Source organism: Moschus berezovskii, chromosome 1 (assembly GCF_049115385.1).
Source record: "Moschus berezovskii isolate FMDL1 chromosome 1, NW_MosBer_1.0, whole genome shotgun sequence".
Taxonomy (NCBI): Eukaryota; Metazoa; Chordata; class Mammalia; order Artiodactyla; family Moschidae; genus Moschus; species Moschus berezovskii.
Genome location: NC_142460.1, coordinates 23,473,843 through 23,544,711, shown reverse-complemented (window position 1 = coordinate 23,544,711; position 70,869 = coordinate 23,473,843). Strand labels below are relative to the sequence as shown.

General features: G+C 38.9%; 2 protein-coding genes across 2 annotated transcripts; both read right to left on the bottom strand.

Annotated features, from left to right (window-relative positions):
- Window positions 1-26,050: 26,050 nt before the first annotated feature.
- LOC148778692 (keratin-associated protein 19-7-like) lies at window positions 26,051-26,242 on the bottom strand. The gene has a single exon (XM_088836022.1). The coding sequence runs from the start codon at window positions 26,240-26,242 to the stop codon at window positions 26,051-26,053; it is 192 nt and encodes a 63-aa protein (XP_088692148.1).
- Window positions 26,243-39,972: 13,730 nt separating this feature from the next.
- On the bottom strand, window positions 39,973-40,196 carry LOC148778691 (keratin-associated protein 20-1-like). The gene has a single exon (XM_088836007.1). It carries the CDS (start codon window positions 40,193-40,195, stop codon window positions 40,004-40,006), a length of 192 nt encoding a protein of 63 aa, XP_088692133.1. The 5' UTR covers window position 40,196; the 3' UTR covers window positions 39,973-40,003.
- Between the last annotated feature and the right edge of the window lie 30,673 nt (window positions 40,197-70,869).

Sequence of the window (70,869 nt, the reverse complement as noted above, 5' to 3'; positions counted from 1 at the left end):
CCTAGTCATTTATTGCCAGATGACCTATGAATAGAGCAGCTCCAGCTCCAGGGTTGAGGTAGAACCTGATCACACTAACGTCTTCTTCTCTGGGTAGTGACTCCTATTGAGAGGTTGATCTCCATGTTTGGAAATTATAAACAATTTGAAGTTATGGACCCTAACAAAACCATGGAAGCTAAGCATAAAATATGTAATAATTTTCAATATATATGTTTTAGAAATACTATTATAAAAACCTTGAAATGTTATATTAGAAGATGAGAGGTATGTCATATAGAATATTTCAAATTTTATTTTTCAAAGGGATGATAATTTATATAATTTTCTTTAAACAAATTCTTACTGAATGCCTGTTATATGAAATGTATTTCTATGCATTTGATCAGAGAGATGACGAGTTGGAGATATATATAAGGACCTAATTCCGAGCATTAGAAATGTACCTTTTAATTATACTCATGCTGTGCTGTCATAGTTGTGTGTATATGTGTTTGTGGTTTGTGTGTATGTGGAGGATATGTTTCTGTGTGGCAAATGTGTTGTGTATATTTGTGTATTTGAATAATATGAAGCAATTAAATAACAGTAAGATGAAGGTTTGATCCTTGGATCAGGAAGATACCCTGCAGAAGGTAATGTCAACCCACTACAGTATTCTTGCCTGGAAAATTCCATAGATAGAGGAGTCTGGCAGGCTACAGTTCATTGGGTCACAAAAGAGCTGGACGCAATGGCTAAACCACACCACCAAAATAAGGGGAAATGACATTTATTACAAAGCAAAAAGGTAGAGTGGGTTATATTGATCTGCAAATAATTTCTTTAAAAGGTAAATTCGGGGTAGGCTCTTGAGGGACAGAAGTTATTCAATAGAAAGAGAAGAAAAGAAGAGACACCATCATGATACAGGGCACAGAGGTGAGACCAAGCAAGGTGCGTCTTCAATGAACAGAGGAAAATGGGTGTAGCAGAGAGTTTACAGAAGGATAACTGAAGTTTATAAAGACATTGGATCCCATCAGGAGGGGATCTTGTTGATCTTTCGGCTGAGACTTTTATATTCAATTATGTCCTGTTTTTATTCAAGGCAATGACATAACCGAAGTAATATTTCAGAAGTACTTTTTTGGTATTCAGAGTAGATTATGTGGGAAGAGCTTGGGTGCAAGATCATTCCCGTAGCTATCATATTATACTGATTTTGATTTTAAAAAGGGATGGAAATACAGAAAGAGAAAAACAGATATCATATATTAAGACATATATAAGCAATCTGGAAAAATGGTACTGAGGAACCTATTTGCAGGACAGGAAGAGAGATCCAGATATAGAGAACGGACTTGTGGACATATCACGTGAAGGAGAGAGTGGGATGCATTAAGATGGTAACATCAAAATGCATACATTACCATGTGTAAAACAACGAGTGGGGATTTGCTGTGTAGCAAAGGGAGCTAACCGCCTAAAGGGATGGAATGGAAGTGGGAAGGAGGCTTAAGAGGGAGGAGCTATATGTATACTTACAGCTTATTCACACTGGTGTCCGACAGAAACCAATGCAACATTGAAAAGCAATTATTCTTCAATTGAAAAAAAAAAAAGAGGATGAAATAGGTTTGTGATAAAATGAGTGCCAGAACATGATGGCCATAAAATATAGTAAGAGAAATCAAGAACAGGTATTCAGTTCAGTTCAGTTCAGTTGCTCAGTCATGTCTGACTCTTAGCGACCCCATGAATCACAGCACGCCAGTCCTCCCTGTCCATCACCAACTCCCGGAGTTCACTGAAACTCATGTCCATCGAGTCAGTGATGCCATCCAGCCATCTCATTCTCTGTCAACCCCTTCTCCTCCTGCCCCCAGTTCCTCCCAGCATCAGGGTCTTTTCCAGTGAGTCAACTCGTCGCGTGAGGTGACCAAAGTATTGGAGTTTCAGCTTTAGCATCAGTCCTTCCAATGAACACCCAGGATTGATCTCCTTTAGAATGGACTGGTTGGATCTCCTTGCAGTCCAAGGGACTCTCAAGAGTCTTCTCCAGCACCACAGTTCAAAAGCATCAATTCTTCAGCAATCAGCTTTCTTCACAGTCTAACTCTCACATACATACATGACCACAGGACAGGTATTAGGAAGAAAAAAAAATAGAAAAAGAAAAGAAAAAAAAAAAGATCACCTGATTGCATAATCTTTGCTATCCAAATATATTTTAACCTTTATAAAGTTGTTATTATATATCATAGGCAAGCAACATCAATCCATATAATTCCTCTTGGTTATTTTTAAGAAACCTTCATATTTAAGCTCTTAATAAATAGTTTGATACATATGCTGAACTCTACTGCACTGGACATCTACTGAATTCATAATCAAGCAGGAGAGAAAGAAATTTGAAAAAAATTAGCAAAATTGCTTGGAGTTTAACAGTATTTCATAATATAAGGCATTGAAAGATTGTTTTAAGTAATAAGAAATGCTGTGGTAAATAAATACTTTGGCCCCAAATCTAGTTTTGGATAGTCCTTATTAACCCCAAGTTTAAAAACTCTTGTTCTCATGTAAACACATTCCTGTTCTTACCATTCCTTCCCTCAAAAATTCATACAATTTGAAGAGAAAAAGTCCCTTTACATAATGTTTGAGATATGCCAAAATCTGTTTTCCCACTAAGAAGTTAACACTGACCCTCAAGCTTCACTTTACATTATTACACACTCTCTTTATCCACATGAAATGTACTTGTTGACCTTTTGCTATTGTATATTTTACCTGTGAACTAAGATGAAAATACCCTTCAGTAATGTCACTGTATGCTGAAATATTTGCTTTACATTTTATTGAAAAGCTAAGGCTTTGATTGAAAACAGTGAGAGAGAACTGTCTTAACTTTCCTAACTACATGGAATCATGAAAAGCAATTAGCAAAAACTATGACTTTAATACCCATTTTCTTGTTATCTTTGAGCCCAGTAGCAGAAGTGTATGTAAGAAATCACTTGAGTATCACCAAGTGCTGTATGGTTCAACCAGTTGAATGAGGTTTCCATGAATGTTTGTTCTTGTGATAGTAGGAATATTTGGAGGTGAAAACAGGGGTATGAGGAAGGTGATAGTGGGGTCAGGAGGCAATAGCCAATCTCAGTATTGATAGCAGAAGGCCAAAGACAGGAATTAAAATTTTTGTAAAGAGTTAAACGAGGAACAATGTCAGGAGCCATCCAAAACGAGAGCATTCCAAACCCATGTCTATAAATGAGGAAAAAGAAGAATCAAATATCAAAAAGTAAACTGATATAAATTGCAGTGCTGAAATAACCAAGGAAGAGAGAGCACAGGGAAGTCTCAGGCTTCCTCTTCTTTCATAGGAGAAGATGCTATGAGAGTCTAACAACTTTGACTTCTAAAGACACAGTGACATTTAGGTACTCTAAAGAGAGGGAATGATGCAGAAGTTGCCTTTTTCTTACACAACTAAGAAAAATAACAATAACTGTGGGATACACGCGCAACAGTGTAAACAGTGATAGACTTTATTTTTTGAGCTCCAAAATCACTGCAGATGGTGACTGCAGCCATGAAATTAAACGATGCTTGCTCCTTGGAAGAAAAGCTATGACCAGCCCAGACAGCATATTAAAAAGCAAAGACATTACTTTACCAACAAAGGTCCGTCTAGTCAAGGCTATGGCTTTTCCAGTGGTCATGTATGGATGTGAGAGTTGGACTGTGAAGAAAGCTGAACACCAAAGAATTGATGCTTTTGAACTGTGGTGTTGGAGAAGACTCTTGAGAGTCCCTTGGACTGCTAGAAAATCCAACCCGTTCATCCTAAAGGAGATCAGTCCTGGGTGTTCATTGGAAGGACTGATGCTGAAGCTGAAACTCCAATTCTTTGGCCACCTGATGTGAAGAGCTGACTCATTGAAAAAGACCCTGATGCTGAGAAAGATTGAAGGTGGGAGGAGAAGGGGATGACAGAGGACAAGATGGTTGGATGGCATCACCGACTCAATGGTCATGAGTTTGAGTAAACTCTGGGTGTTGGTGATGGACAGGGAGGCCTGGCATGCTGCAGTCCATGGGGGTCTCAAAGAGTTGGACACGACTGAGCAACTGGATTGAAGTGACATGCACAACAATCACATAAAAATAACCAAGCACTTTGTTTTCTTCTTACAAACTGGAGATTTAAAAACCCAGTACTGTACATAATTCAGAATAGATATCACCAGTTGTAAGAAAGAGAGAAAGAATAAGAAAGAACATAAGAGAGAGAGAAAGGAAGGGAGGGAGGGAACAAGGAAGGAAAAGAGAAAGAACGTCTTCCTTAAAAAAAGAGGAAGACTTTACATAGTCTACTACAGTTAAGGCCTCAGTGGATAGTGTTTTCCATATCCTGTAGGTTTTAAGACTTTGTATTTTTGCTATCTTTCTGTAATGATGTTGTTTTTAAATGCCATGTACTCAGTGAGTGATATAAACACATTGTGAATTTCAGTCTTCTAATAAAAAATTTTGAAAATAAAAAAAGAGGAAGAAGCCTGACTTTAGCCTATGGTTTCTGTGGTGTCAGTATTCTGATCGAGGTCTCTTTCAATCAACCAAAATGAAGCCACTCAACATGAAGCTGAAGAGTGATGCTCGAGATCACTCTTGCGAGTCAGTATGAGACAGCTCCAGCCCACCAACAAAAAAAATACTGGAGATTTTGAATGTATTTATAATTACAAACGTCTAAGTTATTTAGTTCCATTGAGTGTTATATAATAATGGAAGGATTTTCTGATTAAAATTCATGGCAAATAAACAATGTGTGGTCTTAAAAATTCTGACTTTTATATCTAAGGAAACATTGGCATGAATTAAGGACTTTTATTCTTTCACAGAGAAAAATATATGTTTGTGTATGTCTGTATATATATATATATAATCATAGGCATATAATTTAATCTATATAATATTTAAAAAATACTCACCCATTTTTCAAAAATTTATTTCTGAAACATAACATTCAAGTGTTTATCCATTAAGGCTGCCTATTGTAGAATACCATATACTGGATGACATAAACAACAGACATTTCTCACATTTCTAGAGACTAGAAATCCAAGATCAAGTTTCCATAAGATTTAGTGTCTGGTAAAGACCCATTTCATTATTCAAGGACTGCTGTCTTCTTGTGCCCTCACCTGGCAGAAGGAGTGAGGGAGCTCTCTGGGATCCCTTTTATGAGGGCACTAATCTCATTCATGAAAGCTCTTCCCTCATGACCTAATCACCTCCCAAGGTCCCGCCTCCAAATGCTATCACAATGGGGATTATGTTTCAACATAGGAATTCTGGGGGGACATAAATATTCAGGTTCTGGCAGTGCATTAGAATAGATGAAAAGTAATAAAGTCAAGTATTATAAGTTCATGGAAAATTTATTAAAATGTATCTCCAGAAATGTCACAGAAAGTACAAGGTAGGTGGCAGCATATGATACATGTATGTTTATGTATATTCTATATGTGTGTATATTCTATATATGGCAATATCCAGTTTGAGTAGCAAAACTCTTATCAGAGAGATAGGTCCCTACTGAAACTAATATGCCCTTTACATGGTGATACCTTCTTGGTGGCCTAAGGGAAGCTCTCAAGAATGTCACTGGTCATGTTGGAAGACCAAAAAAGAAGCATATCACAGAAAATACCTGAATTCTGAAGTGACGGTCATCTTTGTCAGTGGAACCTTGAGAACCAATATCTTCAATGGAAAAGAAAACAAGATTTTAGATTTCCATAACCAAAATTTATTAGGTAATATGCCTCCAAAATATCCCCAAAGGAATCAAAAAGGAAGCTCAGTTCAATAACACAGCTGGGACGAAGGTAACCAGCCTGGGTTATGAGATTATGGATCAAGGAAACAAATCATCTCAGATTCAGAGGGTTAGTCTACATTTCAATGTCTTCTTCAGCAGCAACTCAGGAAAAGCTCCTGAAGATGTCACTAATGATAGTGGAAGGAGGAACAGAATCACATGATGACCGTAACATTAAAGCTGTGAATTTTAACACACTAGACTGTGTTCTCAGAAGAATCTAGATGATGAATATCTCCCATAGAAAGAGGGATGGAAATAGCCACAGCCATAACCTCCATAGCCGCCAAGACCATAGGTGGAGCCACAGCTGTAGCCCAGACCACCAAAGCCACCAAGGTTGTAGCCAAGGCCACCATAGTAGTTGCCATAGTAGTAGCTCATTGTGTCAGGACTTGAGGATTTGGCTGGATATCAAAAGTGACAGTCCTTAGAATGGATATTACCAGCTGCATCAGACTTTTATACTCGTTCATTGTGGGTGTGGTCCCCTCCATGGATATTTTGCATTCCTGTTTATTTTCACAACTGTACAAAGCAGCCCAATTATATCTTTGCCTTTTGATTTTAAAAGTTTTGGTGCTACTGATGCATGATTTCATTTACATATTTGCTTCATCTGTACTTCTTGCATCTGGAGTCTTTTAATAAAAGGTAATTACTACCAAGTCTTTAAAGCCTATGACTGTGCTTAACATTACCTAACTAGATGACTGAGTACAATCTACCCTCTTCTTGCATCATATCTAAATTTTCTGGTTTTTGGCTCTTAATTTCTTCCTTTCAAAAGATCCAGAGCTCTCCTTCTAGACTAAAAATGTATGTTTTCTGTTTACCTCTTGAAATGAGTTTTAAAGTGTTAGAACACATTGATTGAGCAACCAGTATATGGAGCCAAAGAGGGCTTTCATTCAAATCTTGGTTCTGTCCATTAGACATTGTGTAAACTTGCATTTCTCAATCTCTTAAAAATGTCAGTTTTCACATAAGTGCAAAGAGAATAATAATTCCATCTCTGGTTTTGACCTTTGCAGCAAAGTTCCCTGAAGATAGAGCAACAATGCTTGTGTACTTTACTTCTCTCTCAGTTCACCAAAGTAATTATGTGAAAGGGATGTAGAACTACGGAAGATTCCCTTCTTGTATACCTTTGAAGGTGCTTACAGGTGCACAGGTTGAGGCAACAAGGAAACGAAGATGTGTAAGGGTTCTCATCTGTACAATGAAAGGGCAACACCTCTTTCATTTTGGGGAAAATCTATACTCAGTCAGTTCTGAAATATTTGAATCATGGTAAAATTATATTAGCTCAGGAAGGAAAAATATCTTGGGGACTTCTCTGGTGATCCAGTGGTTGAGACTTCCCCTTCCAAAGATTCCATATGTCTGACAGCTTCATGGCCAGAAAACAACAAATAATATTGTAACAAATTCAATAAAGACTTTAAAAATGGCCCACATCAAAAAAGTAAAAAAAGACATAATGACATCTTACAAGAAAGCTTTATTTAAGTCTTTTATAGGGAATCATGCCAGGCTTCCCAAGTGGCGCTAGTGGTAAAGAACAAGCCTGCCAATGCAGGAGATGCAGGAAATATGGGTTTGATCTGTGGGTAGGGAAGATACCATGGAGGAGGAAATAGCAACCCACTCCAGTATCTTTGCCTGGAAATTACCATGGACAGAGGAGCTTGATGGGCTATAGTCCACACAGTTACACAGAATCAAATATAACTGAGCAACTAAGTGCAAGCATAAGGAAATCACTACTAAGAAATATAATTCAAAATGAAGCATATTGTTTATTGTAAAAATACTGGCAAAACTTAAATGAAAAAATTTCACTTACAGGAATAAATAAACCAACTTTTCTATGTCCATAAAGCAATTTTATTGGAAACATGCACAGATATTTTTCTCTATGGAATAAGAGATTTACAACAATGTTGATAATGTGGCAATGATATAAGTTTTCACTGGGGGTGAAATTTTAAAGAGAAATGAGCCCTCCTATTTCAGCCTGGTCCTATGTGTGTAGTGTGACGGCTTCATTAGTGGTCCGCACCAGTGATCAGGAGAGCAATTGCAATAAAGAGGTCAAGAGGAATATATTATTTTGATGACACTGAAGAAGCAGAAGAAAGGGAGTACAGTAATAAAGATCCAAAGGACTGAGAGATCAATACAATCAGAATACAATGTAAAGAAATTATTCCACAGAAAGAAAGCAGTTAGTGGCCATAGCCCAAATCATTCAAAACCACCTATGTCAAACTCAAGCCACCAATATATCAAGAGCCATCATAACCTAGTCTGGCATAGTTGTTACCATGGTAGCTCGCAGAGCTAGACATCAGTTTTAACAATGAAAGTACACCTTAAGGGTTCAGAGTTCAAAGGACACTATCTACAGTTCAGTCGCCCAGTCACATCCGACTCTTTGTGACTCCATGAACTGTAGCACTCCAGGCCTCCTTGTACATCACCAACTCTCCAAGTTTACCCAAATCCATGTCCATTGAGTCGGTGATGCCATCCAACCATCTCATCCTCTGTCGTCCCCTTCTCCTCCCACCTTCAATCTTTCCCAGCATCAGGGTCTTTTCAAATGAGTCAGCTCTTCGCATCAGGTGCCCAAAGTATTGGAGCTTCAGCTTCAACATCAGTCCCTCCAATGAACACCCAGGACTGATCTCCTTTAGGATGGACTGGTTGGATCTCCTTGCAGTCCAAGGGACTCTCAAGAGTCTTCTCCAACACCACAGTTCAAAAGCATTAATTCTTTGGTGAACAGCTTTCTTCACAGTCCAACTCTCACATCTATACATGACCACGGGAAAAACCATAGTCTTGACTAGTCGGACCTTTGTTGATAAAGTGATGTCTCTGATTCTTAATATGCTGTCTAGGTTGATCATAACTTTCTGTCTAAGGAGTAAGTGTCTTTTAATTTCATGGCTGCAATCAGCATCCGCAGTGATTTTGGAGCCCCCAAAAATAAAATCAGCCACTGTTTCCACCATTTCCCCATCTATTTGCCATGAAGTGATGGGACCAGATGCCATGATCTTACTTTTCTGATTGTTGAGCTTTAAGCCAACTTTTTCACTCTCCTCTTTCGATTTCATCAAGAGGCTCTTTAGTTCTTCTTCACTTTCTGCCATAAGGATGGTGTCATCTGCATATCTGAGGTTATTGATATTTCTCCTGGCAATCTTGATTCCAGCTTGTGCTTCTTCCAGCCCAGCATTTCTCATGATGTACTCTATATATAAGTTAAATAAGCAGGGTAACAATATACAACCTTGACGTACTCCTTTTCCTATTTGGAACCAGTCTGTTGTTCCACGTCCAGTTCTAACTGTTTCTTCCTGATCTGCATATAGGTTTCTCAAGAGGCAGGTCAGGTGGTCTGGTATTCCCATCTCTTTCAGAAATTTCCACAGTTTATTGTAATCCACACAGTCAAAAGCTTTGGCATAGTCAACAAAACAGAAATAGATGGTTTTCTGAAACTCTCTTGCTTTTTTTATTATCCAGCAGATGTTGGCAATTTGATCTCTGGTTCCTCTGCCTTTTCTAAAACCAGTTTGAACATCTGGAAGTTCGCGGTTCACATATTGCTGAAGCCTGGCTTGGAGAATTTTGAGCATGTCTATATTTCACCCTTGAGAAGAATAACCAATATTTCCCAGTTATTTTTATTAATTTCTCAAGAAAAATGCATAAAAAATATCTAACTACTTTGTGACTTTAAGTTTGGTTTAGATTTTATTACAGCTTATTTTGATGCTTTTTCTAATTTCATAATCAGTCCCAGATTCTTTCTAACTACTGCTACTGCTGTACCCTTCTTAAATGACCTGAGAAAGTACTTACTTTATTTCTGTTTTCTTATCTCTATGTTCATAATATATTTTTTCTGAAAGACTAAATCATTAATAATTTAATTAAATAAATTCAATACTCAATAATTAGAAGTTATGGGGAATGCAATATATATATGAATTTTCTCTAGTTGTATGCAGCACCAATTAGTTTGACCTTACTTGATAACAATTATTCCCTAAAAAGCTTCAAAAACTATGGAGAGATAGTGAGGGCAGGACTCTTCATAAAGGGATAAGACAAGTGAAAAATCTGCGTTAGTCAAAGTGGCTAAAATAACAAATTATATAACAGTGTTTTTGTACAGTTAGTACCAGACTTTGCTGTTCTGTGCAATTTATAGAAGAGAAATTATGGAGATTTAAGTCATAGTAGTGAAAATCAGGGAAAGTAACTGAACTCAAGTTTTAAGACATCTTCCAAGTTCCATAGCCCAAATTAGAGTACCTGAAAGGATGTGAGAGCACAAGCTTTCTTTCAAGAAAGTGTCTCAGTTTAATTAATATAAGAACAATTTCTAAAGAATTCTCCCTAAGAAAATTAATCCCAGAGGAAAAATAAGTATAAAATATATTGCTTATACATTGCAAAACTTACATAAAACATGTTTCTCTTAATATGTGGACAAGAAACTAAATTTCCAATGACAATAAATATACTTATAGGAAATATGACCAGGATTATTATCATAAATAAGGAAGTTAGTACCATGTGTTAATCAGTCACAATTAGGACAAAAATCAATCCTTTAAATAAAAGTTAGTTTCAAGGGAAGTGGTTTTTACTTTTTGTGGTCAAAGATGGGTTCCAAATAAAGTAGTTAAATTTTTTTTTGTTTTTGTTCAGTTGCTAAGTCATGTCTGACTTTTTGTGACCTCATACTGTTGCATGTCAGGCTTCCCTGTCCTTCACTATCTCCCGGAGTTTGCCCAAACTAACATCCACTGAGTCAGTAAGGCTATCTAACCATCTCATCCTCTGCTTCCCCTTCTCCTCCCACCTTCAATCTTTCCCAGAATCTGGGTCTTTTCCATTGAGTCAGCTCTTCACATCAGGTGGCCAAAGTATTGGAGCTTCACCTTCAGCATCACTCCTTCCAATGAATATTCAGGATTGATTTCCTTTAGGATTGAATGGTTTGATCTCCTTGCAGTCCAAGGGACTCTCAAGAGTCTTCTCCAACACCATAGTTCAAAAACATCAATTCTTCAGCACTCAGCTTTCTTTATGAGTCCAACTCTCACATCCATACATGACTATTGGAAAAGCCATAGTTAAATAAATCCAAAATGAAAATAACATTGAGAAGACTGAAATCATTGGTAGAAAAAAATAATTTTGTGCTAATTTATCAAAGATTTGGTCTTCTTAATATAAGTTTCTTAATAGAATAGAATGGACAAATATCTTTCATAGAAAAAAGGACAGTGGAAGCTGAAGCCATATCCATGATGGCCATTAATCCACAGTTAGGGGCAGAGACAGGCAGGGATCAGGCTACTATAGTAGATTTATAATGCCACCACCAGCACAGTTTTGCATATTCTCTCATGAGTGGGAGTAGCCAACCCCATATCCAGAAATTCTTGTTGACTTGGAATAAGGTCAAAGCATCAATATTTTAAAAGCCCCCAGAAGATTCCAGAATATAATGAGTTAAGAACTAACAACTCAGTGATATGACAGAGATCCCAACTGGATTCCATCAGTTTTCCAGTAAATGTTTAGAGTTTTCTTTATGCCAGTTTTCTATGTTCAGAGGCAAAGCTTAAAATAAAAAATAAAATGCCTGACCTCATTAGGATTACATTCCAGGGAGATGGCAATAAATACATGATGTAATCAAGATATGTGCTTGAAGAAAGGAATTACATACAGAGAGGATATGCCACTAACACAAAATAATCAAGAAAAGTCAGTTTGGATAGATATTTGGAACACAAGATGAAGTAAAGGAGATACATTTGTTAAGTGTTTAAGTCAAGGAAAAAACTGTGTGTGTGTTCTAAGCAGCTTCAGTCTTGTCTGACTCTTTGTGATCCTATGGACCATAGCCCATCAGGTTGTTCTGTCCAAGGGATTCTCCAGGCAAGAATACTGGAGTGGGTTGTCACACCCTTCTCCAGGGGATCTTCCCCACCCAGGGATGGAACTTGCCTCTCTTATGTCTCCTACATTGGCAGGCAAGTTCTTTACCACTAGCGCCACCTGGGAAGCCCCAAAGGAAATTCTTATCTAAATGTTCTAAGATGGGAATTATTTTGCATGATGAAGTAGTGAGAAAGTTACTGTGACTAGATTAGAGCTATCAGCTAAGTAAAGAAAAGGATGTTGAGAGAGAAATTCAGAAAGTTAGGCAGTGGTGAGCTTATGCTGGGAGGGCCTTCTGGGACTTGTTCTTAGTCTTTTGGCTAAGATCAAGTGTTGTATGGGAGCTTTCCAGGTAGTACTGGGATAAAGAATCCACCTTCCAATGAAGAAGATGCAAAAGGCATAAGCTCAATCCATAGATCGGGAAGATACCCTGGAGTAGAAAACCGATTCAGTATCCTTGCCTGAAAATTTCTATGGACAGAGGAGCCTAGCAGGGTACAGTTCATAGGGCCAAAAAGAGTCAGACACAACAGAGCACAGCACAATGATTTTTAACGGAATTTTAGGTGTAATGGAGAAGTTTTCCTGGGGGAAAGTGCCTGCAATGTCAGAGATGGGGTTCAATTCCTGACTCAGGAAGATCCCCTGGAGTAGGGAATGGCTGCCCAAAGCTATTGAAAATGTTTAAGACAAGAAGGTGATCTGATTGACATCTTGCTACTGTTTGATGCGTGAATTGTAAGTGCTCAAGAATGGAACCTGAGAGACCAAGGTTGTTGCAGTAATTTAGGCAAGAAAAAGTAGCAGATTCTAACAAGGACTTGCTGCTGGATAGGACATAGAAGATAGGTATAAGGGAAAAAAAAGGTCAAATCTTGGTTTGAGGCTTAGGAAGTTTGTTGAATGCCTTTGACACTATATTTAAAAGGAAGCCTATCAGAATGTAAAAACATCAAGAGTTATGATGTACTGTAACACAGTGTTCATTGCAGCACAATTTACAGTAGCCAGGACATGGAAGTAACCAAAATGTCCTGGATAGATGAGTGGACAAAGATGTGATCACATTCTGTACATATGTATGGAATATGTATAAAATTCCATGCAATACAGTGGAATATTACTCTGCCATAAAAAGGAATGAAATTGAGTCATTTGCAAAGATGTGGATGAACCTAGAGTCTGTCACACAGAGTAAAGTCAGAAAAACAAATATTAACACACATATGTGGAATCTAGAAAAATGATATAGATGAACCCATTTGCAGAATAGAAATAGAAATGCAGACATAGAGAATGGACTTGTGGACACAGCAGGGCAAAGAGAGATGGGACAAATTGGAAGGTAGGTTTGATGCGTATACACTACAATGTGTAAAATATACAACTATTGGGAAACTTCTGTATAGCACATGGAGCTTAGCTCGGTGCTCTGAGATGACCTAGGTGGGTTGATGTTGGTGGTGGTGGGAGGGGGGTGGTCAGAGGCCCAAGAGGGAGAGGATATATGTATGCATATAGCTGATTCATTCTCTTGTACAGCAGAAACTAACACAACATGGTAAAGCAATTATACTCCAAATAACAAATGTTAGGATGTGCATGTATGAGATGTCTATTTAAAATGTTGACTGGATAGTAGGATATGCCACATTGAACTGGAGGGAAGAGGTTAGGAGACAATTATTAAAATGATGTTTGCAGCATGATATTGCGTGTGGTAACTGGAAAGAAAGTAGAAGGGTAAGAGCTCAGCCCTGGGGACTTCCGGCACGTAAAGGCAGGAAACAGAAAATGAATCCAGCAAAGGAGCCTGAAATGGGTGAATAATGCCGTAGGAGGTAAATATGGGGAGTGTGGTGATCAGGAGATAAATGAAGAAGGTCTTTCGATAAGGAGAAATGAGTAAGTTTAACGCAAATGGTGTTGAAGAATGGTTGAAAGATAGGAGGTTTAATTAGAGTAGAGGGGCTGGCATCCATTGCACAAGTGGAAGGACAACTTTAGACAGGTTAGGGTTGTTTAGAAGGTAGATTCTTAAAAACTGATTGTGGCCGACAGAATTATAAAGACATACCATCAGTGTTTTTTATCTCCTGATTGTTTAATTGAAGATGAATCTAGGGACTTCTGTGAAAGGACTTTGCAGACATAAGTGAAAGTGAAGTCGCTCAGTCGTGTCAGACTCTTTGCGACCCCATGGACTGTAACCTGCAGGCTCCTCCGTCCATGGAATTTTCCAGGCAAGAATACTGGAGTGGGTTGCCATATCCTTCTCCAAGGGGTCTTCCTGACCGAGGGATCAAACCCGGGTCTCCCACATTGCAGGCAGACGTTTTACCATCTGAGTCACCAGGGAAGGCCCTTGCAGACATAAATAGAGGGTAAAAGAATGTGAGAGACCTGGGTTTGATCCCTGGGTTGGGAAGAGCCCCTGGAGAAGGAAATGGCAACCCACTCCAGTATTCTTGCCTGGAAAATCCCATGGACAGAGGAGCCTAGTGGGCTACAGTCCATGGGGTCACAAAGAGTCGACACAACTGACCAACAAAGCACAGCAAAATGACTGAGTAAAGTCATCTCTCTCATATTTAAGAGGATATTTAAAGGTGTTTTTAAAGCATTCTATTAGTTTTCATTCTATTTAGTCTTCAAAGCAAGCCTGTGGCTATGGTGCAAAATGATAGCTAAATATTCAAAGAGGACTTGCTACATTTAAGTGTTTAAAATAGGTTTTATGACATCAAGTAGAACCATTATCTTGCTAAATATTTTTAAATCTCATATACATCTATATTATTTTAAATAAATCACATAAAACCTACTCATAGAAAATGATGCAAAACCATGAAACTTCTTCATAAAACTGGTGAAAATGTATCAATATTCTAATTTTCTTTAATGATCAATTAGCAGTTTCTAGAGCATAATTTCATATTGTCAATTGTTTTCAAATGTAGAAAATGGATATGTAAATGACAAAGCATGCAAACCAAGAAATTTTGAGTAAAAGAAAAAATGCAAATGATTTAAAAAACAAGTTTGCAAAACAGAGGATCCATGCATGACATTATTAGGCAGAGTCAAATAGCCTTAATAATGGGAACATTTATGAAAGTGTTTATTCCTTTGCCTTTAGCTTTCTCAAATGAACAGTAAAAGAATTTAAAAGATGTTTTAAATTTCCTAAGTTCTATTTTCATTAATACTAAGAAAATCTAAAAGTTTGATACCTGAAATGGGAAATTTGCGGGAAGAATAGTTCTAGTTGTTATACTAATGAAGTTGTTAAGCATATTAACAATCTAAAACACCAAGGACATTGGTGTGGAAGTTGAAGCAGGAGCGTGTTTTAATCTAATGCTAGGTAGATGATTCTGCAATGGTTCTTCAACTAATCAGACATATTGTTGTTTAGTTGCTAAGTCATGTCTGATTCTTTTGTGATCCCATGGACTATAGCCCACTAGGCTCTTCTATCCAAGGGATTTCCCAGGCAAGAATATTGAAGTTTCCTTCCCCCTGGGGATCTTCCCAACCCAGGGATCTAAGATGTGTCTCCTGCATTGGCTTGTATCTAGCAGGAAATTTTTAAAACAACAGAGTAGAACAGGTATGTGGAGACAAACCTATTTTACTAGAATTATTACCATCTTTCTTCCTACTCCTCAAGTCCTGAAAAGACTAACATATTTTTAATTACCTAAATTTTTCTAAGAGATCGAAGAATGGTACAACTAAAAAGAAACATTGTAATTATTTATTCCAATTTAAAAGTTTTGCAAATCTTATAAGGGGCATCCATGTGTGACAGCACAGGAAAATATCTTGTTCAAAAGCCCAAGACATGCCTTTATCTGATTATTTAATGTTGAAATTTAAAGGGTAAATTAAGAAATTCTTTTGGAAATTGCAAAAGGATAATTTTGATGGGACATAATATATATTTTGTTAATTCTATAAATAGACTATAAATTCTATAGTTTTTTTGGAGAAAACCTGACATAAGTTTTTGGGAGGAGGAGCTTTGTCTGAAGTAAGAAGAAAGACATGGAATAAAGTATGTGAAAAGCATTAGTCGCTCAGTTGTGTCTGACTCTTTGTGACCCCATGGACTATAGACCACTGGGCTCCTCTGTCCATGGGATTTTCCAGACAAGAATACTGGAGTGGGAAGCCATTCCCTTCTCAGGGATTCAATCCCAATCCAGGGATTAAACCAGATTCTTTGCCATCTGAGCCATCAGGGAAGCCCTGGAAAAAAGCATATAAAATTCACAAAGGCTGAAATCTCTTTGGCAATAAAAACTTGGGGAAATACCTTGATTTGCATAATTAATTTGAGCAGCTAGTGAAAAATCAGAAACCAGTTCTCTGAAATCAATTATAAGGTGCCTTGGGCTAATACCTCTGTTTTTGTTGATGAGACTGTTTGGCTGTACATGTTTATGAGAAGCTATAAATAAAACCTCAAGCTCTCTAATGGGCAGTTATAAATGACTGTCTAATTGTCACTTTAAACACAGTGCATCCTAAATCAAAGTCATCATTTTCTCTTCTTAAATCTCTTTCGGTTATAGGAAGAGTTGCATTCAGTCCAGTTCAGTTCAATTCAGTTGCTCAGTCATGTCTGACTCTTTGCAACCCCATGAATCACGGCACGCCAGGCCTCCCTGTCCATCAGCAACTCCCAGAGTTCACTCAAATTCATGTCCATCGAGTCGGTGATGCAATCCAGCCATCTCATTCTCTGTCGTCCGCGTCTCCCCATACCCCCAATCCCTCCCAGCATCAGAGTCTTTTCCAGTGAGTCAAATCGTTGCATGAGGTGGCCAAAGTATTGGAGTTTCAGCTTTAGCATCAGTCCTTCCAATGAACACCCAAGATTGATCTCCTTTAGATTGGACTGGTTAGATCTCCTTGCATAGAACAGTGGAAAGAACTTGAAGACAAAAACCAAAAGTGTTGTGTTGAATTTGTTGTTATTGTTGTTCAGTAGCTAAGTCATATCCGACTGTTTGCAACATGATGGACTGCAGCACACCAGGCTTCCCTGTCCTTCACTATCTTCCAGAGTTTGCTCAGTTCACATCCATTGACTTGGTGATGCTATCTAACCATTTTATCCTCTGCCACCCCCTTCTCCCTTTGCCTTCAATGTTAAACACAGAGTATCAATCACTATTCTTAGTTAAAATTTGCCTCTGCAAAGACATATTCAAGATGTAACCTCCTCCTTCATACCTTTGGATGCGACTTTACTTGAAAGTTGGTTCTCTTGCAGATTTAATCAAGCCAACACAAAGTCAAGATCATTAGAAAGTGAAAGTGAAGTTGCTCGGTCACGTCCGATTTTTTGTGACCCCATGGACTGTAGCCTACCAGGCTCCTCTGTCCACAGGATTTTCCAGGCAAGGGTAGTGGAATGGGTTGCCATTTCCTTCTCCAGGGGATCTTCCCTACCCAGGGATCGAACCTAGGTCTCCTGCATTGCCGGCAGACACTTTACCATCTGAGCCACTAGGGAAACAAGATGATTAGAGTGGGCCCTAATTAAATATGATTGTTCACTTTGACTGATGTCTGTATCAGAAGGGGAAATTTGGGCACAGAGACTGACATTCACAAAAGATGTAAAAACCCAGAGGGAGAACACCAGGTGCAAAGAGAGACGAGTTACTCACCTGCAGACAAGGAGTGCTGACGGTCGCCAGCACACACTGGGAGCCAGGGCGAGGCCAGGAAGGATGCTCCTGCTCGTCTCAGAGGGAGTGTGGTCTTGCTCACACCTTGATTTTGGACTTCTAATTTCCTGAACTGTGAAACAATACATTTCTCTTGTTTTAAGACACCCAGTTGGTGGTGCATTTTTACAGCAGCCCTAGGAAATTAATACAACCTCCTACTGTGTCTTATGCACCATAATATACTAATTTGTTTATATGCATATGTGTGCTGATGCTGCTAAGTCGCTTCAGTCGTGTCCGACTCTCTGCGACCCCATAGACGGCAGCCCACCAGGCTCTGCCTTCCCTGGGATTCTCCAGGCAAGAACACTGGAGTGGGTTGCCATTTCCTTCTCCAATGCATGAAAGTGAAAAGTGAAAGTCAAGAGTACTGGAGTGGGGTGTGTCGCCTTCTTCACATATGTGTGCAGTAGAGGGTAAATTTATTTTAAAGTTTTTTTAAAAAATAAAAGTTATCATCCAATTTAATTGATTAAATATGTATCAATGAAGTAAGGGGCTTCCTTACTTACTAGCACCAGTAAGGTGCTGCTGCTAAATTGCCTCAGTCGTGTCTGACTCTGGGCAACGCCACAGACGGCAGCCCACCAAGCTCCCCCGTCCCTGGGATTCTCCAAGCAAGAACACTGGAGTGGGTTGCCATTTCCTTCTCCAAGTAAGGTGCTAGTGTTAAAAAAAGAAACCTACCTGCCAATGCAAGAGATATAAGAGATGTGGCTTTGATCCCTTGGTTAGGAAGATCCCCTTTAGGAGGGCAACCCACTTCAGTATTCTTGCCTGGGAAATCCCATGGACAGAGGAGCCTGACAAGCTACAGTCCATGGAGTCACAAAGAGTCAGACACGACTGACTGACTAGCACACCTATCAGTGAAGTAAAGAAACTTGTCTTATATCATACAGCAATTTGCCTTAGTCTGTCAAAGTCTGAAAAGTCCATCTAGTCAAGGCTATGGTTTTTCCAATAGTCATGTATGAATGTGAGAGTTGGACTATAAAGAAACCTGAGTGCCGAAGAATTGATGCTTTTAAACTGTGGTGTTGGAGAAGACTCTTGAAAGTCCCTTGGACTGCAAGGAGATCCAACCAGTCAATCTTAAATGAAATCATTCCTGAATATTCATTGGAAGAACTGATGCTGAAACTGAAGCTACAATACTTTGGCCACCTGATGTGACGAACTGACTTATTGGAAAAAACCCTGATGCTGGGAAAGATTGAAGGCAGAAGAGGACAACAGAGGATGAGATGGTTGGATGGTATCACCGATTTGATGGACACGAGTTTGAGCAAGCTCCAAGAGTTGGTGATGGACAGGGAAGTCTGGTTTGCTGCAGTCAATGGGATTGCAAACAGTTGGACACTACTGAGCAACTGAAATGAACTGATCTGATACAATTAGTCAGTAAGAGAGAGAGAGAATATTATCCCAGTCTCTGCTCACAAAGTCATATTTTCCCCAGTTTTCTAACTACTTTTTAGAGTTTTTTAGACTTTTCATACTTTTAAAAAGAAACTTTTTATACTTTACTTCCTATGTTTTAGTATTATGAATGTTAAATGATAAAAAAATAAAACAGTTTTCAAAATATCTCACAAATAGTAGGTCAAAACTTTAGTTACCTTCCCTCTTTCTCACTAATCAGTTCTTTAATGCAGTAGCTATTTATTGAGCTAGGCACAGTTCTAGAAGCCTGTTGATTCCAAGTTCAGACCAAGTTAAACTCAAAAGCCCTTTCAAAGGGCTTCCCTTTAGTCTTTGGTTTTCCTTTAGTTCAATAATCTTTCAACTAACTCTATATAAATAGTCATGTAAATAAAGACTAATAAGCTCTCTCGTTATTCTCCAACTATGGTTTATGAGAAAGAAAAAAAAAAACAGTCGCATATTATAAACAATCTGGGAAAATCTGTCAAATCAGTGTTCTGCCTTCCTGCTGAACTCTGAGTTACTTTGGGTGGTCAGAGCAGCATCTGAATTTTGTTTGAATAGAAAGAATTGAAAGAAGAACAAGCAGTAGGGTTGCATTATGATCTAAAGTCCCAAAGCATCAGTCTTTTTTCCTTTTTCAATAGAAGCTGAAGAATTGACATTCTTGATAGCACAAGGGGTGGCAGTAGCTATGAGTGGGCTGCCATTTCCTTCTCCAAGTATCTTCCTCACTCAGGGAACAAACCCACGTATCCTGCATTGCAGGTGGATTCTTTACCACTGAGCCATAAGGGAAGCTCTCTCTATATATATATACAATATATTTACATCATGTATATAATATATATATATATTTACATCAAAGGTGTGTTTCCCAAGTGTGAATTTTATTATCTGCCCAAGGACTTGTACATACCACAGAAAATGAAGTGACAACAAAACAGACTTGCATAATCTTCATTCCACGGCCTCAATGACATGATAGAAAATCTCATTAATCTTTGTTGTTGCTGTTTTAATTTAATTTTTATTTTATATTATAGTATAGTTAGCTAACCAGTCCATTCTAAAGGAGATCAATCCTGGGTGTTCATTGGAAGGACTGATGCTAAAGCTGAAACTCCAATACTTTGGCCACCTCATGCGACGAGTTGACTCACTGGAAAAGACTCTGATGTTGGGAAGGATTGGGGGTGGGAGGAGACGGGGATGACAGAGAATGAGATGGCTGGATGGCATCACCAACTCGATGGACATGAGTTTGAGCAAGCTCCCAGAGTTGGTGATGGACAGGAAAGCATGGAGTGCTGCAGTCATTGGGGTTGCAAAGAGTCAGACACGACTGTGTGACTGAACTGATGTTAGAATTAAGTATGAAATCAGATCCTCCAAAAGCTCATCAAAAAACCCTCTTGTGGGAAAAGGCAGTTGAACAAGAAATCATAATACAAACCAAATAGTGCTACTTTCATCTTTATTAAGAACTTGTTTGAAATATACACAAGAACTATCCAGACATGAGGAGAAATTTCAGTTTATTATTTTGTCTTTAAATGTAATTGTCATATAAGAGCTTCCCAGATCTTCCATTTGTACCAAATCCTTGTACTAATTTACAGAAAATGTGCTCTTGAGAGTGCAAAGCATCTGAAAGCTACCACGAAACATTGTTCATTAGGAAGAGGGTGGGGGTAGAAAGTGATTTCAAGCTTTGCTATAAGAAATTGAAGAGACCTCAGATGCCTCCTGAAACAGTGATTTTCCAAAAAAATTTTGACTAATAGGTTGAGAATCAAACAAACCTATTAAAAACAAATTATCTAAGAGTACACCCGAGGAAACTGAATTGGTACACGCACTCCAGGAGTTTTCTATTCAGACAATCCCCAGGTTTACTTTTGAGAAAAAATACATTTTGAAAAGTAAAACCCTCCCTCAATAGGTAGGAAAATAGGAAAGCCAATTAAATAAATTAATTTGTCAAGGAAGAAGTGTAGATTCATATACATATATTATCATACATATGAAATGCAAAAATGTGCTTATTTTAAGATAAAAAATGTACCTGACTATATAAAGAACATTCAGTTCAGTTCAGTTGAGTCACTCAGTCGTGTTCGACTCTTTGCAGCTCTGTGAACTGCAGCACGCCAGGCCTCCCTGTCCATCACCAACTCTTGCAGCTTGCTCAAACTCATGTCCATCAAGTTGATGATGCCATCCAAACAACTCATCCTCTGTGGTCCCATTCTGCTCCTCCTTCTATGTTTCCCAGCATCAGGGTCTTTTACAAAGAGTCAGTTCTTTGCATCAGGTGGCCACAGTGTTGGAGTTTCAGCCTCAGCATCAGTCCTTCCAATGAATATTCAGGACTGATCTCCTTTAGGATGGACTGGTTGGATCTCCTTGCAGTCCAAGGGACTCTCAAGAGTCTTCTCCAACATCACAGTTCAAAAGCATCAATTCTTTAGCACTCAACTTTCTTTATAGTCCAACACTCACATCCATACATGACTCCTGGGAAAACTATAGCACTGACTGATATACCGTTGTTGGCAAAGTAATGTCTTTTCTTTTTAATATACTGTCTAGGTTGGCAATAGATTTTCTTCCAAGGAGCAAGCATCTTTTAATTTCATGGCTGCAGTCACCATCTGCAGTGATTTTGGAGGCCCAAAAAATACAATATCTCACTGTTTCCATTGTATCCCCATCTATTTGCCATGAAGTGGTGGGACCAGGTGCCATGATCTTTGATTTTTGAATGTTGAGTTATAAGCCAACTTTTTCACTCTCCTCTTAGACTTATATCAAGAGACTCTTTAGTTCTTCACTTTCTGCCATAAGCACGATGTCATCTGCATATATGAGGTTACTGATATTTCTCCTGGCAATCTTGTACTCTGCACAAAAGTGAAATAAGCATGCTGACAATATACAGCCTGGACGTACTCCTTTCCCAATTTGGTACCAGTCTGTTGTTCCATGTCCAGTTCTAACTGTTGCTCTTGACCTACATATAGATTTCTCAGGAGAAAGGTCAGGTGGTCTCGTATTCCCATTCTTGAAGATTTTTCCATATTTGCTGTGATCTGTACAGTCTAAGGCTTCGGCCTAATCAATAAAGTGGAAGTAGATGATTTTCTGGAATTTTCCTGCTTTTACGATGATCCAACTTTGGCAAATTTATCTCCAGTTCCTCTGCCTTTTCTAAATCCAACTTGGACATCTGGAAGTCCATGTTTCACATATTGTTCAAGCCTGGCTTGGAGAATTTTGAGCATGACTTTACCAGCGTGTGAGATGACTGCAATTGTGTGGTAGTTTGAGCATTCTTTGGCATTGCTTTTTTTTGGGATTGGAATGAAAACTGACCTTTTCCAGTCCTGTGGCCACTGCTGAGTTTTCCAAATTTGCTGGCATATTGAGTGTAGCACTTTCACAGCATCATCCTTTCGGATTTGAAATAGCTCAACTGAAATTCCATCACCTCCACTAGCTTTGTTCGTAGTAATGCTTCCTAAGGCCCACTTGACTTCACATTCCAGGATGTCTGGCTCTAGGTGAGTGAGCACACCATTGTGATTATCTGAGTCATGAAGATCTTTTTTGTACAGTTCTTCTGTGTATTCTTGCCACCTCCTTAATATCTTCTGCTTCTGTTAGGTCCATACCATTTCTGTCCTTTATTGAGCCCATCTTTGCGTGAAATGTTCCCTTGGTATGTCTAATTTTCTTGAAGCGATCTGTAGTCTTTCCCATTCTATTGTTTTCCTCTATTTCTTTGCACTGATCATTGAGGAAGGCTTTCTCATCTCTCCTTGCTGTTCTTTGGAACTCTGCATTCAAATGGGTATATGTTTCCTTTTCTCCTTTGCTTTTGGCTTCTCTTTTTTGCACAGCTATTTGTAAGGCCTCCTCAGACAGCCATTTTACTTTTTGTCATTTCTTTTTCTTAGGGATGGTCTTGCTCCCTATCTCCTGTACAATGTCATGAACCTCCATCCATAGTTCATCAGGCACTCTGTCTATCAGATCTAATCCCTTGAATCCATTTCTCACTTCTACTCTATAACCGTAAGGGATTTGATTTAGGTCATACCTGAATGGTCTAATGGTTTTCCCTACTTTCTTCAATTTAAGTCTGAATTTGGCAATAAGGAGTTCATGATTTGAGCCACAGTCAGCTCCTGGTCTTATTTTTGCTGACTGTATAGATCTTTTCCAACTTCAGCTGCAAAGAATATAACCAATCTGATTTTTATATTGACCACCTGGTGATGTCCATGTATAGAGTCTTCTCTTGTGTTGTTGGAAGAGTGTGTTTGCTATGACCGGTGCATTCTAGTTAAATGTCCTGGTTAAAATGGTCTAAATCTGCTTAACAGCCTCTGTACTTACTTACTAAGTTGCTTCAATCATGTCTGACTCTTTTCTTCTCTGTGGATTGTGGCCCACCAGGCTCCTCTGTCCATGGGGATTCTCTAGGCAAGAATACTGGAGTGGCTAGTCATTTCCTTCACCAGGGGGCTTCCCAATCCAGGAATCAAGCTTGTGTCTCTTATGTCTCCTATACTGACAGGCTGGCTCTTTACCACTAGTGCCACCTGGGCAGAGCTTCCTGTGGCCCTGTAATTACATAACCTCAGATTGCTTTTCTTTTTAATTTGTATTCCATTGCCTTTCAACTAACCATTGGCAAAACCCAAGAAATTTTATCCATGATGATCAGAGCATGGTCATAAACTCATCAGTCAAATGATTTCCAGATAGTCAAGTTGAAAACAAAAACAAACAAACAAACCAAAAAACCTTCATTTTATATTTTGGTTTTTGTTATTTAGTTTGTTTCAACTTTCCTTGACATTTGCCCTCCTAACCAAGGCCAACGTATCAGGGTAAAAGACCTAACCTGAACTTTACTCTGACTCTTGCCCACTTCAATCTCCCTGCCTATACTAAGAGGGGGAAAATACAGAGTCTTCAGGGGTCAGAACTTCAATTAAACTTTGGGTAACTCTATAGCCAATGAAGGCAGTAAGGGGTGTATACTAAAGAAATATTATGATGTTAGCTTTGAGACACAAGTCCACTGAAATACTGAGATTTAATTATAAGATTATAGAAAGATTCCTTTCCCCTAAACCTTATAATCATACCAAAGAGGGTCCAGTACAATAGTAAATTACAGTAGAAAGAGCTACAAGACATAGACTGTTTCCAAAGGGCATTTAGACATTCCAAAGCCAAGAGGAAACCAACCTACCTGCCCTTATCTGCCCCCACCTACAACAAATACCTAACTCAGTCCAAACCCTAATCAGATTAATACAAATTCTCACACTAAAGACTTCTTGCCTCAGTTCCCAGTACCCAATAAATATATCTGACTTTCAACAACAAAAAACTACAAGGCATGCTTAAAGGTAAAAAGAAACACACTTAGAGAAAATCAATCATTAAAATAACTCAGATATAATAAAGATATTGGAGTTAATAGGTTGAGAATTTAACAACCTATAGATATGATGTTATGCTTTTTCCATTTATTCTATTAATATATTGACTTCTGTTCATGATTTTCTAATGATAAGGTTTTCTTGCATTCTTCAAATAAAGCTTGGTTGTGATATGTTCTCTATTCTGTCTCTTACTAAGTTAAATTTTCTTATATATTCTTAAGAACATGTGCTAATGAGAAATACTGGCCTGTACTGCCTGATAATGATAATATATTTTTATTTTGAAATATTGTTGATTTCAAAATTCATAGCAGTATTCCCTCTTTCCTTATTCTCTGGAACAATGTTTAGAATTCACCAGTGGAATTATCTGGTCTTAAATTGGTATTTGGGGAAGATTTTTAATCATAGGTTTAATTTCTATATGAGAAAGCTATTTATATTTTTTTCCTCTTGGGTCAAGTTTTATAAATTTAACTTACTACTATAATATATATTTGAGCTCAAGATAAATGATTTTTCTTTTATTTTATAAAGTATTTTGAATATATTCAAAAGAAGAAAGAATAAATACTTCAAAAAACATTATAGATTTAACTATTGTTAATGTTTTGATATAATTCTTTCATGTTTATTTTCTCAAGAGGGCTAAAATCATTTACTGCAAGCTAAAGTTTTTCCCTATTATTTTCTTTGAAGTTAACATGATAATTTTCAAGAAAAAATGAATTTAAAAAATAAGCTAAAATGTGATTGTCATCACAGGGCCTCTTCAACCTTTAGACATAGAATTCCTTTGTATGGCTGGTGAAGAAAAAGTTGCATATTGACTATAATGATGAGGATGAGCATGATACAGGAGAAGAAAAGGAAAAGAGTGAGAAGAAAGAGGTAAGGGAAAGAAGAAAAGAAAATGAAAAAAGAAAAAGATAATTATGAAGCAAAATATATTGGTAAATTTCTTAGCTATAAGAAGAAAATGTTGCCATGGTTGATGATTGAACTAATGCAATTTAACGTGATTAAAAAATTAAAATTTAAAACATGTTTATGTGACTTCCTTGGCCATCAAGTGACTAAGACTCTGAGATCCCAATGCAGGGGCCCAGGTTCAATTCCTGGTCAGGAATTAGATCCTATAACTAAGAGTTCCCTTACCACAGCTAAAGAACCCACTTTCCACAAGGAAAATCAAAGATCCTGTGTGCTGCAACTATGCCCCGGTGCAAGCAAATAAATAATGACTAAAACACATTTACTATGTCAGAAAAAGTTTATTGTTAGATGGTAGAGGCTGAAAGGCAAAGGTTTGCAAGATTAGGATGACTCTTCATCCTATAGAGCAGAAGAATCCCTCAGAACATCACTAATCAAACACCAGCATCTAGTTCATCAAGTTTTCTTCACATTAATGTCAAAAGCCAGGAGGTCCAAATAACAGGTTCATCATCAAGACAGGATACATGAAGCATGCAAGCAATGGAAAAATGTTTTCTGGATGAATCAGAGTCTCACAGAAGGCCAAGTCCACAAATTGTAAGTCTTCAAATGCTTATTCAGTAGAAGCCAGAAGACCAGCATCTTCTATAGTAACATGGGTGGTAGCAGCCATATCCGTAGCCTCCATAACCACAGCCATAGCCCAGCCTGTGGAAGCCGCCACATCCATAGCCATAGCCACAGCCCAGGCCTCCAAAGCCTCTGTAGCCGTAGCCCAGGCCTTTGCAGGAGGTGCCGTAGTAGCTCATGGTATCAGGATGGTGTTTGACTTGCTGCTGCAGATCAGCTTTGTGACTGTGACTATGCAGGAGCATTTATATAATATATGCTGGTGGGTGTGGAAAGCCCCACCTCTAAATATTACCCAATAGAGCACACTATTTGAAAATTGTGTCAACTGTCTTGCTTCCTAACTTGAAACCATGCATCCCGCTTGTTTGTGCCACTCCTTATTTAAAAGCTATGTGACACATTTTATTTTCTGCTTTATTTGAATTCCTAGTGAAAATTATTTTACTGCTAATAAGATACTATTGTGTTTATATCTGCTTACTTGTTTGGGTTTCTGAGTTTCAAACTCCATAAACAAACGTCTATAGCTTTCAGTCTTCAAACTGCATCACGTGACATTGCATTTACCCTGTAATTGTCCCCTTCCTTTTGCCATTCCAAGACTGTTGACTCCTTTATAAGCCATGGGTGTTACTTTTCTTCTCCCAAGAATTCTCATAAATTGAACCATAATTTTCCCCTGAAATACTGGCCCAATGAAAAACAACAATCAACTGACATATGTCTTAAAACAAAGCTTTTAAAGTGAGCTGAGAACCACATTTATCAGTGCAATGCTATTTAATTCTTAAAAGAGCCTCAGATTGATGTCAAAGGAATTTCTCAAGCATCATGTTTCGTGCAGAGTACATGTGCTTGGGAGATACCGCTGAAAATTGCTTAAGAAGAGTTCCTCCTGAGTTCCTCCTATATAGGACAGGGAGCCCAGCTCTGTGTTCTGTGATGACCTAGAGGGCTGGAATTGGGCTGGGATGAAGACGGGCTCAAGAGGGAGGGGATGTGTGTACACATATGGTTGATTCACTTCATTGTACAGCAGAAACTAACACAACCCTGTAAAGCAATTATCCTCCAATTAAAAAAATAAACAAGCAGTAAAAAAGAGTTCCTCCTTAATCATAATCAGTGGTTCCCTACCCACAACAATATTCTTATTCCAGATACTAAATTCCATATTATCATAAGATTGTAACATTTCAGAATTCAGAAAAAAACTTTAGGCACCATTTATTTGTGTCTTTTATTACTTTTTTTAACCAATGAGGAAACTGAAACTCAGATGAACAGAATTATGCAGCAATGATCTTTAGTGATCAGTTCAGTTCAGTTCAGTCACTCAGTCGTGTCCGACTCTTTGCAACCCCATGAATCACAGCACGTCGGGCCTCCCTGTCCATCACCAACTCCTGGAGTTCACTCAAACTCATGTCCATTGAGTCGGTGATGCCATCCAGCCATCTCATTCTCTGTCGTCCCCGTCTCCTCTCCTCCCCCATCCCTCCTAGCATCAGAGTCTTTTCCAGTGAGTCAACTCGTCGCATGAGGTGGCCAAAGTATTGGAGTTTCAGTTTTAGCATCAGTCCTTCCAATGAACACCCAGGACTGATCTCCTTTAGAATGGACTGGTTGGATCTCCTTGCAGTCCAAGGGACTCTTAAGAGACTTCTCCAGCACCACAGTTCAAAAGCATCAATTCTTCGGCGATCAGCTTTCTTCACAGTCCAACTCTCACATCCATACATGACCACGGGAAAAACCATAGCCTTGACTAGACGGACCTTTGTGGCAAAATAATGTCTCTGCTTTTCAATATGCTATCTAGGTTGGTCATAACTTTCCTTCCAAGGAGTAAGCATCTTTTAATTTCATGGCTGCAATCGACATCTGCAGTCATTTTGGAGCCCCCCAAAATAAAATCTGACACTGTTTCCCCATCTATTTCCCATGAAGTGATGGGACCAGATGCCATGATCTTTAGTGATAGTTGAGGACTAAAATCTTAGTTCATCAGGTAAATCTGAAATTTCCACATTACAGGTTAAGGCGTTTTACTCTCCCATAGTGTGTAGCTGCCTTATATTTTTGTTTATTCCCACTATCATTAGAAATAAATGCTGCTGCTGCTGCTAAAAGTGAAAGTGAAGCTGCTCAGTCATGTCCGACTCCTAGAGACCCCATGGACTGCAGCCTACCAGCCTCTGCAATCCATGGGATTTTCCAGGCAAGAGTACTGGAGTTGGGTGCCATTGCCTTCCCCGCAAGAAATAAATGAAAGTGACCTAAAACCAGTTAGCCTTGTATATTCAACTATATAGTCCCACTTTCTTAAAAAGTCGAAAATAACAGTATTTAAAAAGAGTATTGATGATTTTTGACCTTCATTTATACTTATTATGCTAGTTTCCCTACCAGTAATTAAGAATGCAATGTGATTAGGTACTTGATATTAGGTGCCATATATAGATAGATAGATGGATGGAGCTTTGCAAACTACAAATTGGAGAGAATTATCAGTGATAAAGAATTGCTCTGTTTGAATCTACTTTAGTTAGAAGAATTTCAATACTACTAGTCATTTTGCCTTATCTTCAATAACAGAGGTTCTCATAAGATTTAATGGGGGGATTACATTCTATGTTCTGCTTTGACTCCTTAAAGAGAAGCAAAGCTCCAGCCATAAGTTTTGTTTGTCCATGAAACACCAGGTTATCTGCCACCTCTTCTCATTCTCAGCCAACACTACCTCCTACCTAGAACACAGGGACCAGACTCCCCACTCACTCTATGACACTTGCTTTTCTTCCTGTAGAAAGACACTCTTTTCAGTCTTTTATTTTTCTGAGATACTGCTGCACATACATCTTGAGATTTTGGCAAATACCAATGTTAAGGACTCCTTTTATTTCTTAGAACAATTATTTATTTTCTCTTTAATCTACCTATATATTTATATTATATTTACCTAAAAGTCAGTCTTATTTTATGATTTTGAAACAGCTGTGAAAAAGCAAACACACTATAATGGGTAAAGAGAAAATCCAATTCCCTCAAAATATCTTTCAACTCAACAGATTCTGGACACCAGCCAATTTGTCAAGGAAAAACTACATAAACTTCCCTGTTGCCATCATTGTACCTCCAGTAACCTCAAAGTACGTACAGGAATTTACAGACAGTTTAAAAACTGCCAAGAACATTTTCTTTAGCTATTAAGAAAAAGGAATATTTTGGGATAGTTCTTCATGAAGAGTACACATGTAAATGACACAGTGATGGGGAAATAATCATGTAGGATACTTCTATGCCATCCAACCATCTCATCCTCTGTCACCCCCTTCTCCTCCAATCTTCAATTTTTCCCAGCATCAGGGTCTTTTCAAATGAATCAGCCCTTCGCATCAGGTGGCCAAAGGATTGGAGTTTCAGCTTCAGCATCAGTCCTTCCAATGAACACCCAGGACTGATCTCCTTTAGGATGGACTGGTTGGATCTCCTTGCAGTCCAAGGGACTCTCAAGAGTCTTCTCCAACAGCACAGTTCAAAAGCACCAATTCTTCAAAGTTCAGCTTTCTTTATAGTCCAACTCTCACATCCATCCATGACTACTGGAATAAACCATAGTCTTGACTAAACGAACCTTTGTTGGCAAAGTAATGTCTCTGCTTTTTAATATGCTGTCTAGGTTGGTCATTACTTTCCTTAAAAGGAGTAAGCATCTTTTAGTATACAAGAAACATATAACAAAAAGATTTTCTGTGAAAAAATAAAAATAAAATAGAGAGTTCTATTTGGAGGTCTGGGCAGTGGTCTTGCCAGTGGTATAATCTGAAAGATTATCATGGGATATTGACTTTTGGAAGACTGAGCCACTGTCCTTTAGTTAAACATCTATAGAGCACTATGTGATTCCAAATTTGTATGTCTACTTCTCCCTTCCCTTGAGAACATCTTGCTTTTTCATTGTTATTTCTTGGTATTTTCAAATGATTTGACATAAATACAATGATTTGTTTCTGTTCATCAGAAACTTCTCCTACTGCTTCATCTTTCTGCACTTGAAAATTGTGTTCTTTTTTATCTATGTTTTCTATTTTAATGTGATATTTTTTATAGCTTTTGTTATTTCCCATCTTTATTGATCTTCTCTTCAAAATGTCAGTGGGGTTTGTACTAAAAACACACTTCTCTCTTTGGTCTCTTATTGCAACTCATGAAATTGTAACTTGTTCCTCTAGAAACATTTACTGAATGCCCAATATGGTTCAGACACAGATAATACCTTTTGTATACATCAGTAAATAAGTTACCCTCACTCTCTGCTGCAAAGAATACCAGTAGTGTAACTTTCCAATTGTCACCTCTTTGGTTATTCTTTTTCCCTTCATATAATTCACAGTATTTCAGGAACTTTTGTGTCTATGAATAGATCAATATTATAAGGAGTTTCATGTCTTAGCACTGGCTGAAAATATTTCTCAAATACATACACACTATATTTAAAGAAAAAAAATTATATTAATAAGCACAAGTAGTGAAATATATTGGGTTTGCCAGGTGGCTCAGTGGTGAAGAATCTATCTTCAAATGCAGAAGACAGGTTCAATCCCTGGTCCTGGAAGATCCCCTGGAGAGGGAAATGTCAACTCACTCCAGTATTCTTCCCTGGGGAATCCTTAGGACAGAGGAGTCTGGTGGGCTACATTCCATGGGGTCTCAAAAGAGTCAGACATGGCTTAGTGACTAAACAAAGCAAAAACAAGTGAAATATATTAATAAATCAGTTACTTTGGATTTATCTGCAGCTGAGAATAAAAGTCATCACCTCGAAAAACTCTGAGGATTATATGACCAATGTGTTGACTCTCATCTAAACTGAATATTTAGTTGTGCCCATAAACCTACCTTTAGTGGACCTTTCCTGCATGACCGCAGTCACACCCAGCATCTGTCTTTCTTTCCAAACACTGTCTCACTCTCCTCTTCTCTTGGTCTAGTCCATCCCCACTTGATTTCATGAGCAAACTGCCGCCATTGGACAGTAACTGTGGCACCTCTTCACCTTCTTTCTCATCAGCATACTTATTTGTTTTGAAAATTATTTCAAATTCAATATGCGAAAAAATTTTATAAATAAAGACAAAAAATAGCTGTCATCTCCTCTTCCACCTGCAATGTGCTTAATTTTCCCCGTTTCCTTAATGGTTTTATCTTAGCACACAGCTCCAAAAATCACCAGCTACCTAAGCCAGAAACTGGATTTATACCTAAGTCAGACTTCTTTTTTTGCTTCCCCCAAATTCAAGTTATTTTCATTCTTTCATTCAATAAATAATAGAGAATATTTACCTACTTACTTTGGCAAAATAGCAGTGAAAAGAAAAACAAATCCCTCAACCCCAGCAGGCTAATGTTTTACTGGGGGAGATAGATCATAAACAAATACAGACTTCACTGAGCCATTCATCAAATATTTACTGAATGGCTACTTTGTGCACAATAAATTTTTTTTTTTTAGGCAGTGGGGTATTTCACAGTGGTAAACAAAGCTGACAAAAGCTCTGTATTCCTGAAGGTTACATTCTATTGGGGAAGAGGGCAAATGACTAATCAATCAGGCTGTCAATCAAAACAGTATTCTCCATAGTGACAGAAGAACAAAATATAAAACAGAGGGGGAGATAGACAATGGGAGATGACCAACAGGGAACTTGAAATTGTAGATAGATTGGTAGGGAAGGCCCACCCTAAATAAGGAACTTCTAAGTGAAAACTGGAAAGATGAGGGACTTCTCTGGTGGTCCAAAGGTTAAGACTTCACCTTCCAAAGCGGAGGTTGCTAGTTTGATCCCTGATCAGGGCACTAAGATCCCACGTGCCTCTAGTCCAACAATCCAAACCAAAACAAAACAAAGAAACCGAAAAAATATTGTGATAAATTCAATAAAGATTTTTTTTAATGGTCCACATAGAAAGAAAAAGAAAAACACTTCAAAACTATAAAGATGAGAACGTGAGGCTTGTAGCTACCTGGAGGAAGAGTGTGGCAGGCAGATGAAACTAAAAACATTCTTCAGAGCTCTGTTTAACAAATCAGTTTACACAAATACCTAAAGAGATCACATTAAGGGCTTCATGTTTGCTATGAATCAGGCAGGAAGTAGTTGTTCAGGGTCATATGAGAACGTCTCTTGATTAGGCAGTATGTGAAGATGGACCCCAAAAGATGTGCCTGGCGTACACACTCTGCACTGCCCCAGCACCACCAATATAATGGGTCTCACACCTGTGATTAGGGGCTTCCCCAGTGGCTCAGTGGTAAAGAACCCACCTTCCAATGCAGGAGTCCCAGGAGACACAGGTTTGATCCCTGGGTTGGGAAGATCCCCTGGAGGTGGAAATGGCACCCCGCTCCAGTATTCTTGTCTGGAAAACCCCATAGACAGAGAAGCCTGGCAGGCTACAGCCATGGGGTCGCAAAGAGTCAGACACTACTGAGTGACCAACACTCTCACTTTTGATGTTCAGGCTACCTGCCCAGTGGTCATTCAATATTTAGTGACTCAGCATGCACCCCTGTGATTAGGCTATTTCATATGACAAGATTAAGAAATGGAGATCACCTGGATGGGCCTAATCTAATCACAAGAGCCCTATAAAAATAGAGTTGGAGCTAGAGGAATAAGTCACAGACTCAGAGCATGAGGAGGATTTGACATGTCTTTGCTGGCTTGAAGATGGAAGTGGCCATGTGGCAAGGCATGTAAGTGACATCTAGTTATTGAGTAGCCCCCAGCTGACAGTCAGTATGGAAATGCAGCTCAATCATACAAACATAGGAACTAGTTGATACTAGTATAAGCTTGGGAGCAGATTCTTCTCCAGATCCCCCAGACAAGAACTCAGACCAGCCAATGCCCTATTTCACCTACAGGATCCCTGAGCAGAGAACTTAGTGACACCTTGACTGACTTCTGATCCACAAAAATGAGAAAAAAGAAATAATGCTGTTTTAACTTGATATGTTTATGCTAGTTTGTTAAGCAGCCATAGAAAACTAATACAGTAACTTTAACATTTTTATCCTGAAAGCTCTTCACACCCAAATAACTAAAAATAAATCATAGCTATAGTCCTAAACTTCATCATATAAGTTTTGTCACACATAAATTCAGAAGGGATTCAAGAAGAATTTAATATCATGGTAAATTTGGAATATTATGTATATTATTATAAATCTCAAAAGTAAATGTATTAGAGGTTGAGCTTTATGATGTTTTAGCATGGGTACAAAATCAGTGATTAATGCAAATAAATAAAGGAAAATAATAGATTGGGAAAGACTAGAGATCTCTTCAAGAAAATTAGAGATATAAATGGAACATGTTATGCAAAGAAGCGTACAATAAAGGACAGAAATGGTATGGACATAACAGAAGCAGAATATATTAAGAAGAGGTGGCAAGAATATATAGAAGAACTATACAAAAAAAGGTCTTTATGACCCAGATAATCATGATGGTGTGATCACTCACCTAGAGCCAGAAATCCTGGAATGCAAAGTCAAGGGGGCCTTAGGAAGTAGCAGTATGAACAAAGCTGGTAGAGGTGATGGAATTCCAGTTGAGCTATTTCAAATCCTAAAAGATGATGCTGTACTCAATGTGCCAGCAAATTTAGAAAACTCCATAGTGGCCACAGGACTAGAAATGGTCAGTTTTCATTCCAATCCCAAAGAGAAAGGCAATGCCAAAGATTGTTCAAACTACCACACAATTGCACTCATCTCACACACTAGCAAAGTAATGCTCAAAATCCTCCAAGCCAGGTTTCAATGGTATGTTAACTGAGAACTTCCAGATGCTCAAGCTGGATTTAGAAAAGGCAGAGGAACCAGAGATCAAGTTGCAAACATCCACTGGATCATCAAAAAAGCGAGAAAATACCAGAAAAACATCTACTTCCACTTTATTGATTATGCCAAAGCCTTTGACTGTGTGGATCACAATAAACTGTGGAAAATTCTGAAAGAGATGGGAATACCAGACCACCTGGCCTGGCTCCTGAGAAATGTGTATGCAGGTCAAGAAGCAACAGTTAGAACTGGACATGGAATTACAGACTGGTTCCAAATTGGGAAAGGAGTATGTCAAGGCTGTATAATGTTACTCTTCTTATTTCACTTATAAGCAGAGTTCAGTTCAGTTCAGTTCAATCGCTCAGTCGAGTCCGACTCTCCACGACCCCATGAATCACAGCACGCCAGGCCTCCCTGTCCATCACCAACTCCCAGAGCTCACTCAGACTCAAGTCCACAGAGTCGGTGATGCCATCCAGCCATCTCATCCTCGGTCGTCCCCTTCTCCTCCCGCCCCCAACCCTTCCCAGCATCAGAGTCTTTTCCAGTGAGTCAACTCATTGCACGAGGTGGCCAAAGTATCGCAGTCTCAGCTTTAGCATCAGTCCTTCCAATGAACACCCAGGATCGATCTCCCTTAGAATGGACTGGTTGGATCTCCTTGCAGTACAAGGAACTCTCAAGAGTCTTCTCCAACACCACAGTTCAAAAGCATCAATTCTTCGGCGATCAGCCTTCTTCACAGTCCAACTCTCACATCCATACATGACCACGGGGAAAACCATAGCCTTGACTAGACGGACCTTTGTTGGCAAAGAAATGTCTCTGCTTTTTACTATGCTATCTAGGCTGGTCATAACTTTCGTTCCAAAGAGTAAGCGTCTTTTAATTTCATGGCTGCAATCAGCATCTGTAGTGATTTTGGAGCCCCAAAAAATAAAGCCTGCACCTGTTTCCACTGTTTCCCCATCTATTTCCCATGAAGTGATGGGACCAGATGCCATGATCTTTGTCTTCTGAATGCTGAGCTTCAAGCCAATCTTTTCACTCTCCTCTTTCACTTTCATCAAGAGGCTTTTGAGTTCCTCTTCACTTTCTGCCATAAGGGTAGTGTCATCAGCATATCTAAGATTATTGATATTTCTCCCAGCAATCTTGATTCCAGCTTGTGCTTATTCCAGCCCAGCGTTCCTCATGATGTACTCTGCATAGAAGTTAAATAAGCAGGGTGACAAGATACAACCTTGACGTACTCCTTTTCCTATTTGGAACCAGTCTGTTGTTCCATGTACAGTTCTAACTATTGCTTCCTAACCTGCATACAGGTTTCTCAAGAGGCAGGTCAGGTGGTCTGGTATTCCCATCTCTTTCAGAATTCTCCACAGTTTACTGTGATCCACACAGTCAAAGGCTTTGGCATAGTCAATGAAGCAGAAATAGATGTTTTTCTGGAACTCTCTTGCTTTCTCCATGATCCAGCGGATGTTGGCAATTTGATCTCTGGTGCCTCTGCCTTTTCTAAAACCTGCTTGAACATCTGCGAGTTCACAGTTCACATATTGCTGAAGCCTGGCTTGGAGAATTTTGAGCATCACTTTGCTAGCGTGTGAGATGAGTGCAATTGTGCTGTAGTTTGAGCATTCTTTGGCATTGCCTTTCTTTGGGATTGGAATGAAGACTGACCTTTTCCAGTCCTGTGGCCACTGCTGAGTTTTCCAAATCTGCTGGCATATTGAGTGCAGCACTTTCACAGCATCATCTTTCAAGATTTGAAATAGCTCAACTGGAATTCCATCACCTTCACTAGCTTTGTTCGTAGTGATGCTTTCTAAGGCCCACTTGACTTCACATTCCAAGATGTCTGGCTCTAGGTCAGTGATCACGTTATTGTGACTATCTTGGTCGTACATCATGTAAAATCCTGGGCTGGAAGAATCACAAGCTGGAATCAAGATTGCTGGGACAAATATCAATAACCTCAGCTAGACAGATGACATCACCCTTATGGGAGAAAGTGAAGAAAAACTAAGGAGCCTTTTGTTGAAAGTGAAAAAGTAGAGTGAAAAAGCTGGCTTGAAACTCAACATTCAAAAATTGAAGATCATAACATCTGGCCCCATCACGTCATGGCAAATGGATGGGGAAACGCTGGAAACAGTGAAAGACTTTATTTTGGGGGACTCCAAAATCACTACAGTTAAATCACTGAAATTAAAATATGTCTGCTCCTTGGAAGAAAAGCTATGACCAACCTAGACAGCATATTGAAAAGCAGAGAAATTCCTTTGCAGACAAAGATCCATCTAGTCAAAGCTCTGGTTTTTCCAGTAGTCATGTATGGATGTGAAAGTTGGACTATAAAGAAAGCTGAATGCTGAAGAATTAATGCTTTTGAACTGTGGTGTTGGAGAATACTCTTGAGAGTCCCTTGGATGGTAAGGAGATCCAATCAGTCCATCCTAAAGGAAATCAATCCTGAATATTCATTGGAAGGACTGATCCTGAAGCTGAAACTCCAATTCTCTGGCCACCTGATGCAAAGAACTGACTCTTTGAAAAAGACCCTGATGCTGGGAAAGATTGAAGGTGGGAGGAGAAGGGGATGACAGAGGATGAGATGATTGGATGGCATCACTGTCTCGATGGATATGAGTTTGAGTAAGCTGTGGGAGTTGGTGATGGACAGGGAGGCCTGACATGCTGCAGTCCATGGGGCTGCAAAAAGTCGGACATGACTGAGCAACTGAACTGAACTGAACAAAATCAGTACTGCCTTAATGCCACATTCCATCTGTCAAATTTCAAAAAGAATACTGTTCCTTATCCAAAGAAAGTTTTCTTCTCTGCATGTATCAGTAAACAAAAGTTAAAGAATTTAGATTTTAGTTCTGGTTATGTCACTTAATGTGACATTGGATATTATGCTAAAATTTATTTTGAAAACTAAGATCAAAATAATGATGTAATTCAAAAAGCTATTGTCAATATTAATGAAGAACACACAATAAAGTAAACTGAAGAGAATACAACATCCTTTACTAAATAAAATTGTCCTTAAAATAATATTTCACTTAAGGAGAATCCAGTGAAATCCTAAAGCGATATGTTTCTGATTAAAATCTATGACCATCAAAATAACGCCTTTCTGATAGAATTGGTTCTAGAATTTTAATCTTCTTTAGACTTACAATGGTACAAACCAGGTTACTGATTCTGCTAAGTTATCTCTCTTCAATTTCATATTCCCTCTTGTAGCCATTCCTAAATAACATATACCATTATTTTTGATGATGGTTATCACCTATGACATTGGAAGAACTTCCCAGACAATCTAACTCCACCTTCCAATTTCTAGTTTCTCAATGAATGTCTACTGGAAATGTTGAGTAAGTATATATCTACTGGAGAAACCTGCATCTAGATATTGGCTATGGGGAAACAAGTTGTCAAAAAGAATCAGGCTAACACAAATGCTATGTGCCAGCACATTCTAAATTCTCTCTTCTTGTTTATTTCCTTAATACTAATATCAGGAAATATCATTTTGGGGGTACTTTTACTGACAACACAGCTTGTTTAAATGCTCCTCCTATGGGATCCAATCACTCCCAAATATATAAATCTTTCTTAAAACTTAACACAAAGAATTGTAGTTATATGTTTATTATCTGAATTTCCATCTGACCTATAAATTCATGAAGATCCCAAGAACCTACTTTATGTCTTTCTACCTCTGGTGTTTAGTACAGATTGAACACATAGTGATGATAATGACTCTTGGGTGGATAGTTGAATAAATGCATGATTACATCTGTCTTGGGAGTTGCCAGTATGGCATCACCAAGTATAGTAAAACTTTTTAAGGTGAATGCTCTTGTTGACACAATTAGCAGAGTTTTTTCTTAGGTGTCCAAGTTAGCTTTTCTAAAAATGTTTTGAATTGTAGACTAACGTAAATTATTTTATACAATTCACAGAAACTTGGTGGCCCCTTGAACTTGTACTGAATGTGATATGCTGATTGAATGCAGTTGTCTTTCAAGGGACTCTCAAGAGTATTCTCCAACAAATATGTCTAATATTTGTCACCAGTGCCTGTTCCTACTATTTTATGAGTCAGCAGCTGGAGGCAGGCATTATCAACATTTTTTCTTAAGCAGAGACACTGATTTATTTCATGACTATCCCATGTTTTTGAAAGAAATTAAGTGTAGCATTTTCAGGGTTTTCCTACTTTTCTCTGGATTTCCTGTACCCTGTCTTTTGTTGGTTTGGTTTATAGATTCCAAAGCTAAGGATGCTGCTGCAGTAAATTAATATACAAGTAGTTTGACTTATGTTGTGGTTATCGATTGAATGCAGTTGTCTTTCAAGAGATGTCATTCATTCAAAAATATCTTAAAAGAACTTTCTGACAACTGAAAAAGAAACTGCTTCAGAGTGATAATAGAGTTCCATCCAATCTCCATTTTTGCAGAGTTTTCTTATCATTGAAGCAGGTTGAATAAAAGGTGAAGGCACAATCTGGAGACACAAAGAATAGGTAAACTCAACTGCCAAGAACAAGGCAGGCAGTTCTGGAAGTCCAGGAGCAGAAATGATGCTTGATACACACACAAACACACACACACAGGAACTCTGGCTCTGCAAACCAAAGTACGTATGTGTAACAGGAGGAGAGAGGGCAATAGAGGATGAGATGGTTGGATGGCATCACCAGCTCAATAGACATGAGTTTGAGCAAACTCAAGGAGATAGTGAAGGGCCGGGAAGCCTGGAGCACTGCAGTCCATGGGGTCATTGCAGAGTTGGACACATCCCTGGAGCACTGCAGTCCATGGGATCATTGCAGAGCTGGACACAGCTTAGCAACTAAACAACAACACATTTGTATGATTATCAAGGGAATAAACCCAAGGTAAGACATTTTAAAGAGCAAAATTCTACAGTATGACAGGTGTCTCTTTGGGCACTCCATATAAGAACTTGTTGAGTCATGTATCCAAAAACAGTTTAGGGCAATGGGTATCTGACAACAAGGATGATAGCTTACCAATTGCTATGTGATTCTGAAGGTTGGTTGCGCATCTTCAGTTATTGTTTAGGGGCTTCCCAGGTGGTACAGTGGTAAAGAATCCACCTACCAATGCAGAAACCCCAAGACATGTGGTTTGAATCCCCAGGTCAGGAGAGTAGGAAATGGCAACTCGCTCCAGTATTCTTGTCTGGAAAATGCCATGGATAGAGAAATCTGGCAGGCTATAGCCCATGGGGTCACAAAGAGTCAGACACAACTAAGCACACATGCTTCTAACTATTTAAATGAAGCCCAAAATAACCAGTTTCAGTAGGAGAAATCCATTAAGAACACAGATTCCAACCATACAACAGAGTTGGGTCCTGCTTGAAAACAGTAAAAAACAGCAGGATGTTGAGTACCATCCTGGCAAATGATGTAGCAACGTCACATAATGACCCCACTGTGAAGATATGAGGCTGGTGAAGAGCAGCAGCAGCTGTGCGATATACTTTTAAAAAAATGTGAAAAGAATTGCTGAACAGTCCCTCTGCCTTCATGGTCACAATTACAGCCTCAGCACCACCACTGGAGCTTTCAAGACGAACACACACACACAGACTGCCAACAGACTCAAGCATAAATTCACGCTCAATACCTGTATGTACAGACATCCTATTTATGAGAGACAGACATCCAGGACACATTTAAAATACCAGACAAAGCAAATTTAATTAAAATAAATTTTCACGGATCTCATGAACAATTTAGAATGGGAGCTCTGCCAAAATATATGTCCAAAAGGAGAATTGCTACCCAAACTGTAAATCCATCCACCCCTCTCCCAAGGCCCAAATTAGAATTGGAAAGTTCAGGTGATTTTTATCCCATCAGTCCTGGTAAACTGAAATCTGAAGATCTATCAAAGTGACCTGGGATTGGCTCGTCATAATTTCATCAGAGAGAAGCACCAAAGAAGTGAAGTGTCCAGACAGCGGAATCTAGAAGAGGAAAATTGGCTGATGGGTCTCAGTTGAGTTGAGTGCAGGCTGAGAGCAGGGTTTCTCAGTAGAAGCTAGAGGACCAGTATCTTCCATAGTAACATGGGCGGTAGCAGCCGTATCCATAGCCACCATAGCCAGCACCGTAGCCGCAGCCCAGACCTCGGAAGGAGCCATAGCCACAACCGTAGTTGCAGCCCAGACCACCAAGGCCATAGCCCAGGCCACCATAGTAGTTGCTGTAGTAATAGCTCATCTTGTCAAGTGTTGAAGATGTAGAAGAGAGCAAAGCCTTTGCTTGCAGAATATGAACTGCGCTGTTTCCTTGAGGCCTTTTATACACCCGTGTAGTAGGTGTGGCAAACCAAAAGCCATCGTGCCTTGCATTTTAACAGCTAATTTGCATGAAAACATCATTAACATTGTGTTCATTTAGAGGAGAGGCACCCACACCCATTAATGCTGGAATTCCTTTACTGCTGCCTCTTAAATTCCTGAAGGTATATCATATACTTTCAGTAATAAAAAAAAAATTTAATGTCTGTAACCAAGCTTCATGAGTTTGCATAACATGAGAGCCATAAATATTATTTAATCCTGCTTTGAAATAAGAGCATCATTCCTCTGCAGATGTGAAGCACAGATTCATAGAAACTCCAGGCCTCAATGAGATCATATCATTTAATCATCAGCATTTTCTTTACCTTAGCTTTTGCAGAGAAACCAAGTGTCTAGATAAATACTGCTTTTGCTTTGTTTTAGTTTTTTGACAGAATTGATATTGATATTCAATTGCAAATAATATTTTTAGCCAACTCTTTGGAAAAGACCCTGATGCTGAGAAAGATTGAGGGCAAAAGAAGAAGAAAACGACAGAGGATAAGATGGTTAGACAGCATCATTGACTCAATGCACATGAACTCGAACAGACTAATGGAGATAGCGGAGGACAGGGAAGCCTGATGTGCTGCAGTCCATGCAGTTGCACAGAGTCAGACATGACTTAGTGACTGACAACACTGACAACATAACATAGTGACTGACAAATATTGACAACAACAACAATATTTTTAGGCTAATTTATTGTATGTTTTTATGTGGTTATATGGTATTAACTTTTATATGCATCAACATTTCTTAATCATGAGATATCTCAAATATATTTTCTAGTAAAAACTAAGTATGTATATAACTTGGGTGTGTGTACAACACCTCTGTGTGTCATAGTGTAACACATGCATTATTTGAGGTATGTAGAATAAAATATTTATATTGAAAAGTGTATTTTAGTACGGGTGCATGCATACTCAGTCGCTTTGGTTGTGTCCAACTTTTTGTGGCCCTGTGGATTGCAGCCCACCAGGCTTTTCTTGGGAATTCCCCAGGCAAGAATAGTGGAGTGGGTTCCCATGCCCTTCTCAAGGGGATCCTCCCAACCCAGAGAGTGAACCTTCATCTCCTGTGGTTCCTGCATTGCAGGCAGAGTCTTTACCATTGAGCCACCTGGGAAACCTGTATTTTAGCATACTACGGGAGTTGGTGATGGACAGGGAGGCATGGCATGCTGTGATTCATGGGGTCACAAAGAGTCGGACACGACTGAGTGACTGAACTGAATATCTAAAATGGAGCTTCCCAGATGACGCTAGTAGTAAAGAACCCATCTGCCATGGAGCAGACCTAAGAGACACGGGTTCAATCCCCAGGTTAGGAAGATCCCCTGGAAAAGGAAAGAGCAGCCCACTCCAGTATTCTTGCTCAGAAAATCCCATGGACCAAGGAGCCTGGTGGGCTGCAGTCCACAGGGTCACAAAGACTCGGTCATGACTGAAGTACACTTTGCTCTTGTTGTTGTTTGGTTGCTAAGTTGTGTCTGACTCTTTTGCAGCCCTGTGGACTGTAGCCTGCCAGGCTCCTCTTGGAATTTTCCAGGCAAAAATATTGGAGTGGGTTTCCATCTCCTTCTCCAGGTAATCTTCATGACCCAGGGATCAAACCTGCATCTCCTGTATTGGCAGGCAGATTCTTTACCAATGAACCATCAGGAATAACTAGAATTATTACTGATGAGACAAATATTATGTTTGGAACAATAAAATGATAATAGCTTAGATAATAGCACAAAATTCTGTAGGTTATACATACATCTTACAATGTACCAAACCATTAAAAATTGTGAATATTATTATCACCAAAAAAAAGTATATGAACACAGCATTTTAAATATAGTTGCAAGAAATGTATAGACCAGCAGCAAGGAACATAAAATTAATAAAACCTAGTTAAATGACTTCACAGACTACATATCTTGTAGCCTAGTGTGAGACAGTCAAATTTCTAAATTATTGAGATACTAAAGAATTTCTTTATCAAAAAGCATCAATTTTACTATTTCCAATTTCCCTTCACCTATAAATTTGGAAAACTCAGCAGTGGCCACAGGACTGGAAAAGGTCAGTCTTCATTCCAATCCCAAAGAAAGGGAATGCCAAAGAATGCTCAAACTACAGCACAATTGTACTCATCTCACATGCTAGTAAAGTCATGCTCAAAATTCTCCAAGCCAGGCTTCAGCAATATGTGAACCGTGAACTTCCAGATGTTCAAGCAGGTTTTAGAAAAGGCAGAGGAACCGGATATCAAATTGCCAACATCCGCTAGATCATGGAGAAAGCAAGAGAGTTCCAGAAAAGCATCTATTTCTGCTTCATTGACTATGCCAAAGCCTTTGACTGTGTGGATCACAATAAACTGTGGAACATTCTGAAAGAGATGGGAATACCAGACCACCTGACCTGCCTCTTGAGAAACCTGTATGCAGGTCAGGAAGCAACAGTCAAAATTGTACATGGAACAACAGACTGGTTCCAAATAGGAAAAGGAGTACGTCAAGGTTGTATATTGTCACCCTGCTTATTTAATTCATATGCAGAGTACATCATGAGGAACGCTGGGCTGGAAGAAGCAAAAGCTGGAATCAAGATTGCTGGGAGAAATATCAATAACCTCAGATATGCAGATGACACCACACTTATGGCAGAAAGTGAAGAGGAACTCAAAGGCCTCTTGATGAAAGTGAAAGAGGAGAGTGAAAAGGTTGGCTTGAAGCTCAACATTCAGAAAACAAAGATCATGGCATCTGGCCCCATCACTTCATGGGAAATAGATGGGAAACAGTGGAAACAGTGTCAGACTTTATTTTTTGGGGCTCCAAAATCACTGCAGATGCTGATTGCAGCCAAGAAATTAAAAGACACTTACTCCTTGGAAGGAAAGTTATGACCAGCCTAGATAGCATATTAAAAAGCAGAGACATTACTTTGCCAACCAAGGTCCGTCTAGTCAAGGCTATGGTTTTTCCTGTGGTCATGTATAGATGTGAGAGTTGGACTGTGAAGAAAGCTGATCGCTGAAGAATTGATGCTTTTGAACTGTGGTGCTGGAGAAGACTCTTGAGAGTCCCTTGGACTGCAAGGAGTTCCAACCAGTCCATTCTAAAGGAGATCAATCCTGGGTGTTCATTGGAGGGACTGATGCTAAAGCTGAAACTGCAATACTTTGGCCACTTCATGCAATGAGTTGACTCACTGGAAAATACTCTGATGCTGGGTGGGATTGGGGGTGCGAGGAGACGGGGACGACCGAGAATGAGATGGCTGGATGGCATCACCGACTCGATGGACATGAGTTTGAGTGAACTCCGGGAGTTGGTGATGGACAGGGAGGCCTGGCGTGCTGTTATTCATGGGGTCGCAAAGAGTCGGACACTACTGAGCAACTGAACGGAACTGAACTGATAGACAAAATGATGATAGTAATTCTACAAATTTTAAGAGTCAATTTTTGTAGTTATGTAATTATTTACAGAAAGAGCTAAAGAAATTAAACATTTGAAAGCCAAAATCATGATTATTAAAGGAAATTCATCTCATCTTTTTACAAGATTCATGCCTGAGTCTTATAGGGACAGGGGAGCCTGGTGGCCTGCTGTCTATTGGGTTGCACAGTCAGACAAGACTGAAGCAACTTAGTAGCAGCAGCAGCAGCTAATCAGTAAAGGAAGTATTGACTAGTTTCCCAAGTATGTGGTATAAAGCTAACCTATCAGAGTCAAAGTACTCACTTTGATATGATTTGACAGGGACTATCAAAGCTTTATTGAGGTTCTCCAGTATGTCATAGTCACATTGAGGGATACAATTATTCTTCAAGTCAGAGGTGACATTAATATGGGACTTCACATAATTCTAGTAACATTGGGATGATTAAATACACTGTATAATAAATTTATTAAGTTATCTTAGCCTTACATCATTAAACATTTAGTTTATGTAACTCCCTATGTTCTGATTCTTGACCCAGAACACAGTCTTACCATTCTTTAGAAGAAAAGAGTAAGCTAATTATATTGGATTTAAGTCCTTTGGCCATGAAGACAGTGATATCTCAGGGTAAATTAATAAACTGGCTTCTCATTATGATTTCATTCCCCATATAAAATGGAAACGGTGTGGAGATAAAATGGGCTTGGGGTATGTCCATTTCCCTGTGACAGAAATTTGTCTTTGTAAATTAATAAAATGATCAGATTATAATTCAGATTTCCATGTAGGCTAACTATGAGGAGAATTCTCAAATCAAGCACACTCAATTATTATATTTCCTGAAAGAATTATTTCTTTTCCTATCTTAATGAGTTGGCTTTATGTTTTATAGATGATCCACTTGAACTTGTTAATGTTCATTGGCCCTTGAGAAATGGATTTATTCTCAGTGTACTGACTGAACCAAACCATCTAACTGAGCTTGTAAGTAGAAGAGCTAGATTTTGGAGAGAAATAAAAATATCAGGGTGATTAATGTTTTTCTAGAAGACTTCTGGTGATTTGACCTTTTTCTTTGGAAGATTCCATGTACTTCTCTCTGTCCTCTGTGAGCTAAGCAGAATCAATTAAATAATGATATTACTTTTATCAACATATACCTGGGACTAAACTTTATGTTTATTGTGCTCCAGTAAACATATTTACTCAGCCCATTATTCTGAAAGTATGTTTTAATAGGCAGAAATTTTTAGGACTTAAGCCTGGAAGGCAGTATCTCAAGTAGCCCTGAAAGAACTGGTCCAAGGAGCTGGGAAGATCCAGGTTATACATAAGCTTTGTAACTAAAAGTATGGAGTCTGAACTTCAAAAAGTATTGTTGTTTTTCTTTTTTTTTGGAAGCTCTCTTTCTTTTTTACTTTACAATATTATATTGGTTGGTTTTGCCATACATTGACATGAATCTGCCCCGGGTGTACATGAGTTCCCCTTCCTGAAAACCAGATATCCCAGGTTAAGGAATTCAGCACATTTCTATGCAATGGGAAGATGCAAGAGTCTGGGCTCAATGAAATAATTCATTTCATTTATATCTCAGCTACCTGGGGCCAGCATCCTGTGTTTTTCACATCCTGAGCTCCCTTGAGGCTAGCTCACCTAGGGAGTGAGCTGCAATCTGATGGCTGCCAAATTGTAGGTATTCTTCTCCTTCCTGAGTGCCCTTAAGGCTCACCAGGTCATATTGGAGGGCTGCAATCACTGATGACGGTGACATCCTTGTTCACTGATACAGTATGAAATATTCCATTTCTCAGTTTCCTCCTCTTGGTATGAAATTTGACTAATTTTTTACCCAGCCCATCCAAGTGACCGAACAACAAAATGTTCTTTGTGGTTATGCTGTCTGCCATTATTGAGGGTTCTGATAAGAATCAGTTTTCTGAAGTTCATTATCATAATCTTGGAAAAAATAAAACCTGACTTCAAGGAGTCTGCATTCTCACATGACATTCTCTTTACTGTGCAGTTATCATTCATTTCACTGCACAGTGTATTATGAACACTCATGGAAGTATGTTTTCCAGATCTGAAGATCAGACACAATATCAGTGGAGAAGCAGGTTTACTTTTATCCTATAGACGTGAAATCATATAATTAATTTCTAGACAGCTACCAAGACTCACTGGAAAAGACTCTGATGCTGGGAAAGGTTGGGGGCGGGAGGAGAAGGGGACGACAGAGAATGAGATGGCTGGATGGCATCACCGACTCTGTGGACATGAGTTTGAGTGTACTCCAGGAGTTGGTGAAGGACAGGGAGGCCTGGCGTGCTGTGATTCATGGGGTCACGGAGAGTCGGACACGACTGAGCGACTGAACTGACTGACTGACTGACTGACCAAGAATACAGAGCTAAAGTCATGGATCATTTCTAGAGAGCTAATCAAAATGAATACAACAGATGTAATAAACATAAGATTTCAGTCTAAGATTAAGATTGCAAAACAACAGTAAGAGTGTATGCACAGATATTTTTATCATGGTTGTATTACAATAAAAAATAAAAATGGGGAACAATCTAAATATAAAACAACAGAGAAATAGTGCTCTAATTTAAAAAAATTTATAAGACATTTTAATACCATGAGAAATCTCTAGTGGTAAAATACTTATTAACCAAAGCAGTATAAAAAATCACTATATGAATTCAATATATAATTCTTTAAAATAACATAAAGTTAAAAAAAAATGGGACAAGGGTTAATAATCCTACCTCACAGGATTGTTAAGGGAAGAAAATGTTTAAGAGAAAGGAAATTAGTACAGAAGTTCTTATTGCACAAACACTCATTGTGTTGGCTTCTATTATTTTGAAAAATGTAAGGGAATGCATTTTAGGAATTTAAGAGATCAGCAAATTAAAATGGACTGGAATAGGTGAATTTAACTCAGATGACCATTATATCTACTACTGTGGGCAAGAATTCCTTAGAAGAAATGGGGTAGCATTTATAGTCAACAAAAGAGTCCAAAATGCAGTACTTGGATGGCAATCTCAAAAATTACAAAATGATCTCTGCTCATTTCCAATGCAAACCATTCAATATCACAGTAATCCAAGTCTATGCCTTGACCAGTAATGCTGAAGAAGCTGAAGTTGAACAGTTCTATGAAGACCTACAAGACGTTCTAGAACTAACACCCAAAAAAGATGTTCTTCTCATTATAGGGGATGGGAAAGCAAAAGTAGGAAGTCAAGAAACACCTGGAGTAAAAGGCAAATTTGGCCTTGGAGTACAAAATGAAGCAGGTCAAACGTTAACAGATTTTGCCAAGAGAATGCACTGGTCATAGCAAACACACTCTTCCAATGACACAAGAGAAGATTCTACACATGGACATCACCAGATAGTCAATATCAAAATCGGATTGATTATATTCTTTGCAGCCAAAGATGGAAAAGATCTATACAGTCAGCAAAAATAAGACCAAGAGCCTACTGTGGCTCAAATCATGAACTTCTTATTGCCAAATTCAGACTTAAATTGAAGAAAGTAGGGAAAACCACTAGACCATTCAGGTATGACCTAAATCAAATCCCTTATGGTTATAGAGTGGAAGTGAGAAATAGGTTCAAGGGATTAGATCTGATAGACAGAGTACCTAATGAATTATGGGCAGAGGTTCATGATATTGTATAGAAGACAGTGATCAAGACCATCCCCAAGAAAAAGAAATGCAAAAAGGAAAAGTGGTTGCCTGAAGAGGCCTTACAAATAGCTGTGAAAAGAAGAGAAGTGAAAGGCAAAGGAAAAAAGGAAAGATATAGCCATTTGAATGTAGAGTTCCAAAGAATAGCAAGGAGAGATAAGAAAGCATTCCTCAGTGATCAATGTAAAGAAATAGAGGAAAACAATAGAATGGGAAAGACTAGAGATCTCTTCCAGAAAATTAGAGATACCAAGAGAACATTTCATGCAAAAATGGGCTCAAAAAAGGACAGAAATGGTATGGACCTAACAGAAACGGAAGCTATTAAGAAGAAGTGGCAAGAATACACAGAAGAACTATACAAAAAATATCTTCATGACCCAGGTAAACACGATGGTGTGATCATTCTCCTAGAGCCAGACATCTTGGAATGTGAAGTCAAGTGGGCCTTAGGAAGTATCATTATGAACAAAGCTAGTGGAGGTGATGGAATTTCAGGTGAGCTATTTCATATCTTAAAAGATGATGCTGTGAAAGTGCTGCACTCAATATTCCAGCAAATTTGGAAAACTCAGCAGTGGCCACAGGACTGGAAAAGGGCAGTTTCATTGTAATTTCAAAAAAAGGCAATGCCAAAGAATGCTCAAACTACTGCATAATTGCACTTATTTCACATGCTAGCAAAGTGATGCTCAAAATTTTCTAAGCCAGGCTTCAACAGTACATGAACATCAACTTCCATATGTTCAAGCTGCATTCAGAAACGCAGAGGAAACCGATCAAATTGCCAACATCCGTTGGATCATTGAAAAGCAAGAGAGTTCCCAAAAAACATCTACTTCTTCTTTATTGACTATGCCTAAGCCTTTGACTGTGTAGATCACAACAAATTTTGGAAAATTCTTCAAGAGATAGGAATACGAGAACTGACTCCTGAGAAATGTGAATGCAGATCAAGAAGCAACAGTTAGAACTGGACATGGAACAACAGACTGGTTCCAAATCGGGAAAGGAGTACATCAGGGCTGTATATTGTCAGCCTGCTTATTTCACTTATATTCGGAGTACATCCTGTGAAATGCTAGGATGGATGAAGAACAAGCTGGAATCAAGATTACCAGGAGAAATAGCAATAGCCACAGATGTGCAGATGATACCACCCTTAAGGCAGAAAGCAAAGAAGAACTAAGGAGCCTCTTGATGAAAGTGAAAGAGGAGAGTCAAAATGTTGGCTTAAAACTGACATTCAGAAAACTAAGATCGTGGCATCTGGTCCCATTCTGTTCTGTTCAGTCACTCAGTCGTGTCCGACTCTTTGCGACCCCGTGGACTATAGCCTACCAGGCTTCTCCGTCCATGGGATTCTCCAGGCAAGAATACTGGAGTGGGTTACCATTTCCTTCTCCAGAGGATCTTCCCGACCCAGGGGTCGAACCCGGGTCTCCCTCATTGGAGGCAGACGCTTTAACCTCTGAGCCACCAGGGAACATTACTTCATGGCAAATAGATTGGGAAATAATGAAAACAGTGACAGATTTTATTTTGGGAGGCTCCAAAATCACTGCAGATTGTAATTGCAGCCATGAAATTAAAAGATGCTTGCTTCTTGGAAGAAAAGTTATATCCAACCTGGACAGCATATTAAAAAGCAGAGACATTACTTTGCCAACAAATTTCTGTCTAGTGAAAGCTATGGTTTTTCCATTAGTCATGTATGGTTGTGAGAATTGGACTATAAAGAAAGCTGAACACACCAAAGAATTGATACTTTTGAACTGTGGTGTTGGAGAAGACTCGAGTGTCCCTTGGACTGCAAGGAGATCCAACCAGTCCATCCTAAAGGAAATCAATCCTGAATATTCATTGGAACGACTGATGCTGAAGCTAAAACTCCAGTACTTTGGCCACCTGATACAAAGAACTTGTTCATTTGAAAAGACCCTGATGCTGAGAAAGTTTAAAGGTGGGAGGAGTGGAGGATGACAGAGGATGAGATGGTTACATGGCATCACCAACTCAAGGAACATGAGTTTGAGTAAATTCCGGGAGTTCATGATGGACAGGGAAGCGTTGCAGTCCATGGGGTCACAAAGAGTTGGACATGAGTGAGTGAACGAACTGAACTGAACTGAAGGGAATGCTTCTCTTAAAACATATAAAACATACATATCATCAGTAAGTTTGGTGCATTAAAAAGCATTCACCTAAAAGTCTTAATTGATAGAAGAAGAAAATGATATTCCCTTACCAGAGTAAAAGTAATATTCTCCCAGATAATTGTCTCAACTGGATGCATGCAAAGCGTGAGAGGATGTTATTTAAGCAGCTGGCATATGATGAGTTTAGATGGAATATTTGCTTAGACTTAGAGAACAAACTAGTTACCAAGGAGGAGGTAAATGGGGGAGGAGCAAGATAAGGATAGGTGGATTTACAGGTAAAAACAACTGTGTATAAAATAAATAAGCTACCAGCATATATTGCACAGCAAAGGGAATAAAGCTGATATTTTATAACTTTAAATGGGGTATAATCTATAAAATTACTGAATCACTATATTGTACACTTTAATACATTTGATTGGCCAAAAAGTCCGTTCAAGTTTTTCCATAACATGAACTTTTTAACCAACCCAATTGTACTTATTGGAAATCAACCACGTTTCAAAAAATTTCACTAAGCAGATCACGAACACAAGACCCTCTCAGGGTTTTGAGCTGCCAGGGTATCTAAATGTGAGCAGACAATGAGTTGTAGTAGACCAACGAAGATGTCAATAGTCTCCCAATGAGAACTGATGTTAGCCCTCCAACATGAAAGAACACAAAATTAGTATACTGTGGTAGCTTTGAATTCATTCACTCTCACATTTACTCATTCCACAGATATACATTGTTCGTGAACTATAAACTCTTGCATGAAGCTTGGGGGATAATTTTATGGAAAACAAATCAGGGGTCCCTGTCCTTAAGGAGCATGTATTCATCTAGGTGAGGACAAATGCAAATAGACTAGATGATGATGAATTCTATGCTGGAAGAGGGTGTACAGAGGGGGCTTAGAGCGTGCAGCCAGGAAGCTGAAGTTCTCAGTGAAGTAGATAGGGAAGCCTCACAGAGAAGAAGATTTTGAGACAACTGTCAGAGAATGGGAGGAAGCAAAATGTGCCAACGTTTGACAGGAGAGCTCTCCAGTTAGAAGGCACAGCCAGCACTAAGACACCGATGCAGCCAGGAATACAGAGGAGTACCATGGGGAGAAGGGTGTTGGGAGGTAAAAAAAATAAATGGAGGTGTTTTTAGGGGCCTCTGGAGGAATCTGGCTTTTACCCTGAATGAGACAATAGATAGCAGAGTGTTTACAACCACGGAGTATATGATCTTACATGATTTATACCCCTTTTATCATCAGTTTCTGTCTCATAAAATAGTACAGCACCAGGTGGCGCTGGTGGTAAAGAACCTGTCTGCCAATACAGAAGAGGTAAGAGATGCAGGTTCGATCCCTGGGTTGAGAAGATCCCCTCGAGGAGGGCATGGCAATCTACTCCAGTAATCTTGCTTGGAGAACCCCATGGACAGAGGTGCCTGGAGGGCTATGATCCATAGGGTCATAAAGAGTTGGACTTGACTGAAGCAGCTTAGCAGCAATAGTAACAGCAAGAAATTTTGAAATGGTTTCAACTTTTTGTGCTTGAGCTACCAAAAACTTAGTACAGTCTATGTCTATGTTTACATATCTTGTCTCCACAGTGAGCTATCTTAGAAGACACACCACTGCAATGCAATAATATTTTACATATCTAAAAGCAGTCAAGATCTTTATGAAATATGTTCCATTAAAGAAAAAGGATTCTACTTGTAGTTGCAGAAAACGAACATCTGGAAACAAGATGTGGGTCATTACTTTGGAGTGTCAAGCTAGTATTGGTAATAAATGTCAATAAACCTTGGGCACTTACTCCATTCTAGGTACTACACTTAGCCTTTTATACACAAATGTCATTTCATCCTCAACTCTCTGAGGCGGGATGCATATTGAGCTTTCCACGTTTTATGAAAGATGAGGTTGATGGCTGAATTGTAAATTTTTCCAAATTGCATAAACAGATAAGTGGTAGAGTTGGGAAAAGAATCCAGTTGGTCTGGATCTAGATTTTCATTCTCCATCACTCCATTCTATCACTTACGAGGATAGAGAGAAATAAATCCGATAAAGAAGCATTGATCTTGACAATAATGACAAACATTATACATACCTTACTCCTCTCTGTTAAACTGTTGCTTCCTTTCCAGTATTTTTAATTTTGTGAACTTCTACTCATCAGTCTCATTTTACTACTAAAATAAATAAGGTGCATATGAGTAAATCAGTAAAATCTATAAAAGAAATGTGAGATGAGACTAGAAAAATGAGACAAAAAATTTGTGGATGACTTATATGCCCTGCTAAGATGCTGAAGCAAATGTCCCATCAGGAAATCTTTCTTATCCACACAGCAGAGCATATGCTTTGTGTCTCTCCCTGCCACTGCCTGCCCAAGCCACTAAGTCTGTCCCTGCACGTGTAACCCTGGGCCTGTTGCACCTTCTGTTACTACTATATTTACCTTCTGTCTCCCACGTTCTGATTTGGGGGTTCTTGGCCCTGAACCAGGAATCAAACTCTCGCCCCCTGCATTGGTGTCTCAACCATTTCCTGGACCATCAGGAAAGTCCCCGGATGAACTCTTGGCGTGCTCCGTGCTAAGTCGCTTCAGTCATATCCAATTATTTGCGACCCCATGGACTGTAGCCTACAAGGCTCCTCTGTCCATGGGATACTCCAGGCAAGAATACTGGAGTGGGTAGCCATGCTGTCCTCCAGGGGATCTTCCTGACCTAGAGATGGAACATGCATCTCTTACATCTCCTGCATTGGCAGGCAGATTCTTTACCACTAGCGCCACTTGGGGAGCTATTGAATGAATTTGAAATGAATAAAGTGCTAAGTAATTTATGATATTTATGTTTTTGGTATGTTATGTTATATAAGAAGAATGAAAAACTGAAAATGATAATAATAGAAATCTCAAAAATAACTGTAAATATCATGCTTGGAATGTGTTGCCTCAAATCATGCCCCCTGCCACTCACTGCAAGGTTATGACTTCACACTGCTTAATTAATTCATTGAAAAATAACTTATTGAGCTCCTATTTTGTATAAGACACTGATATTTTAGAATCAGTGATAAAGCGGGAAAAAAATAAAGGCGCCATTTTCATGGATCTTATGTACCCTGCTCTGTGAAACAGTTTGAAATGCTGTGAGTAAGGTGTAAGATGGGCTTTATAAAAAACTCTGTAGAAAAGAAGAAGAAATATATGTGAAAAGACAGACAAGAATCTATTACAATAGTCCAAATATGGAAAACCCATTAATCTTCAGTTCTATAGTGATTCCAATATTAAAAGTATGATCATTTCGGTATTAAACCTCTCTTGCTCTATCCTTCTCTCTGAAATCTGAGTCAACTCATGTTGAATGTCTTCCTGTTATTTTAGCTCATGATATTTTCTATTTATCTCCTGTTACTTCCTCCTGAAACCCCTGTCACTCTTTGCCTTACTTCTTTACATTCGTTCACACGTACCCACATAGAACCCGTCTTCATCTTAACATTCTTCCCAGTCAACCTTCAGATGTCACTCCTTCCAGGAAGGCTTAGACTTTCCCATAATATATTCTCAGAGTAAAAGATATCAAACTGTATTATAACCGTCAAATGGATTGACACAGATTGTGCATACAAGAGAAAAGAGACCATCTCCATTTTTTTAATCTTCATCTCTATGGTACCGGGTGATAACTTATACTTAGCAAGCAACCATTCCATAAACTTGTGTCACTAAACCAAACTGGTATAGAAATACCAACAATATCATTGGTCTGAAAATACAAGTTTAAAAAAGCCACTAATGCAATTTGATTGTAATAAAAAAATATAAAGCCACCTTTGTAAGGTAATTTAATAGCTATTTTCAAAAACAGGAGTTTCATCTCACAAGTAATTTTAATTGAGAATGTGTGGAATTGCTAAAATAGTACAATTTCAAAAGGAAAAATGTTAACACTTGGAGATACTTCTTGCTAAATCCAGATCTTGTGGATTGTGTTCCAAAGTAATTCAACTGTAGCCCTGGATTGCTTATGTTTTGGTAACTGATGGGATGATGAACACTGGAAAAAGAGCTAGCACTTCTCAGAAGGTGAACCCAATAGCTGAGTGGTCCAAGGGTTCCTCAGAGGCATCTGAAGCATGGACATCTCGCCACAAGAAGGACGACAGAGACAGCAGCCACGCCACTCAGAGTCACCGCTGGATCACCACAGAGAGCCACGCCAGCCAGCGCCGCACCGATAGCCCAAACCATCTCATCGCAACCTAATAGAGCATGGTGTCCGGAGTGGAGGGCTAGTTTTAAGAACAGGGTTATTTCCCTGAGTTTGAATATCATCTGCATATGACCTTTTATATGCTCAGTAGTGGTTGCAGCAAAGCACAGACACGCCTAGTCTCCTTATGTTATGGCCTGAATAACTCACCATTTCTAAATTCTTCTTTCCTTCCTTAAACAATTCAGCGTGGCACATTGTAACATCCTGACATCTTAAAATGACACCTCTCTATTGTATATATTTGTTCATATTCTTGTCTCATATAAGAAACTCTGAGCTACTTCAGGGCAAGATCCTATATTACTCATCCTTCCACCCCACTGTCTCACAGGTGGTTTGACACAAACAGATACTTCAATGTTTGCTGACTGAATTAATAGATGGATGTACGGAGGAGAGAATTTTCATAAATTGTTAATTTCTCAGAATGCTTTTGGGCAAAGATAATTTATCCTGAATAACCCCAGTTCATAGCCAGGGTCTCGAAGATCCCCTGGAGAAGGGCATGGCAACCCACTCCAGTATTTGCCTGGAGAATCCCATGGACAGAGGAGCCTGGCAGGCTTCTCCTGGGGGTTCATGGGGGTCACAAAGAGTCAGGCATGACTGAGTGACTAACACTTTCACTTTCAACTCATGCTAACAAGTTTCTATAGTAAAATTCTACCTGTCCAACCATGCCTAAAATGAAATTATTTTCCTTGATTAAAAGTCACAATCACTTAGATTCCAAATTTTAATCCCTCACCAACTTTCACATCATCACATGTAACCCGCTAACCCCATTTTGAGCACTTTGTTACTAATATCTGAGATAGAATCAGTTCACAGTTTAGAGCACATGTTTTATTAGAAGTTCAAGGGGAGATAGTCAAAGAATAATCTGACAGCTTTGTTGTCTTAAGACAAAAATTGTTCCACGATCAATTCATCAGTCTCCCCTCTTATACATTTTAACAGGTATTGACTAGTTGGTCTGAATTCTACCTATGTGAACTAATCTTTCCAGACAGTTAAGAATTGATCAAAGACCTAAATGGCCAATATCTTTTACACAATAATGGTATCTATTTAAGAATCCAGTAATGCTGACAATACCATGTCAGTCAAAGGCATCTTTGTTAATGCTGTGAGTATTTTATGGTAATATTTCACCTGGATAATAACATGGTTAGATAAAAGCATTACCTCATGCTCCCCGATCTTGTTCTAGGAGGAAAGTAAGAAGCAAGTATTTGTGCAGCAACATCTGAACAGCTTAGACACTTCAGTAAGTGTTAAGCATGATTATAGAAAAATAACCAGAGCAGAGAAATAGTGTTCAAATGGTTTTTTAATAAAAATAAAGCAACTTTTTAAAAAGTAATTAGCCTCCAATTAAAATAAATGAATTTTTAAATGAATAAATTAAAAATAAAAAGCCATATTTTTCACTATTTTAAAGTGAATTGACAAAAAAATAATATTTGACAGAAAAAGAAATGTTCAGGATCAATGTAAATATGATTATCATCACATATTTGTTCAATCTTTTCACTCTAGTCTATTTTCTGTTAGCTTCTTAAAGAAATATTCCTTCTGATTCTAACATGCTGGTCAAAGCACAGATTTCTCTTCGACCTAGTTACTATATTTACATCACCAAATTTTACCAAGTATAGTTCTGTTCTGCAAAGAACTTTCCCTCCAGAGGCATCCAAGCTATGAGGCTTTGCTGAAATTTATCACTGAGCACTTTCAGCCTGCCATTGTCATTAGCAACCTCAATGACAAGGCAGCTCATTCTGGCCAGAAAAACAGTCTTTTGTTTTAAGAAGTAGGACATACGAGACATCAGACATACATGTGCATTATGTTTGAATGTAAATATAGAATCTGTAGCATAGCTTTTTATATACTCCACAAAACTCTAGCTCTGTGGTATTCTCCCACTGGTGATGTATCGATATCAAATCCAAATTTATCTATCAGTTGCGACAGAAATGATGCTAGTGTAGCTGACATGCCAGTTACAGTGAATCTCACTATTCAACTGGTTTTGAACTTATTAACAACCTTTGTCAACATCCAGAATTTTAGGGAAACTAACATTTTGGGGACAGTAGTGTGGTGCTTCCCTCGTGGCACTAGTGATAAAGAACCCACCTGCCAATGCAGGAGACATAAGAGACGTGGGTTCGAACCCTTGGTAGGGAAGATCCCCTGAAGAAGGAAATGGCAACCCACTCTAGTATTCTTGTCTGGAGAGTCCCATGGACAGAGGAGCCTGGCGGGCTGCAGTCCATGGGGTCGCAAAGAGTCAGGCACGACAGAAAGTGACATAGCACACACAGTTCGTATCTTATCTAATTAGAGTGCCAAAAATCCAAAGTGACAAACCTAGCCTCAATTTAGCATATCAAACAATTGAGGCACAAAAAGATTGATTAAGTGGTCAAAAATCACCTCAGCAGTAAATAGAAGAGTGATGGTTTAAATTCACACATGCCCAGTTATATGATTTCAACTTTGCTTTCTTTTGTTTTGTATTTTTATTACCAATGATATCACTTCTTTTACCCCTGGAGAAGTTAAGAATTGATATATTGGGGTTTTTCCCCCAACACACTTCTTTGGACCAGACATGATCATAACATGTCTGGAAATTTACTCCTCTAGTCATTTATGAAGATGGAAATGGGAGCAACTGCCATATAGTTTTCCAAACTGAAAGTGAAGTCGCTCAGTCATGTCCAACTCTGCGACCCCATGAACTGTAGCCTATCAGGCTCCTCAATCCACAGAATTTTTCAGGCAAGAGTACTAGAGTGTGTTGCCATTTCCTTCTCCAGGGGATCTTCCAAATCCAGGGATCAAACCCAGGTATCCCGCATTGCAGGAGGATTCTTTACCAGCTGAGCCACCAGGAAAGCCCAGGCACACTAAAAATCAGTCTTAGATAAGGGAATGCCACTCTAAGTGTGGACAAAAAAGCAGGAAGGCCAGATAGAAAACCATGAGACACATCCCATTTTTTTTTAATCCTCTTAGAGTTGAAGAACAATAGCCAAAAGAATGTGAAGTGGAAAATACGAATTATAGCCATGGAAAAGCTCAGTATTAAATGATGTGACAGAGCTACAGTCTGACAGAAAAAGGTCCAAAGGGCAAAAATCAGGATGGGGGAGTGGGTGGAAATGGAGCTTCTATTTGGACAACTGGTTTTGCTATGACTAAATGAGATTTCAAATTTATCATGATTACGGATGAGAAAGTGTGAAAGTCTGTGAAAGTGAGAAAGTGCTAGTCGTTCAGTCATGCCCGACTCTCCGTGACCCCATAGACTGTAACCCACCAGGGTCCTCTGTCCATAGCATTCTCCAGGCAAGAATACTGGAGTGGATCGACATCCCCTTTTCCAGAGGATCTTCCTGACCCAGGAGTTGAACCCGGGTCTCCTGCATTGCAGGCAGATTCTTTACTATCTGAGCCACAAGGGAAGCCCAGTGTTAATTACTGCAGTACCGTGCAGAACTTGCTCCTTAGCAATGCATGTTCTGTGAAAAACAACTTTTGTCCTTGCATTGGTTTTTAGCTGCATCATCATCATCAACAGCATAATCACCCTCATTATATATCCATATAGACATACCTATGTATATAACTTTTTGTTTTCTTTGCATTTATGTAGGAGACAGATCTCAGTTATAGAAACATTGTTGATGATTAGAAATAAGCAAGGCAAAACAAGACATTTAAAGAATTCAGAATCACTGTATATATTTCTTGAACGATCATGTTGTTTGTATACGTATGCCACTTTATATGCTACTTCCTCTGCCTGGAAAGACTTCTCATCTTGTTTTTGTCTGGATCCCTCATTATTGTCATGGAACACTCAGTCCATGTGTCCTTACTTCTGGATAATTTACCTTATCATCATCTGGTGTCTGTTTTTTATGCTCCCATGATGCCCCTGTGGCCAACTCTCTTAGAACTTCTACCTAAAATGTAGACCCAACTGTCTACTTCACCAGGCTCGAAGCTCCTTCGGGGCAGGAATTAGGTCTTATTTCTCGTTTTATGATAGGTGTCCAGTTTATACAACATATGTGAATTTATTAATTAATATATCCTATAGAAACTGAAACTGAAAGTCACTCAGTCATGTCCGACTCTTTGAGGCCCCAGAGACTATACAATCCATTGGATTCTCCAGGCCAGAATACTAGACTGCGAGGCCTTTCCCTTCTCCAGGGATCTTCCCAACCTAGGGATCGAACCCAGGTCTCCCACATTGCAGGAAGATTCTTTACCAACTGAGCCACAAAGGAAGACCAAGAATACTGGAGTGGGTCACCTATCCCTTCTCCAGGGGATCATCCTGACCCAGGAATCGAACTGGGGTCTCCTGAATTGCAGGCAGATTCTTTACCAACTGAGCCATGAGGGAAGCCACAAGGCTCAAAGAGGTAGACCTAAAATAAATAGCTACAAAGTAAATATTAAGTCCTATAGTAAAGAAAGTTCAGGGTTCTTTGGATGATAAGTGCAGAGATAATCTAGGTCTGCCTGACATGACTAAATAGGTTGTGTGGGAGGCAGACAAGGAAACTCAGATGATGCACTGTTCAAGCTGAGAGTTAACAGTTGATTTAGATACAGGCTGGCAGACAGATGGAAGAGGCATTACCACAGATGGCATGAGTTATCCACAGATAAGAAGGTGTAAGAATGTATGTCACGATCAGCAAAGTATAAGAAGGAAACACAAGATAAAATGGCTATTTGTATATGAGAGAATAGCTGGAAATGGCATTAGACACTAATGTATCATGAAAGAATTTCATGTCCTGCTCATGAGATTAGATTTTGTGTTTTTAGTGATGGAGCCAAAGACCAAGGATGGATTTCCAGCTCCCTTACAGGTAGCTTGATAAGAAGCAACATGAAAGCGAGATAATCAAATTGGGAAAAACAGCTAATGGAAACCAAGTAAAGAGGTGGTCATCAGTGCCAAATGCTGCAGAACAAAGAGGACAAACATGAGACATGTCAAAGATACTGAGTATTTAATAGGCTTTTGGTAACCCAAGCAATGGTTGGAGACAAAGTTTAATGAAAGTAGGAGACAGGTTAGACTGGATTGAAGAAAGAATGAGAAGCACCAGAGAAAACCATTTAAAAATCTTAGATGTCAAAGAAATTGAGAAAAAGCCAGTGAGGGCTGACCTGGTGTTGAGACAGGCTTTTTAATTTCACAAGACTTGAGCATGTTTTGAGACTAAAAGGAAGGTGTCAGTGGAAAAAAAAGAAGCTGAAAATATAGTAGACAGAGGGGATAATTTATCAAGCTAGGTGTTGAGGGAGATGGCATTAAAAGCAAAGTGGAAGAAAGATTTTTTGGACAGGAGGGAGGACATGGTTTCCCTGGAGACTTAGATAAAAGGCTAAAAGACAGGTGCAAATGTAGGTAAGTGTGTGGGAAGGTAGTTGATAGAACTTCCCCCTGATAGATTCTCCTTTCTCCATGAAATAAAGCCCAAGAGTTACAGATAGAGGAGGGACGAGGCAAAAGTAAGCTCTGAATAAGAGGCTTTTGTGATACTTGTGAAAGGTTGGCATTGATGCAGTGAAAGTAAGAAATAAAGAGACCTGAGAACAACTGAGAGGATTATCAAGCAGCACTGAGGACTCAGCCAAAATGAGGATGCTGAGAATTCATGATGGCACCACTCCATACATTCTGGGATTGTCTCCAGCAGCTGTTCGGAGCCCGTGTTTGGAACAGAGGAGATTGGAATTAATGCAGATGAGAGTTTACAGGGTAGAGGGCTAGAAAGAGAAGAGAGCTTGCTGAAAAGAATGTGATTGGTAAAATATACAATAAAAACACGAGTCTATATCACTTATTGTCCAAACTAGTACCCTTGAATGTTAAAGGTGACATTATTAATAGTGACGCCAGGACAGCAAATATAAACCATAGAACATATAGGAAATTAAGAGAATAACATAATAGGTTTTTTTTTAAGGGAGGTATTTATGGAAAAATTGATTTTGTTTGTGTACTTAAAATGGCACAGCTGTAATAGACCTGTGAGGGCCTGGGAGAATAAGAAATGTAAAGACATTGCATTTCATTTTTAAAAAAGGAGCATCTTCTAATCTTGACACGCGTGGATCTGGGAGCTGCTTGCTGAAGTAGAACAGAGATGATGGGGAACCAAGGAATTTTGAGTCAGAAATGCTTAGATTAGTTGTCTATGGAATTCAATGTTCTAAATAGAAGACTATAGTTTAGTTCTCGCTGTCGTAGTCTTTGAAGCTTTTGACTTAGAGATTATGATGGTGGTATAATAACAGATATCAGAAAGCATGGAGAGTTGTTGGATCAAAAGATTGAGGAATCAGGGACCTAGAAGGGAAGTCTGATGGTGCCCAGTGAAAGAAAAGTTGTCTTTGTTTCCTGCCAGGAGGCCAATCCAGAGATGCCAGCTTTGTCCATCTGCTAAGTACAGAAAGCACAAAGGCAAACAGCCAAGTAAGATTTCTCTAACCTCTTCCTTTAACTTGATTCGGTATGGGAACCAAAAAAAACCCAAAACCTAAAACAGAGAGTAAACAACTAAAAAGGCTAGCTTGAAAAATAGAAAATACAATCCTTATCATCCTCTATCTCCCTTTTCTACCCTAGGCTGCTAATCTGATTTGTTACTAAGCAGTTTCATATAAATCATTGTTTCTACATCTGCCCTTTGTTTGTTTGCTTACCTGTAAAATGAAAAAGATATTGGAATACACATCATAGGGCTATATAAGACAGCAAATAAGTTTATACACGTTAATCACTTAGAGATATGTACAGTACTCTTGTAGGTGATGGCATTCATCATCACCACTATCATCATCATGTCATCATCATGCCATTAGAAGCTGAGAGCAGAGTCTAAAAGTCTTTCCTTCTCACTAACCTAAAATTTTGCATCTGCTACTCACATTGGGAAGTGCGTTTGAATACCAAAAGTCAGTGTAGAAAGATAAGGTGGAAGCAGAAAAATAGATTACCAGGAGGAGGCAGAGAAGAGACTGAGGAGCGGTGGAGGCTATGATGACTGAGAGGTTTGCTCTACAAGTGGACACGAATGAAGCTTCTGTGTAGACAAATGCCTCACCACTGTGCAAGGGCATTTAGATGAAACTTGCACCACATCAGCATCAATGACAGCCCAGAAAGTTGCAGTGTGGTGAAGCATATTCTTATTCTCTCTCCTCTGTAAAAGGATTTCCAATTCCAAAACTCAACGTTAGAAAACTAAGATCATGGCATCTGGTCCCATTACTTCATGGCATATAGATGGGGAAACAGTGGAAACAGTGACAAATTTTATTTTGGGGGGGCTCCAAAATCACTGTAGATGGTGACTGCAGCCATGAAATTAAAAGATGCTTCCTCCTTGGGAGAAAAGTGATGACCAACCTAGACAACATATTAAAAAGCAGAGACATTACTTTGCCAACAAAGTTCCATCTAGACAAAGCTATGGTTTTTCCAGTGGTCATGTATGGATGTGAGAGTTGGATTATAAAGAAAGCTGAGCACTGAAGAATTGATGCTTTTGAACTGTGGTGTTGGAGAAGACTCTTGAGAGTCCCTTGGACTGCAAGGAGATTCAACCAGTCCATCCTAACGGAGATCAGTCCTGCGTATTCATTGGAAGGACTGATGTTGAAGCTGAAACTCCAATTCTCTGGCCACCTGATGCAAAGAGTTGACTCATTTGAAAAGACCCTGATGCTGGGAAAGATTGAAGGTGGGAGGAGAAGGGGATGACAGAGGATGAGATGGCTGGATGGCATCACCGACTCAATGGACATGAATTTGAGTGAACTCCGGGAGTTGGTGATGGACAGGGAGGCCTGGCGTGCTTCAGTCCATGGGGTCTCAAAGAAATGGACATGACTGAGCAACTGAACTGAACTAAACTAAACTGAACTCCACTGATATTGGGTTTGCTGCATGATGCATTTGGTTAAGGACTACATGTGTATTACATTGCTTTCAGTTCAGTTCAGTTCAGTCGCTCAGTCAAGCAGAGACATTACTTTGTCAACAAAGGTACGTCCAGTCAAGACTATGGTCTTTCCCGTGGTCATGTATGGATGTGAGAGTTGGACTGTGAAGAAAGCTGATCACCGAAGAATTGATGCTTTTGAACTGTGGTGTTGGAGAAGACTCTTGAGAGTCCCTTGGACTTCAAGGAGATCCAACCAGTCCATTCTAAAGGAGATCAATCCTGGGTGTTCATTGGAAGGACTGATGCTAAAGCTGAAACTGCAATACTTTGGCCACCTCATGCGACAAGTTGACCTACATTGCTTTAGTCGTGTCCAACTCTTTGCCACCCCATGGACTGTAGCCCACCAGGCTCCTTTGTCCGTGGGATTCTCCAGGCAAGAATACTGGAGTGCATTGACATGTTCTCCTCTAGGGAATCTCCCCTACTGTGGAATCAAAACTGTGTCACTTATATCTTCTGGGTTGGCAGGCAGGCATGAGACCCTGTGATTAATATCACATGTGAGCACTCTATTTCAGAGAAATTACAAGTTTTGCCAGTGATTCTGTTTTTCTCTCCTCTTTCCGACAAAAATGTTCTCAAATGATCAAGTAGACTCAAAGCAGTTGACCTAAACCTGGAAGGGGAGAAAAATTACGATTTGTTTTTATAATGGGCTATGGTGTCGAAATTTTCACCTTGGCAAAGCTGACTGCTAATGGAAACTGTTACAAGAAATAGCCTGTTAGTCTGTAAAAGAAGAAACTGCGTGATTGGATTCAGCTGTAGGTTGTGGGCAAAGGGGAAAGTTATCAGTGGAGGATGAAAACATAGAGACCTGTGCTGTGCAGTGTGAAATATTTGGTAAAATTATTGTTTGCAACCATTTGGAAGACAGAAAATAAATTTGTGTCTTCAGAGGAAGAGGTCGTGGAGCAGAATGGATTATGAGTCTGTTTTTCAGATTAATCAACTTCTTTGCAGTGTTTCAAAAATACAAGGAAAATAGTCAATAGCAATTTTCTAGAAATGTCATGAATTTTTAAGAATTAAATTAGAAAAAAGTATATCATTAACTTCATGTTTGCTTCATCAAATAAAATTTATTTTCTATACTACTATTTCTTATGAAATGGGAGGGAGAGAATATATGGACCATATACATTTTGGTATCTAAATATTTTTGAACTTAAAATTGCCAAGGAAAATAAATATAAGAAAGTAAATACATGAAAGTAAATACAGTGAAAGCTGACATCCGTTTTGCTGAATTCAGATCATATAAATTGAGAAACTGGTATAGAATCAATAGGAATGACCTCATTGAGGTGAGTAAGACCATGGTTCTTCCTGGAGTGGTATGTATTTGAATTTTAATTCAAATAAACATTTAAGGCTGATTTAGGGCTACTTTGTCTTAAATGATATAGTTTAGAGTTAGTATAATAGTATAGATTTATTTTAGAAAAATGGAAAATAAGCAAGAAAGAAAGCCTTTACAAATTGACATCAACTTACAATATTCAGTACAGGTAGTATGATGTTTAACCTTTGTATATTTTTTTAAAAATATTATTTAACAAATTTGAAATTATTTAAAGTCTTTGAAAATTATGACACAGCTTTTTTATTGGACCACCTGTTTGGTATTATTTACATGATATTTACTGATAGAATCAATCTTTTCTAAATTATCATTTTAGTGATGGTATAGGATTTCCAAACTATTTCATGTTTGGAATATGAAATACATGTTTCATGTATTTTCATGTTTTAAAATCAATTCTATATTGTGGAACATCATTATGTCTCAGGCCATAAGGAATATCCTTCTGGGAGTGAAGACCTACTGTCATCATACCGGGCCACGTTTTTCTGCTTCATTTAAACAGATGAACATCTGTGACAATTTTCTGTTGTTGATTAGCCTGATACCTCAAAATGTGTTTGTCTTTCTCCCAGAAGATAGAAGACTGGAAGAAGACAATGTAACACCTGCAGACTAACTTTCTTTTTCTATTAGAGAATTTTTTAAATGCCTCTTCGAATACCAAGTGAAGCAAGAGTGTTGAAATTGGAGTCAACAAAAGCAGGCAGCATCTGTTCTAAGAGAAGGTTATGAGAAGGGTCTGACAAATGCCCATTTTTTTTTTGTTTTTTTTTTTTTAGGATTTTCACTCACTAAACTTACAGAGACTCAGCTGCACAGAAGGAAAGTCTTTCCGTTGGAAGACTAACTAGTGAAAGATACATCCTGTTCCTATACACATTTGGAAGAGCCAATCTTCATGCAGAATTCTGGATGTAAAGAACAAACTAGCTAAATATTGATGAGAAATCATGTATTAAAGGAAAAAAAAAACAACTTTGATTTCCCCCCCTCTTACTCTAGGAATCACATCTCATAACCATTGAAGAAAGCAATCATTATATTATATCTCAATAAATGTCAAAGATTGTTGATTTTTCTTTACAAAAATGAGATGATTATATACATTATTATTACTCAACTTGCTTTTTTACTTAAAATGTAATGTGATTGTGTTTTTTTAAAGAAATATATTTCATTATTTTTAAATGTACATAGAAGAGAAACTTTTTTCTTCTACCTGTGTCAGAGTAACTAGCACTGGATTTGCCTTCCTATTATATTAAACTGAGCAAAATATCTCAAACAACCGGCTTCAGAAATAGTGCATCATACCAGAGGTGGTTTAGGATCACAGTGCCTTAAGAAAATGAAATAAACTATTTAAGCCCCACTATCACTTTGGCTTTTTGCCTATAAAAAACTATCTCATAGGCCAACAGTTAAAGGAAGAGAACTTCAGGAAACCATGAGGTTAATATTGTGTTGTGCAAAGAAAGATAAAATTTAAAGAGTGTTTATAATTTATGAGTGGGAATAATAAAGAAAGGTGAGCCGTGTAGGGAGAGAACTTAGATATTTTCATAGGGTGACCTTGTGTCTGCCTTTTCTTTTAATTTTAAATAGATACTAATTACTTTTCAAATCTTGAAAGATGATGCTGTGAAAGTGCTGCACTCAATATGCCAGCAAATTTGGAAAGCTCAGCAGTAGCCACAGGACTGGAAAAGGTCTGTTTTCATTCCAATCCCAAAGAAAGGAAATGCCAAAGAATGCTCAAACTACCACACAATTGCATTCATCTCACATGCTAGTAAAGTCATGCTCAAAATTCTTCAAGCCAGGCTTCAGCAATACGTGAACTGTGAACTTCCAGATGTTCAAGCTGGTTTTAGAAAAGGCAGAGGCACCAGAGATCAAATTGCCAACATCCGCTGGATCATGAAAAAAGCAGGAGAGTTCCAGAAAAAATCTATTTCAGCTTCATTGACTATGCCAAAGCCTTTGACTGTGTGGATCACAACAAACTGTGGAACATTCTGAAAGAGATGGGAATACCAGACCACCTGACCTGCCTCTTGAGAAACCTGTATGCAGGTCAGGAAGCAACAGTTAGAAATGAATATGAAACAACAGACTGGTTCCAAATAGGAAAAGGAGTACGTCAAGGTTGTATATTGTCACCCTGCTTATTTAACTTATATGCAGAGTACATCATGAGGAACGCTGGGCTGGAAGAAGCACAAGCTGGAATCAAGATTGCTGGGAGAAATATCAATAACCTCAGATATGCAGATGACACTACCCTTATGGCAGAAAGTGAGGAGGAACTCAAAAGCCTCTTGATGAAAGTGAAAGAGGAGAGTGAAAAGGTTGGCTTGAAGCTCAACATTCAGAAAACTAAGATCAAGGCATCTGGTCCCATCACTTCATGGGAAATAGATGGGGAAACAGGGGAAAGAGTGTCAGACTTTATTTTTTTGGGCTCCAAAATCACTGCGGATCCTGATTCAGTTCAGTTCAGTCGCTCAGTCGTGTCCAACTCTCCGCGACCCCATGAATCACAGCACTCCAGGCCTCCCTGTCCATCACCAACTCCCGGAGTTCACTCAAACTCATGTCCACAGAGTCGGTGAGGCCATCCAGCCATCTCATTCTCTGTCATCCCCTTCTCCTCCAGCCCTCAACTTTTCCCAGCATCAGTCTTTCCCAGTGAGTCAACTCGTCACACGAGGTGGCCAAAGTATTGCACTTTCAGCTTTAGCATCAGTCCTTCCAATGAACACCCAGGATTGATCTCTTTTAGAATGGACTGGTTGGATCTCCTTGCAGTACAACGGACTCTCAAGAGTCTTCTCCAGCACCAAGTTCAAAAAAATCAATTCTTCGGCGATCAGCTTTCTTCACAGTCCAACTCTCACATCCATACATGACCACGGGAAAAACCATAGCCTTGACTAGACCGACCTTTGTTGGCAAAGTAATGTCTCTGCTTTTTAATATACTATCAAGGTTGGTCATAACTTTCCTTCCAAGGAGTAAGCGTCTTTTAATTTCATGGCTGCAATCAGCATCTGCAGTGATTTTGGAGCCCAAAAAAATAAAGTCTGACACTGTTTCCATTGTTTTTCCATCTATTTCCCATGAAGTGATGGGACCAGATACCATGATCTTTGTTTTCTGAATGTTGAGCCTCAAGCCAACCTTTTCACTCTGCTCTTTCACTTTCATCAAGAGGCTTTTGAGTTCCTCACTTTCTGCCATAAGGGTAGTGTCATCTGCATATCTGAGGTTATTGATATTTCTCCCAGCAATCTTGATTCCAGCTTGTGCTTCTTCCAGCCCTGAGTTCCTCATGATGTACTCTGCATATAAGTTAAATAAGCAAGATGACATTATATAGCCTTGACGTATTCCTTTTCCTATTTGGAACCAGTCTGTTGTTCCAGGTCCAGTTCTAACTGTTTCTTCCTGACCTGCATACAGGTTTCTCAAGAGGCAGGTCAGGTGGTCTGGTATTCCCATCTCTTTCAGAATGTTCCACAGTTTATTGTGATCCACACAGTCAAAAGCTTTGGCATAGTCTATGAAGCAGAAATAGATGGTTTTCTGGATCTCTCTTCCTTTCTCCATGATCCAGCGGATGTTGGCAATTTGATCTCTGGTGCCTCTGACTTTTCTAAAACCTGCTTGAACATCTGGGAGTTCACAGTTCACATATTGCTGTAGCCTGGCTTGGAGAATTTTGAGCATGACTTTACTAGCTTGTGAGATGAATGCAATTGTGTGGTAGTTTGAGCATTCTTTGACATTGCCTTTCTTTGGGATTGGAATGAAGACCGACCTTTTCCAGTCCTGTGGCCATTGCTGACTTTTCCAAATTTGCTGGCATATTGAATGCAGCACTTTCATAGCATCATCTTTCAGGATTTGAAATAGCTCAACTGGAATTCCATCACCTCCACTAGCTTTGTTCATAGTGATGCTTTCTAAGGCCCACTTGACTTCACATTCCAAGATGTCTGGCTCTAGGTCAGTGATCACGTTAGTATACTGTATTGGTGTTTTTCTTTCTGGCTTACTTCACTCTGTATAATAGGCTCCAGTTTCATCCACCTCATTAGAACTGATTCAAATGCATTCTTTTTAATGGCTGAGTAGTGGGGTCTCTAAGGGTCGGACACGACTGAGCAACTTCACTTTCACTTTTCACTTTCACACATTGGAGAAGGAAATGGCAACCCACTCCAGTGTTCTTGCCTGGAGAATCCCAGGGACGGGGGACCCTGGTGGGCTTCCGTCTATGGGGTCACACAGAGTTGGACACGACTGAAGTGACTTAGCAGCAGCAGCAGCAGCAGCAATAATCCATTGTGTATATGTACCAAAGCTTTCTTATCCATTCATCTCCATATGGACATCTAGGTTGCTTCCATGTCCTGGCTGTTATAAACAGTGCTGCAAGGAACATTGGAGTACATGTGTCTCTTTCAATTCTGGTTTCCTCAGTGTGTATGCCCAGGAGTGCGATTGCTGGATCATATGGCAGTTCTATTTCCAGTTTTTTGAGGAATCTCCACACTGTTCTCCATAGTGGCTGTACTAGTTTGCATTCCCACCAACAGTGTAAGAGGCCACACCCTCTTCTCGCCACACCCTCTCCAGCATTTATTGCATATAGACTTTTGGATAGCAGCCATTCTGACTGGTGTGAAATGGTATCTCATTGTGGTTTTGATTTGCATCTCTCTGATTATGAGGGATGTTGAGCATTTTTTCATGTGTTTGTTAGCCATGTTTATGTCTTCTTTGGAGAAATGTCTGTTTAGTTCTTTGGCCCATTTTTTGATTGGATCATTTATTTTTCTGGAATTGAGCTGCAGGAGCTGGTACTAGAGCTAATCAATGATTACAGTAACGTTGCAGGATATAAAATCAACACACAGAAATCCCTTGCATTCCTATACACTAATAATAGAAAATAGAAATTAAGGAAACTATTCCATTCACTGTTGCAACGAAAAGAATTAAATACTTAGGAATATATCTACCTAAGGAAACAAAAGACTTGTACATAGAAAACTATAAAACACTAGTGAAAGTAATCAAAGAGGACACTAATAGATCGAGAAATATACCATGTTCATGGATTGGAAGAATAAATATTGTAAAAATGAGTATACTACCCAAAGTAATTTATACATTCAATGCAATCCCTATCAAGCTACCAACGATATTTTTCACAGAACTAGAACAAATAATCTTACAATTTGTATGGAAATACAAAAAGCCTCGAATAGCCAAAGCAATCTTGAGGAAGAAAAATGGAACTGGGGGAATTAACCTGCCGGACTTCAGGCTCTACTACAAAGCCACAGTCATCAAGACAGTATGGTACTGACATAAAGACAGAAATATAGATCAATGGAACAAAATAGAAAGCCCAGAGAAAAATCCACGCACCTATGGACACCTTATCTTTGAAAAAGGAGGCAAGAATATAAAATGGAGAAAAGACAGTCTCTTTAACAAGTGGTGCTGGGAAAACTGGTCAGCCACTTGTAAAAGAATGAAACTAGAACACTTCCTAACACCATACACCAAAATAAACTCAAAATGGATTAGAGAGCTAAATGTAAGACCAGAAACTATAAAACTCCTAGAGGAGAATGTAGGCAAAACACTCTCTGACATAAATCACAGCAGGATCCTCCATGACCCACCTCCCAGAATATTGGAAATAAAAGCAAAGTAAACAAATGGGACCTAATTAAAATCAAAAGCTTCTGCACAACAAAGGAAACTATAAGTAAGGTGAAAAGACAGCCTTCAGAATGGGAGAAAATAATAGCAAATGAAGCAACTGATAAAGGATTAATCTCCAAAAAACATAGATAATTTTAAAAAATGGACAAACATCAGATAGGTTGTGAAGGTAAAATGTATATGACCTTAGACATCAATTAGCAAAGAAGAAGTAAACATCTAGTTGCCATTCCCTTCTCCAGGGGATCTTCCTGACCCAGGGTTTGAAGCTGGGTTGCTTCATTGCAGGCAGACTATTTACCATCTAAGCCACTAGGGATATTTCTAAGGTTATTGATATTTCTCAATAATTGATTCCAGCTTGTGCTTCCTCCAGCCCAGCATTTCTCATGTTGTACTCTGCATATAAGTTAAATAAGCAGGATGACAGTATACAGCCTTGACATACTCCTATTCCTATTTGGAACCAGTCTGTTGTTCCATGTCCAGTTCTGTTTCTTCCTGACCTGCATACAGATTTCTCAAGAGGCAGGTCAGGTGGTCTAGTATTCCCATCTCTTTCAGAATTTTCCCCAGTTTGCTGTGATCGACAGAGTCAAAGGCTTTGGCATAGTCAATAAAGCAGAATAGATGTTTTTCTGGAACTCTCTTGCTTTTTCGATGATAAAGCATATGTTGACAATTTGATCTCTCCTTCCTCTGCCTTTTCTAAAACCAGCTTGAATATCTCGAAGTTCACGATTCACATATTGTTGAAGCCTGGCTTGAAGAATTTTGAGCATTACTTTACTAGCATGTGAGATGAGTGCAATCGTGTAGTAGTTTGAGCATTATTTGGCATCGATGAAAATTATTTGGTTCTTGATGAAAGTGAAAGAGGAGAGTGAAAACTTTGGGTGAAAATTCAACATTCAGAAAACTAAGATCATGACGTCTGGTCCCATCACTTCATGGCAAATAGATGGGGAAACAGTGGAGACGATGGCAGACTTAATTTTGGGGGGCTCCAAAATCACTGCAGATGGTGATTGTAGCCATGAAATTAAAAGATCCTTGCTCCTTGGAAGAAAAGCTATGACCAACCTAGATAGCATATTAAAAAGCAGAGACATTACTTTGCCAACAAAGGTCCATCTACTCAAGGCTATGGTTTTTCCAGTGGACATGTATGGATGTGAGAGTTGGACTATAAAGAAAGCTGAGCACTGAAGAATTGATGCTTTTGCACTGTGGTGTTGGAGAAGACTCTTGAGAGTCCCTTGGACTGCAAGGATGTCCAACCAGTCCATCCTAAAGGAAATCAGTCCTGGGTGTTCATTGGAAGGACTGATGTTAAAACTGAAACTCCAATACTTTGGCCACCTTATGTGAAGAGCTGACTAATTGGAGAAGACTCTGATGCTGGGAAAGATTGAGGGCAGGAGGAGAAGGGGACGACAGAGGATGAGATGGTTGGATTGCATGACCGACTCAATGGACAAGAGTTTGAGTAAACTCCAGGAGTTGGTGATGGATAGGGAGGCCTGGTGTGCTGCAGTCCATGGAGTCACAAAGAGTTGGACACGACTGAGCGACTAAACTGAACTGAAGCCACCAGGGAAGTCAAAACATCTAGAAGAGATAATTTCTAAAGTATTTACTTTTACTTAGCACTTAGAATTGTAGAGGATCAGAGTAGTATTTGCAATTGCATATTTGAAAGACTTGTATTGCAAAACAAGTAAGACTAATATCTCAGATGTGTTCTGTGTCTTTCTAAAGACACTAAATGAGTTGGGGG

Excerpts from the sequence above, each read along its gene's own strand:
- LOC148778692 (XM_088836022.1), bottom strand. The coding sequence starts at position 26,242 with ATGAGCTACTACGGCACCTCCTGCAAAGGCCTGGGCTACGGCTACAGA.
- LOC148778691 (XM_088836007.1), bottom strand. The coding sequence starts at position 40,195 with ATGAGCTATTACTACAGCAACTACTATGGTGGCCTGGGCTATGGCCTT.